At 40.0% G+C, this 72,089-nt stretch overlaps 1 protein-coding gene across 1 annotated transcript; it reads right to left on the reverse strand.

The window, feature by feature from the left end:
* Positions 1-5,850: 5,850 nt before the first annotated feature.
* crfb1 (cytokine receptor family member b1) lies at positions 5,851-45,953 on the reverse strand. Its single transcript, XM_067443012.1, has 10 exons — positions 45,587-45,953; positions 45,251-45,310; positions 33,815-33,902; positions 25,723-25,843; positions 22,745-22,917; positions 22,499-22,656; positions 12,860-13,025; positions 11,013-11,137; positions 6,873-7,046; positions 5,851-6,663 (listed from the first exon to the last, which is right to left on the reverse strand). The coding sequence occupies exons 3-10, from the start codon at positions 33,864-33,866 to the stop codon at positions 6,067-6,069; spliced, it is 1,566 nt and encodes a 521-aa protein (XP_067299113.1). The 5' UTR covers positions 33,867-33,902; positions 45,251-45,310; positions 45,587-45,953; the 3' UTR covers positions 5,851-6,066.
* Positions 45,954-72,089: the final 26,136 nt, after the last annotated feature.

The following is a 72,089-nucleotide window of genomic DNA, read 5'->3' on the forward strand; positions in this document are numbered from 1 at the left end:
CGTCCCCCCTAAACCTACGCCCATGTAATGGAGAAGTGAGACCATGCTTTTGTGTGGAAAGATTTGAATGGCTTGGCCACCAGCAAATCTTTGTTAAATAAATGATTTAATTCAAGTTCAGTACATCAGAGTCCAAATGTTAGATACACTTCTGTCTTGCTGTGAAAAGCCACAATGTAAAAGAAAAATGACAAATAAAAAAAGGACTGAATGCACTGAATTGTACCTCATTGGAGCGAGTGATCACAGTAATGTGAGTTTTATTACATTTCAATGAGTTATTATTAACCCTCCTGGAGGGGGAAATATCTACCACAACCTGTATTTCTGTGGGGAAGGAGTCGCAGTCAGATTACAGATCAGTTGAGTTTCAGCAGCAAGAACAAGAGTTAAGAGAGAAAAGGGGAGTAGAACTTCAGCAGCTTAAAATAAATTAAGGAGAAAAGAGCATAATTTCAGTCTGTGCCTTTAACATCCACCTAAGAGATGTAAAATAGGTTAAGCGAGTAGTTTTAGAAGCCCTAGTGGTGAACCCTGTCTAGGCCTGGAGTAGTGCCATTAGCCCAGTAATGTATAGTGGTTAAGGCGGCTGGATCTCCATATTTAGCTGGAACCTGGAACATTATTCCTGTCTGAAAAAATGTTGTCCTATTCCTAATCTTAACCCTTATTCCTGATAGTTATCTGCTATGAGTGTAAACGATCTTTGCCGGTGTTGTAAAATAATTTAAGGATACACGGACTACATCCCAACATGATCATCATTTTTGAGAGAAATAGTGAAGGTGATGCAGATACGAACAAGTTCTCCATTTAGGATTTTAACTAATTCAACCCAAGCGCCTTTGATTACGTGGATGATTGCGTTTCTGTTGATCATCTGTCCGTCATCGGCTAAAGCCCGCCCTGATGATCTCATTGGTCAGTTTCTGTCGATCATCTGTCCGTCATCGGCTAAAGCCCGCCCTGATGATCTCATTGGTCAGTTTCTGTTGATCATCTATCCATCATCGGCTAAAGCCCGCCCTGATGATCTCATTGGTCAGTTTCTGTTGATCATCTATCCATCATCGGCTAAAGCCCGCCCTGATGATCTAATTGGTCAGTTTCTGTCGATCATCTGTCCGTCTTCGGCTAAAGCCCGCCCTGATGATCTCATTGGTCAGTTTCTGTTCAGGCATAATTACTCCTCCATGGATCGAGTCCAGACCGAACTGGCCGAGCTCAAGTGTTTTGGGCGGGGCTAAGTTCAGCTGGCATAAACTTGATGTGTACATGTAAGCATAAAACGTAAACTTGTCCCTCAAGTCTAATTGTTTGATTGGAATGTTGCTCCAGAATCAGCAAAGATGTTGATCCAGGAACATGTACTTAATTAAATCAATTTCACCATTCCAGTTAGAATCAGAAATGTAGGCAAGACTTGAGTTTGTATTGGCCACAGTTGTCTGTCTGCCGTATCATGTGGTATCTTCCAATGTGGACTTAACTATTGCTTCTCTAAAGTGTGTGGACGTTCTTCTCCAGCAGGAGCCCTTGAGGGAAGGGATGACTATACAAGAAAATATTTCTGGTGCAGACCTGACTTCTGAACTTTTTATTTTTACATCATCAGGACTTTACCTCTGAAGAACATGGTTAGGGTCAGGCTACATCAATGGTTCAGCAGATTTGTACAGGTCGGCACCAGTTCGAGAGTGCTACCATCAAATTATATCCCGTTTGTATCAGGAAGTTTGTCCATTGCCTCTGAATACGTTGGAGTTGGTATCATTTATTATCATTAGTGCTATAGCCCATTGGCCTCAACAATAGATCTGATGAAGAAGAAAAACAAATATCTCATAGATATTTAGTCCACCAAGAATATTTTGAAAATGCTAGAAAAAGAAAACCCACCAAAAGGATCTGAGGACAGCCTGGATGACCAGATGATCAAATGAGTGTGTGCTGTGGTATCTGGCACCAAGGTATTAGCAGCAGATCCTTTAAGTCCTGTTAGTTGCGAAGTGGAGCCTCTATGGATCGGAATTGTTTTTTTCAGCACATCCCACCAGTGAGTGTTGGTCACGTTACTTTAAAAAAGTAATTAGTTATAGGTACTTCTCACAAATAGTAACTCAATTAGTAACTGAGTTGCATCATTATGAAAGTAATTACCAGGAAAAGTAACTTCTGTTACACTTTTTTAAAAATGTTTAAATATGTCAAATAACTTGGATGCCCCAATATTAAATGAATGAAATGGACATTAAATAGAATAAATTATTATTTAATTATTAACGCCGCATATTATTAACGCCGCATATAATATTATTATTTAATTATTAACGCCGCATATTATTAACGCTGCATATAATATTATTATTTAATTATTAACGCCGCATATTATTAACGCCGCATATAATATTATTATTTAATTATTAAATTATAGTAACGCCGCATTTTATTCTCAGTAACGGTAACGGCGTTGTAACGGGGGAAACAGTAATTAGTTTGATTACTCGTTACTGAAAAAATGACCGCCATGTGTAACAGCATTTATCTATAACGCCATTATTCCCATCACTACATCCCACATATGGTCGATTGGATTGAGATCTGGGGAATTTGGAGGCCGAGTTAACACCTCAAACAGCCCACAAGAGCTGCAGTTCTGGAGATGCTCTGACCCAGTCGTCTAGCCGTCACAATTTGGCCCTTGTCAAACTCGCTCAAATCCTTACGCTTGCCCATTTTTCCTGCTTCTAACACATCAACTCTGAGGACAAGCATTGTTCACTTGCTGCCTAATATATCCCACCCACTAACAGGTGATGGAGATACTCAGATTTATTCACTTAACTTCTCAGTGTTCATAATAAAGGTTATGCTTGATTTTCTTTAAGTTGCATTACATCCTCATTTTGGAATTCACTAAATGAATGCAAAACGCGGCCCACAGATATTATGTGGCTGATGAGGGTTATGTGAGCATCACATCTTTTCAAGAGGCATCTCCATCTTGCCTTCAAACGGCTAAAGTTCCTCTCAACCGTCTCGTGAGCTTGGCTAAAGCCGCCTTTCCACTGCACACGGCATTCGGACACGACTGTCAGAGTTTGCCCCCTAGTGGCAGTCGCACGGAAATGTTATTATGATCGTACATGGCAACATGGGAGAGATCTTGCGCTCTCAGATACCCCCATTCTGTATGATACTTCTCTAGGATCATACCGCAACCATCTCATATACGGTAGACAAAAACATGACGACACACTGCGTCCTTTGAGTGTTTTTTTTTAAATATTCTCTGATCTGTTCATTCTTCCAACAGCCATAGGACCGGACCAGCCGCCTCAAACTAGTAAACTAGATCACATAAGTTAAACTACTAAGGTGAACTGTGATTCACTCTCACAGACACACACACACACACACGAGCGGCGCAGCGATCGTTACACAAGAGCCAGACAGCAGCCTCTGACCTATCTAATATCAGCACTAAATAACACCGTTTACTCTTATTCACACATTGAATATAATGATGGTGTGTGTGTGTGTTTTAATTACCGGCTGACCCCGACCCATTCTGCAAATTTATTTAGAAAAATATATAATTTAATATTCATCTATTATGCATTTTTAAAAAGGTTGTAAAACAAAATAAAACCTGATAAACAAAAAGAATAATCATTCTCAACTTGCGCGCACACTGATTTGATTGGACAACTTTGGAATACATCACATCCGGTCGGCGTGTCGCATACGGTGTAGTCGCTCAAGTTCAAATATTTGAACACATCCGAAGCTCAGATCGGATCCGTAAATTCCGCATGCGCATATGGTCGGCACCCCACGCAATCCCTGTACACTCTCCGTTGGAAATGAATGACTGTCTGGTCCGACGGCGGTCGTTTGTCGTGTGCAGTGGAAAGGCGGCTGAAGCCTGTGGTTGTGTTGTTGAGGTGTCAACCCTGCGTTTTCTGAATAGGCTTTCAGTTTTCATGTCCCAGAATCTCAGCTTATTGTCTACCACTGCATGCAGTTTCACTGAATAGAATCCCGATCTGTGGTAATAATCGGCTATAATGCATCTATAGCACCTACGGAAATATCCCGTTGTCTCTGAAAACATTTTCCTCAATTCTGCTGGAGATGGTGTTTTTATGTCCAGTGGTCTCATGATCTTGTTTGAGTGATCACATAGGCAGGTGATCTTCCAACTCCAAAAATATGTCTGATTGATCTGAACTCTAAATTGGCCGCCAGCCTCCAGAGACAAATGGCAACTCTCGGCTCCACTGGTAGTGATCTCTAACTGGTCTTGTTGTCCCCTATGGTTGTCCCACCCATATACAATGGTTCCGATGATCCCGCTGTGAATGCCTTTTGCTGGCGAGATGCGGGAATTCTTTTGACGTGCATCTCAGTGCATTGTGGGTATTCTTTAGGAGTCGAGCGTACATCGGTTGCAAACTCGTTATAGCGGTGCATTTCGGGATTGAATGAGTGCACTCAATAACGTTCACTATGGTTTCGGACACCACTACAAATGGCTGTTTCCTCAAATAATCCCCAAATAATGCCCTATTCAAGGGTATAGGTGGAGATATCTGCCAGGAGATGGCGCTCGCAGCTGAATAAATCATCCAAACTGCACTGGCCCAGCGCACTATCATGCATACAAGTATACATTCATTCTTAATTGATTATTAAATTGTTTGATTATGGTTTACACATGCTAGTCTCCATGGCAGAGTTCAAGATAAATCTTTTCATTATTACTGTAGCTGCCAGTTTGCTACATTTCAAATAAACAGCAGAAACTGCAAAAGCGGCCGCCCTTCCGGCTCAGTCAGTGTCCGAATTCACTCACTGGTTTTCCTTCACTCCCTCAAGTGGACTATATTAGTGGACTAATGTAGGGAATAGTGAATGACGGTATAGGGGGCGATTTCGGATTCAGCCTCGATTTGTCATGACACCAGATAACTGAAAATGGCCGGAGCTGAGGTGATGTCTAGCAGACAAACAGCAATCCAGCTGATTTGACGCGGTGCCAAGATGACAACAGCCAGCTCGACCTTACTTTAGGCTGGAAAATGCCAGTCACATGCTTTTAGACAATCACAGAAACCGCATTGTATAAAGCAATTAAAGACCAGTACATTTTCATTTTAGATTAAGGAATCCATTCAGAAAAAAAACATTTAATTCCTGAATAAATCTGTATTTTTAACTCGCTCATAAAGACGGTCCCCTTGTGCATAACAATGTAACCTGCAGTGAAGTTGCTGAAAAAAAACCCCACACAATAACACACAAACCACTAAGGAAAAATAACTTTATTCAACAGTAATGTACAAAGATAGGCAGTATACAAGACATTTGTAATTGGAAATATACAATTTTAAAAAAATCTGTCAAAACTTGACTATAAAGGCAGTGCAACAGTACGGCATTTAAATTAAAAAATATATAAAATTATAAAAACTTTCTCTCAGTCAAAACAATTTCCTCTGGAACAATTAATACATTCATGAGACCAAAGATTGTCCATTAGAGACACCAAAAAGACATATCTCATGTTTATCCACTAGAGAGACATCAGACTAGCCGAGCTACGGCTGTTCGCGCTGGACCTCATCACTCAAAGCAAACCACACATTTGATATTACACTAGCCAGCTCCGCACATGACATGCAGGACAAAACTAGCAAGCTAAACCGTCTGCATGATTTATAAATCGAGGGAACGAATTAGTACATTCTGCAAACAATTAGCTTCTTTTTTCTTGCATGTCATGTGCGGGCTCCATAATAAGACACTACGTTTTTGCCTGAAATCTACATTCGGACATTATAACAAATCTACATTATATATATACACACACTACATCCGTTCACAAAGTGAAATCATATGTTCTTCTATTTCTTGCTCATCGACTTGCAATTCATTCCCAGTGTTATCATTGGGTCTTTGTCTCATTCTGATAATTTCCATGATTTAGACACACAAATTTTGCAACCGTAATAACAATTATACGATAGCCCCAGACAAGGCTATATATAATTATTCCGTCCTTTACCGGGTTATATAGTCCGTGTCACAGTCCAACTCTTCCGATGAGGACCTATTGTGTTCATCATAAATGTTTCCTGTATGGGTCACCATATATCCTGACGTTGTGTCCACTTCCTCATCAGATTTCATTTCTGTCTGTATGTCCATCTCTTTAGCTTCCTGGAGGATCTCTTCTTCTGGCTGTTCCTCAGGTGCAGAGGTGTCAGATGTAGATAACTCTGGGATTAATTTGACTAGCAGGGGTTTACACACCTCTTCCTCTTCCTCCTCTGGTCCCAGAGCCCTCAACGTGACTGAAAACAGGTTGATGTTCCCTGAACCATCTTCTTTCCCCTTTGTTTCTATATGAGGATTTTGGTTTCTATCTTCAAACACTCCTGGTATGAAATCATTTTTACACTCAAGTTCATCATGGTGGATTTCTTCTACGGCTGCTTCCTTTGCACGGTCGATCCCAGAACTGTTATGAAGAGGCAAAGTTGAAACTACAGCCTTCGCTTTGCTTTTATTAGTTTCCGGACCACTGTTATCAATTACACAACCCATATAGTTGCCTTTATCTTCTTCATCATAGTCTTCCTCATCATCTGTGTCTGCCTGTGAGAACAACAGTACAGGAACTTTTAATAAGCAGGTTTCATCGTGGCAGTGTAGAAGTTTATAAAAAGCCGTTTAAAAAGAAGCCTAACCTGACTTCTAGAGAAATTTAACATTGAGCATAAAGGAATTAAGTTTGCCGTTGTTAAGTTAATAGATGTAGTTCTTTATGAACAGTAATTGTTTAAAGAAGCAGGCATCAAACAGACCTTGTTGGCGTAGTTTTCCTCATGTTGCCTGTTCTCTGAATATCCCACATTTGGTGATTTGTTGTTTTTGCTGGGATAATTTTTAGATGCACAAGTTAACTTAGCCTCGGTTGATGACACAATGTCATATAATGTCTGTTCATGGATCAGATAGTGGGCTTGAACGATGTTACTCTAAATGAGAAAAACAGAGAGAAAGTGTTAAACAATCATTATGAGATATGAGATAATCAAACTCATGGCTCCATCTCAACTAGTCAAAAGATTGGACACACTTGACCTGACGTATGGGTCTCATTATGTACATATACATTTGCTTATTATTATATAGTGCCCAGTTCCTGAGAAAGCAGGTCCTTCCTCAGGGGAATCTGCCAATGATGGGCTGTCGTGAGGAGCACCGGGTCTGAAAACCAGGACTAGGTGGGCCAGTAAGGCCCAACCATCAAGACCTGCTCCTCGTCCTCCCTGATTTTGCACAGTGTCTTTGGAAGCAGGCTCACTGGGGGAAGCGCATACATGCTTACACAGCGGGCCCCGGGGCCTAAGTGCCAAAGGTCCCCTTGGTCTGGGAATACAACAACTGGCAGTGGGATGAGTCCGGAGAGTCACCGAAGTGTCTCCAGATCAGCTGGACCATATGGGGGTTGAGTCTCCACTCTCCCAGGAATGAATGAATGAGGCATCTATATAGCGCTTTCATATGCGCTACTTACTGTACAACCAAAAGGCTTTACAACTGTCAGGGGTCTCTCCTTAAACACCACCTGTGTGCAGCATCCACTCTTTATTATTAGGAGGCCATGATTGGTAAGGGCCAATGGAGGGAATTTGGCCAGGACATCAGGGTTACATCCCTACTCTTTAGGAGAAGTGCCAAGGGATTTTTAATGACCACGGAGAGTCAAGGACCTCGGTTTAACGTCTCATCCAAAAGAGTGTGCAATGTCGTGAGAGAATCGGCTGCATGTTTGAGCTCGCCTGGACAGGAATGAAGTGACTTGAGTCGCTTCTGAATCCAGAGGAGATGGCGAGTGAGATGCGTCATACAATGGGAGCGTGATGGTTGATATATTGTCCGTCCGGACCAGCATTTGCTTGTCCTGTAGCAATGGTCAAAACCGATGCAAAGCAAGCAGTATCGCTAGCAACATGAGGCAATTGATATGCCCCTGCAGTCGAGGTCCTGTCCATTGCATACAGCACCACAGCCTGTGCTAGAGGCATCTGTTGAGACAACAACATGCCTAGACACTTTCTCTAGGGGAACTCCAGCCTGAAAGTTTGGCAACAGGCCTGTGACTGCCACCTGGTGTGTGCCATGCCCATCTCAGGGACCCGGCCTAGCAAGCGGTCTCATCTAGAGCAATCCGAGCGGCATTACATATGTCCCAGGAGCCTGAAATTGCTGCTCTGCTACTCGTCCAGTCAGTGCTGAACTGCTTGAATTTGTCATGCTTTCTTGTGAGACACGCCATCATGTTGACCAAGTACAACTTCATACCAAGAAAGAGACTGAAGGTGAGGACCTTGTACTGATATGCCCGCCCCTTGAAAATGAGAGACGGTCTATGTTGAGGTAGGATCGAGTATGTGTCCTTCAGGTCGATCGCTTGGGGGAGAACGCACTTGAAGATGCACTCCTGTGTTGGTATTTTTAACAAAAGCTTGTGAAGGACCTGATTCAAGACAAGCAGATCCAAGATTGGCTATAACCCACAGCCTTATTTTGGGAACAATGAAGCACTCGACCTTTGGCAACGAGTAGACTGAGTGGCAGCTTACAACGGCCCTGTAGCAGAGGTCACGTTAGGCCATGCTCTTGATTGTCTCAGCCTGCTTCTGGACTGCCGAGAACAAGTCCTCAACAGCATCACCGAAGAGGCCATCTTGCGAGATGGGAACATCAAGAAAGCACGCTTGACATCACACACCTCAAAAATGGTGATTCTGGACCACCAAGGCAGGCATTAGCCCTATTCGGATGGGATTAGTTTAACATGGGGAGGTGGGGGTAAAGTAATTATTTCCAGAGGTTCTCTGTGATTTTAGTCCCGTCCAAATGTGCCATCTCGGTAATCATTACGGACAATCTCAGTAAAGATTACGGAGACTTTTACCTTCTGTAAATAGGTCCGGAAAAATGACCTCGGGTAATACTAATCCCGTTCGAATAGACCCGCTGTAAAAACGTATGGTAAAATTCCGTAATTTCCTGTTTAAAAGTACTTTTTTTGGCGTGTTTTGCATGCATGGAGGCACTTGAAGCTTTCGGTTGCGTTGTAAGTGTTTTCCGCATACCATTTAAAGCAAAAAGAAGATCGAAAGCACTTACTAGAGGCACAACACTTCTTTTAGCTCTAGGTAAATGTGTGTATTACCAACACAATCCATGTTGTGTGTTTGCTCACGTGATAAAAGGAAGCAACGTCATATGCACATGACGACAAGAAGGTGCTTGTTACTGTGGTGCGTAAAGCGAGTTACCCCTAACACTTCTGCTAGTTTTACTGAGATGCCAGGCTCTTGATTGTCTTAGCATGCTTCTGGACTGCCGAGAACGAGTTTTCAACAGCATCACCGAAGAGGCCATCTTGGGAGATGGGAGCATCAAGAAAGCACACTTGACATCTCATACCTCGGCAAGGTTTAGCCAGAAAAGGTGATTCTGGACCACCAAGGTGGGCAGTGGGCAAGGTCAGTCGCAGTGTGCAGTTCTTGTATTAACCCCAGCTCAGAACCATCCTTGTGCATTACGAGTGCTTTGGCCTGATGGACTTGCATGCAGCACCGAGGCAGCGGCACTGTAAGCCCCAGCAGCCCAAGCTGCCATCTTCTCACAGGATTTAGACGGAAGCACTTTCGGAGATAAATGCACTGCAATTGTACATTCAACCTAGGGAATCCTACAAAACCCCTGACTGCCTCACCGTGGAGGGTAGTGAGAGAGGAAAAACATTTGAAGCAGAATTTGGCACTAATTTGCTTCCATACTGTCAAAGTTCTTTAGCCTAGAAATCTAGACGCACCCTAGCGGCAGCAAATCTAATTTGCAGCCAGAGTAGTCTAGCAACTCTCCGTTGAATTGTGAGCTGGAAAAAACAAATTCTGTTCAGGCCAATCACATCATGTCTAGAGTCGGTGGACGGGCTTAACATAATGACGGCAGAGTTGCTTGCTACTTGTAAACTGGCGAACGGCGGCATTTCTAAACGGCTTTCGCCGCGACTCTGGAAGACTTGTCACTAAGCTTTTCTTTGAGAAAAGAACGGCACTGAAATCATTGTTCAGAAGGGAAGATGTGTTTGGAGTTTTTGCGACAGGATACGGCGAAAGTAATATCTATCAACTAGCTCCACTTCACCTTCTTTGTAGCTCTGGTTGGTTGTAGCGCTATCCTATCGCGTGCAGAGGGAAGACAACCGTTTATCCCTGGCAGGATTGAGCCCTGCCAATGGTGAGTTCCCAGACCCAACATCTTGATGTGGTTCTGGCTTGTCAGGCTTAAAGTTCTTCATCAACCTCCAGAAAAAAGGTGATTGAAGAAACCAAAACGGTCGCATCCAGAAATGCAGGGATGGAGAGGCTTCTTTAAAAAGACGCTCACCATCCGCCTGCTCTTTTAGGGAAATGCTCTTTCAGTGCTGAAGCGCACAAGGAAAGGTCGCTGCACACTGTTGTGAATTTGATCTCTTAGAAGACGACCATTGCTGAATATCCCGTCACACAACCCTTTCCAGAACTTGATCCCTCGTTCCAAGAGGAACGATGACAGCAGAGCCGAGTATTCAGATGAACGGCGGAAGCTTAACTAGTGAGTGCTGCACGCTTGCTTATAGACCCATGTTTGCAATGCAAATCTCACTCGCCAATGTTCATTCACTTGTTTTGTTACCACTCAAAAGTGATTGGGCTTTCAGATGAGATCCCAATTTGTCAGTCAAATATAGTTTGAACTGAGCTGTTTTCTTCAGAGCTGCTTTATAGATGAAATCAACTCATTCCAATCACAACTAACATTTCTTAACAAAACTTCTACAAGGTCGGGAAAAACTAATTATGAAAATGAAAAAATATATATATAAGAAATTCCTGATAAAGAACAGCACATGCTGTATTTGAATGCAGACAGGGTCTTACCAGTGATTTAGGAAGAGGGTTCTTCGGCTTACATAGAGACCGAGTGTAAACCAGACTCGACACTAGCACCAGCACACCTACACCTGCCACTGCTGCTCCCAGTGACCAACCCACTAAATACAGCCCTGCAGAGACACAAACACCTTACATTTAGTCATTATAGCAGAAAACATTCAACAGAACCATATGCATACTGTAGCTCTACTGGACAAGAGTGCACGGCCACCCATATGGCATATGTGATATTTAGGGGTAAGTGAAAGAGAATTTAACTCGCCTGACAAAACAAGCGGATTAAAAACCCAATAACAAAATATCAAGCAAATCACCAAAATGCGAGAACGGAAGTCTTACGGGTGTGGAACGACATTAGGGTGAGTAATTATTGACAGAATTTTTGGGTGAACTAACCCTTTAATTCAGTGTAAATGGTGATGGATAGAGGATAATAGTGTGATTTATAATGAACTGACGGTAACAAGGTTGAGCTGTTTATTTAGATATTTAAAATTGTCAGGAAACAAGACCAAAATACTAAATAAGAAAATCATTTTTTGCAGTGTAGTTAAAACTAAATGACACATATCTACATGTTCTTTTAGTCATCTAAAATACATATTAAATGTTAATCTTTTACAACTCTTAATGAGAGAGCCGTCAAATTAGGCTTTATACTAGTAAGTAAAATATTGTCGAGTCATGGAGACATGAGTACTGAATAATTAGAGAATAATATCCTAATTATTATTTAATTATCTAAATCTGTATAAAAATAGGAAGATATAAAGACACACATTATAGTTAAAATGGTTTTCTGTCTTGTATTTTATCTCATAATAAAGTATGCCATTTTATTCCACATGGAAATGAGCAGAAATAAGTGAACACAGCCTCTTATTGACATGAGGTGATCATAAAGCTGTGGTTATTTTAACACATATAATCTGCCGTAATAATGGCCCATTTCAAATGTTTACATGCTTTTCTTCTCTTTATGTTTTGAGCAGTGATTAAATATATCGCTCTTGTAAATACTGGCCAGCATTTCAGTGAGAAAAGTCTAGAACTTTAAAATGCAACCAAATTACAGCGAAGCGCAGCCGTACGGTGCCCTGCAGGGTCAAAAAGGACATAAACAGTTAATTGAAAAACTCAGAGATGTGGATTCGAACAGTAATTAAATCACCACACGACCTTAGACATGTTTGTCTAAAAACGGTCGGTAATTCGGCCGGGGATTTTTACGCAGGTGGTGTGAGAAAAACACTGACATTCTGGATTCAGACGGCGATAATATCTCAGAGTAGCCGCTGTAAATGATGAAAACACCCAATAGGGCTAAAGACAAAAATGCTATTTTCTCAGCTTTTTGCGCAATATGTTGCTTTTTTTATTAAAATAGAATAAAATGTTTGGTAACACTTTAGTATGGGGAACACATATTCACTATTAACTACGACTTTTGCCTCAGTAAACTCCTAATTTACTGCTTATTAATAGTTAGTACGGTAGTTTTTGTAGCGTTTAAGAGGTATTGGGTCGGATTAAGGGATGTAGAATAAGCTCATGCAGAATAAGGCATTAATATGAGCTTTAGAAGTGCTAATAAACAGACAATATCATAGTAATATGCTTGATAATAAGCAAATAGTTAATAACTGAACCCTAAAATAAAGTGTTACCAAATGTTTTTGTGTAAAAGCAGAGGGTCTGTTCTTTCTTTTGATATATTGCATATTCACAAATACAACACAATATTCTGGATGCCATAAACACTGTGAAAATGGCCAAATGCTGGCTCTGGCTGGCAACTTTTTGAACATTATTAATGTAAGTTATTTTCTCACCTCCTCTTGGCTCCTCTTCACTCGTGTATTCACACTGCCAAGCAGAAGGACGAGTGTTGGGGTTGGTGCTGGTTTGGGGACGAACGCTTACACAGTACTGGTGACCCGGCTGGAGGTTCTTCAGCACATGATGTGTGTGTGAACTCGATATGGAGATATGCTCGACCTAGGGTTAACAAGACCACAGTAAGAGACGAGAAATTCAGCTGACGTGACTAAACACAATCTACAAGAGTGTGAGCACTGCAAAACATGCTCTTCTTACTTAGTGTATTTGTCTTGTTTCCAGTCTAAATATCTAAACATCCTTCATCAAGATGCATTTGCTAGATCAGTAAAATGACAGAAGATATTTTGCCTGGTTTTCTTAAAGGAACACTCCAGCGTTTTAGAAATAGGGCTTATTCAACTTCTTTCCTACATTTAGATATATGTGAGCAAATGCATTTTTGTCTCAGTGCATTTAGTTTTAGTTTGGCTAGCTTAGCTTAGCATAATGAATGGAATCCTATGTTGCCAGCTAGCATGTTCCACGTAAAAGTGAATAAAGAAAGAAAACCCACCTAATTCCTTCTCGATTTCCTAGGCAGATATTCAATTGGGCCTAGGCCTGTCACGATAACAAATTTTGCTGGACGATAAATTAGCCAAGAAATGATTGCGATAAACGATAATATCGTCGTTCTGAGACCATTTTCATCTAAAATAATGATAATGGCGTAAAAATGCATGTACACCTTTTTCAAAGATCAATAAACTTTAATTTCTAAAGACATTTAACACTAAAAATGGAAAACATTTGAAATAACCGCAATAAATGAACAAAACAGCCAAACACAATAAAAGCACGGACTCAGTCTGTTTAAAAAATGCATTTAAATAAGCGCCAAAAACAATAAATAAACAGATGTAAACGGCAGCGGATGATGGTGTTTTAGGAGCAGATTAGCGGCGGCGGTTCACCAAACCCACGGGTCGGCTCGGGTCACGGGTTCAGGCTCACGGTTTTCAGTTCTGTGCGGTTCTTGTTGTTTTTTTTCTTTTAATCCAGAAATACTTCAGCATATGATATATTAATTATCTACAATTTAGGATACAGTATAATTTTTTTTATATATTATAGCCTAAGCATTCACAAACTGAGCTTGACCATCTCTGAGGAAAGTGATATTTTAATACAGATTAAATAAATTAATGTTTAAATAAATATATGCTGGATCAATGCAGTGTTCATTTAATTGACAAATCATTTTTGCCAACGTCATTTTTTTTCACTGAAAAAACAAGACGACAACTAAATAAAAGCCAATGGCGCTGTTGAGCTTCTCCGCTTCAGAACGGCTCAATCCATCAATAACACACATTTATGACAGGTCATGTTTGTGAACTAATGCTGAGGAATATTCACAATGTTACCTGTACCATGTTTATAGTTATATGATTAAGACGGTTGTAACGATGCATTTTTTATCTCCTCATCTGAACTGCAAAAGAAGGGCATTTCAAAATAAGAGTCCCTGTGTTTTTGAGCTTGTTTATAATTAAAAGTCACGCATTATATAAAGTTTTTTTCCCTGCTAATTATTTTGGTTACACAATAAACTGTTTTTATTCCATTCCCATTTAGTTCATAATAAGGAGGAAAGACTAAGAACAGTTTAAGGATCAGGGTTATAATAGTTCACTAAAACCATTAAAACATATTCATTACTTGAGATTAAATCCATGTTAACTGAAACTTATTTGAAGCTTTAGCTTCACCTGATATAACAACTAAACAGAAATGCAAAATAAAAATAAAATGATATGGATGTTTTAAAAACAAACAAAAAAGTGAATTGAGCTGTTTCGTGTATTTAAGGGCGTTTTCACACCTGAAAGTCCACACCAAGGTCCAATCCAAAGGCCGTGTTTTGATATATTGGATCCATTTGGTTAGTTTTGGTTTGCTTTCACACTGTAGTTCTGCGAGCGCACTAAAGAGCTTTACACTCCCACTGGCGTCCTGTCGTCATCATCTATGTGGGCTGCATCTTAACATGGATTGGTTTGTTAGCGGACGTGCGTCTGACGTCAGTGTGTTGTCAATTCAGCGGCTAACTTTGACAAGAATGAATGAACAGACGCATCGTTGCCAATACTGTTAATAGGCCACCGCGGTCACGTGATGCCTACCGCGGGTCTAAGATCGTCACCGCCATCACCGCAAGAAAAAAAAAGGGGTTTCACTTTATGTTCACTTTATCGTGAATTTTTTTTATTTGTATAAAAATATATGTTACTATAGGCTACTCTGTATTTTATCTCTTTACATAAATATATTTTCTACTTAAAAACTACATTTTGTTATTTTACTAACCCGAATAAGGGCTCATCCGCGTTAGTTTGCACCTGAGGGGAAAAATGTGCTTGCTTTCACTTAGGAGGAGTTGTGCACTTTTCATTTTAATATCTCCTTTCATACTATTTTCTGCTTAACTATAATTTCGAACTATAATATTGACCCAGTGTTTTTTATGCAAACGCGGTTTTACGTGATTTTTACCACAGGGGTGAAGCACAAAGCTTTTAAGGGAAACAGATTTGCAGATGTTACATCGCAGCATGAAAACAGGCTCTGGATTCATGCCGAATGAGAGAGGGAGCTGAGCCCGATTTAAGATTTGCCAGCTTTTTAATTCTGTTTTGCAATCTGCTCATCCGATATTCCCATTTCCGTGAATTTTAACAATAGGCCTAAGCCGCCTAACGTTAGTCCGTTTTTGTCTATTACACCCGTTCACATCTTTTACTGTGGTAAAGTAGAAAACACTGTAGGACGAAATATTATTTAACACAGTTTGTGCTTGTTATTAGACTTGAGACGCGTCAAGTTTATTTGAATAGCGCAGTTCACGGGCACCCAGCGGTTTTACTTTCGTTTTCACCAGCAGTGAATAAAGAACAGCCTAAATGTCTTGACCCTGTGGAAGATAAAATTCTCTCTTCGGGCGTTTTACAACAAGTGTCGCTTCATCAGGAGAAAACATGAAGACGAAGATATTCGAGACGGTGTCTCCAGCTCGTGTCCCACATTCAGACACATTTATGCAGACCGGCATGACGCATCTTTGCGGGGCAATAGGCTATAAAACTAATATTTAATTTTCTTATATTCTTAAGATTACCATTATTTACTTCTAATCATTTAAATGTTTTACAGGCTGTAGCCTATGTGTTGTTACACTGACGGAGTCACGGATTTCATATGCTTATGAAATGGATGTTTGCGCGTTTATTATTGTATAATGTAGGCTATATATATCTGGAATACAGCACAGTATCTAAAATAGCATATATGCATTAGTTATACTCTCAATTTAATTCACAGAGCAAACTATAGAAGAAGATTAATGTGTGTGTGGCACTCACAGCAAGACGCGCAAGAGGGGGCGCGGCGCCACGCTTGTTGCACGTCTTTTTTTCCCTTTTTTGTATATCATGGGTTTAAAAGCGGTTTACCGCTTTTAAACCCGGTTTTATTTAAAACCCGTTTTTTTTAAACCAGGAATTTCTTGCTTTTCAACCTCGGTAAAAAAAAAATCCATACCGTCCCAGCCCTAACTGTTATTATGGCATTACTATCTGCATCACCAACTATACTCGAGGCAAATCCACCAAATGAACGTCCTCGTTGTGCATTATCAGCGCCGACAGGAAAGGAGGAGAAGACTAGAGCCCCGTTTCCACCACAGGAACTTTACCCAGGAACCAGGAACTTTGGGTGGTACTTCGTGTGTTTAGACTGCAGGAACCAGGGTATAAATGAAGTTCCGGGTAAATATTTCCCCCTCCAAACGGCCCTGCTCGCGAGGTAGTACTTTTTCAAAGTTCAGGAACTTTCGAGGGCGGGACTTGGGTGCTGAACATGCTGATTGGTTGAGCTCACGCAGTTCAACCGGCATTTTTAAAAGTCTTTTGCGAGGTTCGTTCTGCGTTCAGTAAATATCAGTCTTGCTCTCTGTCTGGTGGCGCGCGTTCGTCTCAGCCATCTCACGTTCAATGTCCGTAATAGCTGATAATAATATACATTGTCATTTTAAATCTAGCTTTACAAGCTTTCTGAATATGCTGCATGCTGCTGAATCTGCATATTAGTGCTCTTTTCTGTCGTTGTTAATTACCTCTTTAGTAAACCTATACATAACCAGCAAAAGCAGCACAGCTTGAATCTCTTCCATACTCGTTATTTTTTTTTTTTCACCATGTAAACGACCTGACCGATTACTTTAAGTGTGTGTCCTTACATGACGTGACGGCGCGCGCCGCGCTCATGTTGACAAGAGAGGAAAGTACATTTTTCTGAGGGGTAAACTTTTTATTTCGTAAGTTATGAAGATGTTGGAGTAATAACTAAGCGTATATTGCCCCAGGCAGTTTTTACTTTAACTGCGCCTGACAGAAGATTTTTTTTTTCTGAGATGATTATTACACTTTACAACAAATAGCTATAAATAATAATGTATTAGTCCTGGTGGCCGTTAAGAGTTGCTATGGCTACAGTAAACACACTCCAGCTGCTGGAGAAAACAGCGTTGACATTTTTGGTGCGGCAGACACACTGCACGTGACAAAATGATTGCGATTGAAAGTCATCACATGTAAACACCAGATCGGTTTAGATAACGTCTCATGTAAACAGTCCTTTCAATCGGTACACTTAAAAATTATTACTGTCCTTCACTGATTTGGAGGAGCAGTCGCGTGCAGTCCTACATCACCGGACTAATCTGCCTAATCTTCTCGGAACTTTATCGCGGTCGAAACGCAGACAGCTGCAGGTCTGGGGGGGAGAAAAGTTCCTGTAAAAAAGTTCCTGGTACAAATTGTTCCGGGTAATTTTGGTGGAAACGGGGCTTAGGCTACTTTAGCCATTTAACAATGTATTTTCTTTCATAGTCATGTTTAAAGGTCCCATGTCGTGGGTTGTTTTATAATGTGTCTTGGGGTCTGCTTATATTGTTAGTATGGTTTTTACACCAAAAAATGTCAATTTAGAAATAAAAGGCATTTTTTCTATACTCATTTTAGTCCTCTGTTTGGAATGCTCTGTTTCAAGAGGCGTGTCTGCTGTGAGTCTTCAGTGAAAACACCCACTGCTGTGATTGGCTGACATCTTTACATTTGAAATTAGATAACGTGTGGAGGGGGCGTGGTTTAGTCAGGCAAGAGCTTGAGCAGCTGCAGCGCTGCCAGAGAGAGAGAGAGAGAGAGAGAGAGAGAGAGAGAGAGAGAGAGAGAGAGAGAAACGGAGCTGGGGAAAGATTGCTGAGGTTGTGTTATTGTACAGAGTTTTTGAGAGCGCAAGTTTATTTTGTTTGTCTCTGAGAGCTCTGAATAAACGAGTGAACTTTGCAACGTTATTTCTCTCACAAAATGCTTTCACCACAGCTAACAACAAACATGACATCGACATGAATACAGTAAGAGCTTCTGTTGAGCATGATGAGCAGCGTCATTCAAACGGGTGATTGACCGATCCGAACATTATAAAGAGTGTTCTTTGATCGCTCTCTGTAGTTTAATCATTTTAGTAACAGATTTGTTTCATGCTGCTAACAGAAACGAGTGAAGTTGTTGGTTTTAGTCACTGGCTCATAGTTGCCAGGGTCGCGGTTTTCCCGCACAATTGGTGGTTAAAGCATCGGTTCGGTTGTCCGTGGATGAACAAGCAGCACTATAAAATGTCAGGTAAACGGAGAAAAACCATCACCACGGATGCTTTCTCTCTTTACTGCTGAAATCTATTCAGCACCACATGAGAAGGGTGGGGAAGAGACTAGCATATGTCTAAATGATGACAGCCCTGAGATTGTAAACTGTACACACACACACACACAATTTTGGAATCGACTATTTTGATTGTTTTTGAAATAAGTATCTTCAACAAAGCTCCATTTATTTTATTAAAAATAAAAAAGTAATGTTGACTGTAATATTGTGAAATATTATTAAAATATAAAGAAACTGTTTTCTATTTGAATATAGTAAAGTGTAATTTATTCTGTGATTTAAAGCTGTGTTTTCAGCATCATTACTCCAGTCTTCAGTGTCACATGATCCTTCAGAAATCATTATAATATAATTATTTCCTCCTCAACAAACATATGGTTATTATCAATGTTAAAACACTTTTAGGATTATTTAATTAATAGAAAGTAATAAACAAAAACAAAACAGTATTCATCTGAAATAGAAAACTTTAGTAACATTGTATACCGGGGGTAGGGGTGGGTAAACAAAGAAAGGAATACATTTATTCAGCAAGGATGCCTTAAAAATTAATTAAGTGACGGTATAGACATTTATAAAGTTGAAAAAGCTTTATATTTCAGATAAATGCTGTTCTTTTGAACTTTCTATTAATTAAATAATCCTGAAAAAAAACTGTTTTCAACATTGATAATAATAAATAATTCTTGAGGAGCAAATCATCATATTACAATGATTTCTGAAGGATCATGTGGCACTGAAGACTGGAATAATTCAGCTGAAAATTCAGTTTTGAATCACATAAATAAATTGCATTTTAGATTATATAAAAAAAAAAGTTATTTTTAATAGTTATTTATTTTATGTACAAATATTTCACAATAATACTGTTTAGCTGTATTTTTGATCAAATAAATGCAGCCTTGGTGAGCAGAAGAGACTTTTTTTTAAAAACAATACATTAGGTTGGCTAGTTTTCATTCCATTTGGGCGGGTTTTGAGTTGTCATTGGGCAGAGAAAGACAGCCTGAACTCGGTTTATACTGATCAAAATTTCTAGGGACTTGGGGACAACATTCAGGCTAGGGGAACTCATAGTAATGTTGAAAAACCTCATAAAATAAAAATGTCATGCCATGGGACCTTTAAATATTATAATGTTATTATTAAATTTCATCTAAGCTATACTGATTATGAAACGCGCACAGATGTGCAATATGTCAAACACATCAGGTCAGAAATGATTTTGACCACTTCAGTAAGTTTTGTTTTGTAGAAAGCTTTGTATTTTGTATCTTAATTTTAATAAATGTTTCATCATTTGCCTGGATTTAATAAATAAGTTTTAATAAATAATATAGCAGACAAACCGTGACGGAGTGATCATTTGCGCTGCACATGAACTGGAGCGGTCTCATAAATGAACCGAAACTCAGCATACGGCTACTTCTCACAGACATGATATACATTATAAAGCTGGAAAATAAATAGTCAAGCAGAGCAGGCTGTTCCCGCGAGCGGACTGAGCGGTTCTGTTTAAAACGCTACGCTCCATCACTGAGTGTGCTGGGAGTTTAACCTGTGTTTTCACTAATCCTACACCAGAACTTCCTGTAAATGCTCTGAGAGTCTGAACTATACAGAAAATGCTTTCACACAAGAAACGAACCCAACCTTTGTTCAGTTTGGACCGAGACGACCTCTTTTCGTCGGACCAAATTTCGTCTGTTTGGTCCGGACTAGGGATGTCAACGATTAATCGATGATCGATTAATTGTCGATAAGACATTTGATCGATAAGACTTATTGATTAAGCAGGGTCATGCGCGTGCGTGTGGCTCAACCGAAGGAAAAATGAAGCGAGCGTGGCCGAGTTCTGTTTGGGACCATTTTACAGCTGGAGTTACTCCATCATGACTGCACGCTTGCATGTGCAGTCGCAGCCTTTTGTTTTGTGCAAATGTAAGTTGTAATATTGTGTTTTGTGCAGGCCTATCTTTAGCTGATTTATCTCATAAGGATGCATTTGGTTAATAATTAACGTTAGAGGCGAGCGGTAGTAAAAGCGTGGCGTGATCAGCTTCAGCGTGCAGCAGCAATGCACAGCTAATAATGACTATGATTGGGACTGTCATATTACGCAACATTAATGAGAACACTATTGTAATAAAACATTGTGATTGTTAAGTATTTGGGTTTATTTGCCGTGTGTTTCATTGCATTGATCCAGGAAGAGCGCATGCACAACATGAGTCGCGCATTATGACTCGCGCATGTAACTTAGTTTAAGTTCACTTCTGCATTCGCATCAGATTGTGCTGAAGTAATTTGTAATATTACATTTATTTTGTAATATGTGATCAACCAAATAGGATGCGTTTCTTTTAGTGAAATAAAACGCAGCAAGTGGCTTCAGTCAGTGATGGCCACCGGTTTTCATTCAGTGCTTCGGCTTTAGTGCATACAGAGCAATGCATAATAACGATGATTGGGATTGTCATATTACATTACATAAATGAGAACACTATTTTAATAAATGGTTGTAAAGTCATTGGGTTTAGGTGCCGTGTTCAGAGCGTTGTTCCAGGACGAGCGCGTCTCCCATTCTGAATATGAATATCAGCAACTTCAAGTTCACTTGTGCATTGACATCATTTTGTGAAGATATATAATTTGTAATATTTTGTTAACTTTATATAAATCTGATTAATCTCATTTAGGAAGCTTTTTGTTGAGTTAAATAACGCGCTAGCAAAGTTTCAGTGTAACTTACCAGTGTTGATTCAGCGCATCCGCTTCAGCTCGCGCAGTTCAAACAGCAACGCACGACTAATAATAACTATGATTGGGACGCTCACATTACATAACATTAATGAAAAGAATATTTTAATAAATCGTTTGAATTAATTGGGTTTAGGTGATGTTTCAGCGCGTTGTTCTTGGAAGAGCGTCCACACATTCTGAATAACAGATCTGAGGCGGCGTTCGTGTTGTAGGCTATTAGGCCTACTGGTTATATTTGGTTATTAAATAAGTCATTTAATTAAATTTTAAATAACATCGACTAGTTTTACAAGCCCATAGCCCTTTGTTTAGATAAAAAAAATCCTTCTCATTCATTTGGTGAAGAACATGGCGTTTTGAGCAGCATTGCACATCCTGTCATGTTGTCGGCTATAAGCCACTGCTGTAGACGCATATTTCACTATTATGGTTAACGATTAATCGATTAACTGATCGTTAATTTAAACGACGATCGATCATGGGAATTTGTGAAAATTGACATCCCTAGTCCGGACCGCGGTCCGAGGGAGGTTTCACAGCTGTAATTTTGGTTCGTACCAAACTGAAAAGTGCGAAGATCCGGACCAAACAAGGCAGGTGTGAAAGCGCCCTTAATGCGCGTGAACGGTCAATTGCACTCAAGTGTATTCGAGTAACAGTCAGTTATGTCCCGATTAAATGCTCAGTTAATGCACTACAATTGAACTAAACTCGTTTCAGTATTAGTCTACTAAAATCTAATAATTCAGGTGAATAAAAAAAAAAGAAGCTACATTTGCAAACACTGGATCAAATGCAGTGATTAGGATGCTGACCGAACTTAACAGAAAGATAACATGAATGGACAAAGAAAAAAAGTGCTTGAGATGAACAAGTGCAAGTGATTCACACACGTCTTTGTCAGCTGACCCCCTTTGGCTTACAGCGTAACATTATTTGGTGGAGAAATAAGACTTGTTTTTCATGAGATTCACCCATTTATTACACCTCACAGCACGAGACAACAGGAGAGGCTTCATGACGAGAGGGATCAGTGAAAATACTGTGAACTTAGTCAAGCCTGAAATTAAATCGAACTCTAAGCAGATGGAAATAAACACTCACCTCATTCTTTTCAGCTTTCTTCCAACTTATATTGAAGGACAGAGAATTATAAAACTGCCGCAGTTCATTTGTCATCGTTGTTTCAAAGGGCAGAGAGATGGATATGTTCAGACAGCCTCCACAGCCAGACAGAACTACAATGGGTGGACCTAGGATTGCTAAACAAAGCAAATCAAAGCCGCTTTAAAAGACTAATAGCTCGATGCAAATATGACAACCGTCACTGGCAGATGTTAAAGTACTTACTGTATTCATACGGGGTTATATTTCTTGTAACTTTCTCCGATTTTTTTCTGTCCTGCGATGCCCAAACAGTGAAAGTGCATGAATCATAGATGTCCATGGTTTGAGAGACGTCTACTGTTGTATTTCTGATTTTCAGCAACGGTGTTGATGAATTTCTGCTACTGTTTCTGCAGCTGTGAAAATAATACATGAACAATAGGACGAAGTGCGCTGCAAAAAATGCCTTTCTTACTCAGTATTTTTGTCTTGTTTCTCGTCCAAACATCTAGAAATTCTTAAAACAAGAAGTATTTACTAGACAAGCAAAAGTAATTGTCTTGTTTTGGGGAAAAATAACTCAAAATGAAGAGAGTTTTTGCTTAAAATAAGATAAATAATCAGCCAATGGGGTGAGAAAAATAATCTCGTTTTGTTTGAATTAAGATTATTTCTCTCACCCCATTGGCAGATTATTTATCTTATTTTGAGCAGAAACTCTCTTCATTTTGAGTTATTTTCCCAAAACAAAAAAATAATTAGTACTTGTCTAGTAAATGTTTCTTAATGTAAGAATGTTTGTATATTTTGACTAGAAACAAGACAAAAATGCTAAGTAAGAAAATCAGTGTGTAAGAAATTGTGAGTTTGCACTGAGGAAAGCTGCTTTGGATTTATGTGATAGTGACAAAAGTTTAAAAGATACTTTAAAAGATAAAAGATAAGGCCGGTACATTTGACAGTGTGTTCAGGAAACGTTCCTGAGTTTGGAAATGCCTGAGAGCTTGGCACACTGAATCATGACACTCAATGCGAGATCTCTGAAACTGACAATGCAAGGACACTCCCATATTTGCACAATACACATTAAAATATAATAAATATTGTGATATGTCTAACTGCAACGATCAAATCACAAATGCTGCAATGTCGTTAACTAAATAAACCCTTGCAGTGTGTGTTTCAGAGCGAAGCGCCACAGTGTGTTCATTTACTCATGATACGCCTTTACCGCGATTTGACTGATGGGGCGACGTCTAATACTCTGATATATGTAGTCCAGCTGTAGAAATGACAACAAATACATTTAATAGAGAATATATTTATGTCTTGATTGTATGGGGTGCGTTTATTATCTGATAAGGAAAGCAAATATTCACAAATTTTGATTACCTATAATCAGGGATGGAAATTAGCACCGCCACCAGCCAAATGCGGTGATTTTGAGGTGTGGCGGCCACTCGCTTTAAAATAAAAATAGCTACTGTTTTACCTCTTTGTAAACTTTGTTTAGTGCATGCGAGTGCTGTCGTATGTTCGAATATGAGCGGTCGTTTTCACCGACATCACCCGGGCGTAGAGCCAGAAGACACGAATGAGAAGATCTGTCTGTGCACTCATCCGAAAGAGCGCAAATATTGAGTTCGCTTTCAAGTCTTGCGCTTAAACAGACAAACTCACACAAGAAGTATAGCCCCGTTTCCACCACAGGAACTTTACCCAGGAACCAGGAACTTTGGGTGGTACTCGGTGTGTTTTGACCGCAGGAACCAGGGTCTAAATGAAGCTCCGGGTAAATATTTCCCCCTCCAAACGGCCCTGCTCGCGAGGTAGTACTTTCTCAAAGTTCAGGAACTTTCGAGGCCGGGACTTGGGCGCTGAACATGCTGATTGGTTTAGCTCACGCAGCATTTTATTTCAACGGGCATTTTTAAAAGTCTTCTGCGAGGTTCGTTCTGCGTTCAGTAAATATCAGTCTTGCTCTCTGTCTGATGGCGCGCGTTCGTCTCAGCCATCTCACGTGCAATGTCCGTAATAGCTGATAATAATATACATTGTCATTTTAAATCGAGCTTTACAAGCTTTCTGAATATGCTGCTGAATCTGCATATTAGTGCTCTTTTCTGTCGTTGTTAATTTCCTCTTTAGTAAACCTATACATAACCAGCAAAAGCAGCACAGCTTGAATCTCTTCCATACTCGTTATTCATTTTTTTACAATCTATTTTTCACCATGTAAACGACCTGACCGATTACTATAAGTGTGCGTCCTTACATGACGTGACGGCGCGCGCCGCGCTCATGTTGACAAGAGAGGAAAGCTCATTTTTCTGAGGGGTAAACTTTTTATTTCGTTTTAGTTATGAAGATAATGTTGGAGTAATGACACAACGTATATTGCCCCGGGCAGTTTTTACTTTAACTGTGCCTGACAGAAGATTTTTTTTTCTGAGATGATTATTACACTTTACAACAAATAGCTATAAATAATACTGTCCTGGTGGCCGTTAAGAGTTGCTATGGCTACAGTCAACACACTCCAGCTGCTGGAGAAAACAGCGTTGACATTTTTGATGCGGCAGAAAAACTGCATGTGACAAAATGATTGCGATTGAAAGCCATCACATGTGAACACCAGATCGGTTTAGATAACGTCTCATGTAAACAGTTCACTAAATCTTTCAATCGGTACAAAAAATGTACCGGTCGTGCAAAAAATGATTACTGTCCGTCACTGGCTGGGAGGAGCAGTCGCGCGCAGTCCTCCATCACCGGACTAATCTGCCTAATCTTCTCGAACTTTAGATCGCGGTGGAAACGCAGACAGCTGCAGGTCTGGGGGGACAAAAGTTCCTGTAAAAAAGTTCCTGGTACAAATTAATTTTCGGGTAATTTTGGTGGAAACGGGGCTTATGTCAACATGTCCATCTTTAGAGTATCCTCAGACATAGTCTGTATATGCCTTAAGAGAACTTTATACAGTTGAAAAAGACGAGCATATCCCTGCATTAGGTCTTAAAACGCACAGCATAATTATCTGTACATGGTGTGTTATCTGATGGTAGGGGTGTGACGCTGATAATATATAATGCATCCTAATGTGCATTATGAATAACTGTGTAATGCACTGCACATGAAGGCTTTAATAGAGTGTTGCTCAGTGTTTTGTGTACCCGGCGCCTGTATTTCTGGCTCATGTGTTGTTCTGTGAGAAGACTGACCGCTGTCTAATGTTGAAGACGGTCCCTGGGGGAGAACCGATCCCAGGACTCCACTGCAAGATGTGCCGGAAGTTATGGGACACTATTGTAAGGTTGGCAGGAGCAGGGATTGTGTGCAGCACTGGAAGCAGAACACACACACACACACACACACACACACACACACGTCACAAATAATCACTAAATCATGAAGCTCATATAATGCAATCAACAAAACAGGACAAGAAACGAGCAGCTTTTATAGATATCATAAATCCTCATTTCATTCACAAACCTGTGGATTTTGTTACATTTTTGTCGCGTGTGTTCAGGGCGCTCGGAGGCAGTATTAGCTCGTTATATAAAATAAAATACAACTTATCTAATTGTTTTCTTCCTTTTAAACCCTAAAAAGGGCAAAACAAATAATTGACTGCTATTTGCCTTATTATTTGTCTTATTCGGACACAAATGTGTCAAATATAAAAACATTTCCATTGTAATTTTATGATATGAGCATTTATGGGACTGAAGCAGCTTGGGTTTAATTGTGTATTCATCCTTTTTTTATGTTTTCTTTTTCATGTTAATTAGGGAGGCTTCCGGTTTGGACGGCAACATGTGAAGACGTGTTGGACTTGTCTCCATACAGAACTGTATTTAACTAGTTAAAAAACAAATGCATTCTCGACCAGCTCATTTTGATTTAATATAGTTAAAAGAGAAGAGACCCTGCAAAGTAAAGTTCGAGTAAACAACCGCCTAATTTAGAGGTTTATTGAATATGCCAGGTACTCGCAGCAAACCAGATAAGATGGCGGAAAATACGACGATGGAAGTAGCCGAAAACAGAATGGAAACTAGCCAAGAGATTATTCTCAGAGAGATACGAATGCTTAAAACGGAGCTACTGTTGAAAATAGACGAAAAAGCTGAAATCCAGGCCGCGGCAATAAAGACGCAATGTGAGCAACTAAAAGAGGAGTTTGGGACCGCGTTGGGCCTAGCAGCCGCGAGAATGACCACAATTGAGACGCGAGTGCTCTCGCTGGAAGAAGCAGAAAGCGGTCACTCGGATGACGTGAGTACTCTGCAACGAGAGGTGGCGAAACTTAAACAAGACGTCGTTGCATTGGAAGCAAAAAATGAGGATCTTGAGGCTAGATCGCGCCGCTGTAATCTACGCATCACGGGAGTGAAGGAGAGACGGGAGGAGGGAAAGCATATTCCCGACTTCATATCCGAGCTATTAAAGGACTCGTTACAGCTGGACAAGGCCCCTGTAATAGATCGCGCACACAGAACCTTGAGATTGAGACCAGGAGACGATCAACCAGCAAGGGCAATCATAGTGAAATTTCACTACTTTCAGGAGAAGGAATCATTGATTAAGAAAGCCATGCAAAGAAGGGAAATTGTCACACCGGACGGAGACAAAATACACCTCCAGCCTGATTATACCCAAAAGGTTGTGAAGCAGCGATCTGCCTTCAATGAGGTGCGTGGACTACTCAGACGATGTGAGGGTGTGCGCTACGGTCTGTTCTATCCCGCAGAGTTGAGAGTCACCGCGAAAGATGGGGTGAGACGGAGTTTCAAAGATCCAAAGCAGGCTATGGAGTTCGTTAGAGACACTCTGAAACCCTAATGCAAGCGATACCTTTAGTATCTTGCTGATTAATGCGTGGTGAGTTAAACTTTTATCATTCGGACTCTATCTGATTGCTAACTGATTATGACACCTCGTATCTGAAGATAAAGTCGGTTAACAGTAACTTAATACATTTAAGAGATACGTTCTTTATATCTCTAGTATTAATCATCTTCTTGTAAATAAGAGAAATGCAGTTTGTGCAATATTCTATCACAACAGTTCGGAATGGAGTTAAGTCAGTGGAACGGAGTTAAGCCAAGAGGATATGGTAACTGGTAGTATTAGCAGCCTCCTTTTGGAGGCCAGCTCAAATTGTTGTTGTTGTGTGGTGTTTTTTTTTTTTTTTTTTTTTTTACCCTGCCCCGCCCCGTCCACCCCACCCCACGGGAGCATATGTTATGCAGTACATAGTAATCACGTAGGCCTATGGAGAAAAAAGGCAGCACAGTAGTTTTAAGTTGGAATTGTCGAGGTCTTAATCACCCAATAAAACGCAGCAAGGTCTTCTCTCACATCTCCAAACAGAAAGCATCGATTGTATATTTACAAGAAACACATCTGATTCCTAAAGATCTCAATAAGTTGAAAAGAGGAGGTTTTCAAAAAAAATTTCATTCAAAGTTTACTGGGAAAAGTAGAGGTACTGCCATATTAATTCATAGAGATGTGTTATTTGAGGAATCAAAGGTGATAGCTGATAAAGAGGGGCGTTATGTTATTGCTCAAGGGAAACTGTTCAACAAGCAAGTGCTGCTGGTAAACATATATGCACCTAATTGGGACAATGTAAATTTTTTCAAAGACCTTTTTGCACGTCTTCCAGATCTTGACAGTCACCAGCTTATTTTAGGCGGTGATTTAAATTGTACACTCCACCCAGTGCTGGACCGATCTAAAGCATCATCTGGGCCACTTAGTAAATCAGCTCGATGTGTCAATGAGTTTATGCAAACTTATGGCTTGATCGACGCATGGAAATATAAGAATCTGAAATCTAGGCAATACTCTTTTTTTTCTGCAGTGCATCAGATTTATTCTAGGATTGATTTCATCTTTATAGACAAGAGAATGTTACCACTACTTAGATCATGTGAATACACAGGTATAGTAATTTCTGACCATAGCCCTGTACTGATGACTCTCTGCTTTCCTAATAACATTCCACCCCAGGGTATGTGGAGATTTAATTCCAGATTATTGACGGATGAGAAGTTTGTTGATTTCTTATCTAACCAGATAGACTACTTCTTTGAAACAAACCGCACACCGGGTATGACTCACTGCATCCTCTGGGAGACAATGAAGGCCTTTTTAAGAGGCCAAATAATTTCATACAGTGTAGCTATGAGGAAAAAAAGAATGGAGAGGATTAATCAGATTATCTCAAGGATAAATGATATAGATCAAGAACATTCTAGAACCCCCACTGATACTCTATATAAGGAGAGAGGAGTATTACAGTCAGAATTAGATAACCTGACTACAGAGGCAGAGGAGGCGCTCTATTTGAGATCTAAACAGCGAGAATTTGAATATGGTGAAAGGGCTAGCAAGCTGCTCTCGCACCACCTGAGACAAACAGCTGAAGCTAATTACATAGCTGAAATTCAGACAGCAAATGGAGTAACCGCAGACCAATTGAATATTAACAAGCAGTTTAAAAATTTCTATGAGGAATTGTATACATCAGAACCATGTGACAAGGCGAATATGGCAAGTTTTTTCGCCAAATTAGAAATACCTACCATCAGTGAACAAAATAAAGCCAATCTTGAACAATCTATATCAACTGTAGAGATAGAACAAGCTATTAAACAAATGAAAAGTGGAAAAGCACCTGGCCCCGATGGGTTTATAATTGAATTCTATAAAAAGTTTTCAGGAAAATTATCCCCTATTTTGAAAGAGGTGTTTAAGGAAATAACTGAGCAAAATTTTTTACCATCAACAATGTCTCAGGCTATTACAGTTGTACACAAAAAAGGTAAAGATCGTCTAAAATGCGATTCATATCGCCCTATAAGTTTGCTTTCAAATGATTATAAGATACTAGCTAAGGTTTTAGCAATGAGGTTGAATCCTGTCATGCAATCTATTATTCATCAAGACCAGACTGGGTTCATACCTGGACGGCAGCTCTCAAGTAATCTCAGAAGACTATTCAATATACTTTATTCACAAGGTAGCTCACGACTACCAGAGGTTCTGTTGTCATTAGACGCACATAAAGCCTTTGACCGCATAGAATACATGTATTTGTTTACAGCTCTAAAACACTTTGGTTTTGGATCCAGTTTTTGCACTTGGATCAGTATACTCTATTCACATCCAACTGCTTGTATAAGAACCAATAGGGTAATATCAGATTATTTTCGTCTGCACAGGGGTACAAGGCAGGGCTGCCCCCTGTCACCACTCTTATTTAACATAGCAATAGAACCCCTAGCTATAGCTTTAAGGAAGGAGGTAGATCTGCTGGGTATAACTAGAGGTGGGAGCACCCACAAGATTTCGCTGTATGCAGATGACCTCATAATTTATATATCCAACCCAGACATGTCCATACCTAAAGCGATAGAACTTATAAACAGTTTTGGGGGAATATCAGGATATAAGATAAATTTTAATAAAAGTATATTATTCCCAATTAATAATGAGGCAAAGCAGTTAGACCTCAAAAAATTCCCATTCAAAACAACTCACGATTCTTTTAAGTATTTGGGAATTTCAGTGACAAGTACATTCAAAGAGCTATATAAATGTAATTTCACTGTATTGATGGAAAACACTAAAAAAGATTTAAACCGATGGTCCTTATTACCTATCTCACTGGCAGGCAGAATAAACACAATTAAGATGTCTGTTCTACCAAGGTTTTTATTTTTATTTCAAAATGTCCCATTGTTTATCCCCAAATCTTCCTTTAAGGAGTTAGACAAACTTTTATCTTCCTTCATATGGAATAAAAGCATTCCGAGAATCCGAAAAGCATTTTTAGAAAGACAGAAGGATGAAGGGGGACTGGCATTGCCCAACTTTCTGTATTATTACTGGTCATGTAATATTGATAAAGTTATTTATTGGGCAGGAAATTTGGATCAGGAGAATAAACCTGTTTGGGTGGAGATGGAACAAACATCTTGTGGTCCAATCTCGCTGTTCTCAATGCTTTGTGGCCCACTACCACTCAACAGAAAACATCTGACAAGCAACCCATTGGTGACTAGCTCTCTAAAAATATGGGCTCAGTTTAGGTCACACTTTAAGCAAAAACAAGCACTTTCCTTATTACCCATTACTTCCAATGCACTGTTTCCACCATCCCTTATTGATCATGCTTTCCAGGCATGGTTTAGAAAGGGACTCAGGTGTGTAAGGGATTTTTTTCAGGGTGGTAGTTTTGTCTCTTTTGATCATATGACCAAAGCATTTGATATTCCCAAATCTAATTTTTATAGATATCTGCAAGTGCGAAGTCTAGCCAAAAAATATTTTAATACCCTTTCGGCCCCTCCTCCTCATTGCTGGATTGAGGAGCTCTTTGACTTGAGTATATCTGAACGAGGTCTGATATCAACAGTATACAGTTTGATCCAAAGAGCGGCCTCTCCATCTTTAGATTTTTTAAAGAGACAATGGGAAGAGGATTTGGTAAGTGCAGTTGCAGAAACAGTCTGGCAATCAGCCATTAGGAGAATTCATTCGACATCCATTTGTGTCAGACACGGACTACTGCAATTTAAGATAATCCATAGGCTACACTTTTCTAGAAGTAAACTGGCAAGAATATTTACAGAAATAGACCCAACATGTGTTAGATGTCAAAGATATGAGGCCACTTTGGGTCATATGTTTTGGACATGCCCAGCTCTTGGACCATTCTGGTCTGCTGTGTTTGAGACGTTTTCATACATGTGTGGAAAGGAGATAAAACCGGATCCCACATTAGTAATATTTGGTGTGACATCTGAGAACCTCTCACTACCACCAGGTCAGTCAGATGCACTGGCTTTTTCTTCTTTGTTGGCTCGACGACTAATACTTCTAAAATGGAAGTCAAATAAACCACCAACACACATTAAATGGGTAGAAAATGTCATGACATATTTAAAGTTAGAGAAACTGAGACATTCCATGCAAGGCTCTGTCAACAAATTTTTTAAAGTCTGGAGGCCTTTCCTTTCATATTTTGAAGATAGATTCAACCCAAACACTAACTGTTAGCTCCCCTCCCAATCCTCCCCCCCCCCCACACCCAGTGGTTTTGTTTGTTTGTTTGTTGGTTTTGTTTCATATAACGGTTGCAATGTTGTATTAACATTTTAATTTGTTATTGTGATTGTTGTTTAAATGTTTGGAAAATTCAATAAAAAGATTTGTCTACTATTAATTAGGGATGCACGAGGTCTCCTTACTAAAGATAAATAAATGTTAATAAAGTTATTTTTATTATAGTAAAATCTCAGAAAATAACAATAATAAAGTCACAGATGCAGCCTAAATCAGTTATTTTCTGGTGTAAAGTGTGTGCTCATGAGGTGTGTGTGTGTGGGGGGGGGGACATCCGCTGACAGTCTTTAGCTTCTACAATTATTTAATACATATAAAAAACAATTTAATACTGATTAATAAACTGTACATAAAAGTATTGAATTGACAAATGTCATGCTTGTGATTTATGTCATCCTAACTGATTTTCAGAAAAATAAGTAACTTTGATCTTATTAGTGTTTTCTACTTTTCATTGTATTACTGTAACAGCAGCGCCCCCACTGCATGTATAAATATATAGCGGTCCAGTGGGCGGGCACTAGGACCTGGAGGAGCTTCTGCTGCCGTGGAGGCGGCCCTACATGCTAGAGAGGGGAGACGCATTTGGGCTCGGTTTGGGCTTGTTTTGGGCTCTATTTGGGCTTGTTTTGGGCTCTATTTGGCCTTGTTTTAAGCTAGATTTGGCTTTGTTTTAAGCTAGATTTGGCCTTGTTTTGGGCTAGATTTGGTCTTGTTTTTGTGCTTGTTTGGGGCTAGATTTGGCCTTGGTTTGGCTTTATTTTGGGCTAGATTTGGCCTTTTTGGCTTTGTTTTGGGCTAGATTTGGGTTAGTTTTGGACAAGTTTTGCCCTTGTTTTGGGCTAGATTTGGGCTTGTTTTAAGCTAGATTTGGCCTTGTTTTGGGCTAGATTTGTCCTTGTTTTTGGGCTAGATTTGTCCTTGTTTTTGGGCTAGATTTGTCCTTGTTTTTGGGCTAGATTTGTCCTTGTTTTTGGGCTAGATTTGTCCTTGTTTTTGGGCTAGATTTGTCCTTGTTTTGGGGCTAGATTTGGCCTTATTTTTGGGCTAGATTTGGCCTTATTTTTGGGCTAGATTTGTCCTTGTTTTGGGCTAGATTTGTCCTTGTTTTGGGCTAGATTTGTCCTTGTTTTTGGGCTAGATTTGTCCTTGTTTTGGGCTAGATTTGGCCTTGTTTTGGGCTAGATTTGTCCTTGTTTTTGGGCTAGATTTGTCCTTGTTTTGGGCTAGATTTGTCCTTGTTTTTGGGCTAGATTTGGCCTTGTTTTGGGCTAGATTTGGACATGTTTTGGGCTAGATTTGGACAAATCTGTTGTTGATGGTCACATCCTTCTGTACGTGCATTCACAAATTCAAGGCAGCATTTATAAACTGTGAATATAAATAACTGTACATGTAATGTATTTGAAGAATGACCACAGTGCTGACATGGTCTTGTCGTTAAAGCCCAAGTGAGTTATTGCAGGCGCATATCAACATGTTATCATAATGGCAAGGCATATCGGTATAATTTTTTCATATCTTTTTATATTTTAAGTGTTTATTGGCCCGATTCCGGTGTCGTGCCCATAATATTGTGCATCCCTAATGTTAATGTAAATGTCACCACATGCACCAACATTTATTTTCCATCTCTTAATTATAAGCCTATCTCTGCATATAAATCTCTGCATATTTAAGCCTGATGAATGAAATATGATACTCAACAAAAAACACATCTGCATATTTATATATACACACACACAAGTTTGCATTAGTTTTGTTTTCACACACACACACACACACACACACACACACACTCTTTTTTGTTGATCTAAAAGTTATTCAATATAGCTAACTAAATGATTAATGACTAAATGACTGAACATTAGAGTATTAACTCTAAGTATTAACAACTTTTTAAACATGCCAGTCCCCTCCAAATATTGTAATTATGTGAAAATATATTCCCAATACATATATAATTTCCCAATACAGGTGGTCATGATGTTTTAAATGCAGGCCACAAGCTAAACAAACATAAAAAACAAGAAATTAGGTTTATCGCTTTCCTCTAGAATAAAAAACCCTTTCCAGTCACATGAAGAGGCTGGTGTAACGTGAACCAGAGATGCTCTCGTTTTTAACACACCGTCTTCACACTGAGGTGTATGGCTCATCAGACCGTACCTGTGATGTAGAGAGACACGAGGAAAAGCCGGCCCACGTGTGCTGTCGTCATATTGGCCGTCAATCATCATTCACCAACAGCAGCGACCTATGGCGTGCACACACACACACACACACACACACTGAAATGAGTCAATGATACACACGTGTGAAGGTAGACATATACTCTTTATATGGATGTGATAATGGCACGTTATTTGGTCATTATTTTCGTTACACAAACTGTATTTAATTTAATTCATAGTCAGGAGGAAAGACTAAGAACCGTATTTGACCTATTCAATAAAGTAATCAAAACAATCAGATTAAAAAAACATAATTACTTAAAATTAAATAAATGTTAATTTGAAACTTAATTTAATAGAAATTAAACGTTTTAGCATAACCGGATACACTAAAACAAATACAAATTTATAAAAACTATATAGACTTAAAAAAAATCGAATCTAATCAAAATTATTTACAAAAACTAATAATACATCAATAATAATAATATCACAAAGTCTGCAAACAAAGCTGCGCTCTTTCTGTTCCTGAACAGTATTCATATATTTCAAACAGCCGTCCCAACACCAAACACTTCAACACCTAATAGGCTACTTACCTTTAAACATTTGTTTATGCCTGTTATATCAGGCTGTGCTTGACAAATAATGTATATTGACATGGTTTGGAAGCTCTTGTTTTAGACACCCCTAGCAAACTCTATTGTGTGACCGCTGTAATTATGAAACCATGTGTGAATAAAAGCCTGAATTGAATATGTCCATCATATAAAGCGCTCCAATCTCTTCAGAAGAGTCGGATCAAACGCCACACAAACACATTTAGGTGATAATTAAAAATAGTGTACATTTTCTTAAGAAAACAGTGGTTCGGTGTCCATAATGTGACCATTTCACTGATAAAACCAAGAAATACATTTCCCTAATTTAAAGGAAACTTCAGCAGTTTTGAGGCTTGAATTGAGGAACCGGTTAAGCTGATCAAATGAAGACTACCTGTTTATTTTAAGAGAATTAGCTCAAGTGTGCAGTTTTATTTAGAGACACCATTGTTGGTTCCCAGCATGCTTTGCATATGCCTGGAAATGGAGCATTAATATTGAAATGAAGTGTTTTTGAGTGAAGGGGAACATCTGTTAATGTTAATGTTGGGGTTTTGAAGGAGTTTCTGTTATGTGGAAGCGCTGACCGTTACTATTGGTCAGAAGAGCAGAGCTCATGGTCAGGTTGTGGATATCGGCATGTGAACTAATAATGTGAAGCATGTTGCTTTGTTTAATGAGCACAGGGCTGGACTGGTAATCTGGCGTACTCCCAGTGGGCCGACACACTTTGGGGCCGATACAAGGTTATTTATTTATTGCCACTAACGGGCCCATTGGTTTGTCCTCTGAGGTGAAAGGCCAAAGCAAGAGAAACCTCCTCCATATTCATAGACGGTGTCCATATTATGTGTCCAGAAAGCGAGTATCCGCTGCTCTTCCCGTGACCGTGCGCTGCTTTTCTGCTGCTTTATGAAGTGATGAACGGCGCTTGGCACTTGTATTGTGCTTTATACAGTCCTGTGATAGAGGCTGAAATTTTTCCGGGAGTCCAGCGGGATGGGAAATTAAGGGTGCGTTCACACTTGTCATGTTTGGTTGGATTAAAACGAACCCTGGTGCGGTTGCTCGGTTAGTGCGGTTCATTTGAACATATGTGAACGCTGCCATCCGAACCCTGGTGCGCACCAAACAAGCGGACCGAGACCGCTAAAAAGATGGGTCTCCGTCCGCTTCCAAACGAACTCTGGTGCGGTTCGATTGATATATGAACGCAACACGGACCAAAGACATGTAAACGGACCAAAAACCGGACGTATAATGTCACAAGATGCCACGCATAATGCAGCTGATTTGACGACGCGGAAAGATCGGTGTACGTTATCCAAAATGAGTAACTTTAACGTTAGAGGGCAAACGTAGAGCAACGAGGAAGAGCCTCATCAATCTTTGGTCTGACGAGCATGTTTCGAAAATGCTAGAAAAAACACACAAAAAGCAAACCTGGCTCTTCTCATCAAAGCTCCTGTGTTGCCCATTATTAGCAGGTACAGACGACAGAACGGCCGTCTCTGCACAACGGAGGAAATCCTGCTTGAATGTTTTGAACATTTTGTGAGCTCTTCATGAGTTCTCAGCGGGTAAAAATAATGCCACATGTACACGCATAAAATGATCGCGTTTAATCCGGCACACAGCGTTGTTTTGAACATTTCATGAGCTCTTCATGAGTTCTCTGGTAAAAAAATAATGCCATATGTGTTACACGCATAAAATGATCGCGTTTAATCCAGCACACAGCGTTGTTTTGAATGTTGTGAACATTTCATGAGCTCTTCATGAGTTCTCTGGTAAAAAATAATGCCATATATGTACACGCATAAAATACCCGCGCGTGTAATCCACACACAGCATTGTTTTGAATGTTCGGTAAACGAGCTCCTACGTCATATAAGCCGACCAATCAGGTTGTGAGCGTCTCCCTGTGCCTTTGGTTCGGTAACTTTATGTTCGCTGTTAAAAATGCCAGTGTGAACGCTAAGCGGACCAGGACTATTATGTTTGTTTTTGTTTTTTGGTCCGGACCAAACGAACCGAACTACAAGTGTGAACGCACCCTAAATCAGTATTAATGACGTGATTGGGACGGGACCAGAATTTTTTTTTACCGGGAGTGGGCGGGACCGGGAATTGTAATAACACTATGATACCATCTGTACAAACATACCGTTTATATAAATTAACTAAATAATTTAATTTTGAACTCATTTCTAGTAGCCGTGTCTCTTTGCTCTCCTGTTTGCTTTGGTGTGGCTGGGTCAGTGAATGACGAGCTCCACACCCGTGCCATGTCATATCGTCCACGATAATACCGGTATACATTTTTACATGATAAAAAAAAGTGTCATATGGCGATATCAATGATATAGCGACGCGATGACGTATGGGCATTTACTTTCCCTAGCGCGCACAATAACACATGTCTGAGTGAGAAGAGCAGCATGTCAGCCTCCGATGATGATGATGATGATGATGATTTAGTGCCTAAAAGGAGCTACTTGGCTACAAGAGGTCAGCTCTCTTGACAACTGGCATAACACTGAAAACTTAAAGCTGTTATTGATGTTTGCGGCGCAATATTTGACCAGAAGGGTAACACTGACGGTTATTTTCATCAATTAGTTATTTACAGCAATCGTGTACCAACAGCGCCACTCTGTGGTCAACACAAGAACATCATATTTTGGCTCCTACATTGCTGATAAATATATTGTAGTGATCCAGTAGCAGCTGACAGCGTGGTGGAAAACACACAACCTTTCCCTAAACACCAATAAGACTAGGGCTGACAACGAATATTCGAAATGCGAATATATGTTCAATTAGTTTCTAAAAAAACGAATTTCGAAGGTGAAAATTAATATTCAAATAAAATAAAAAAAGGAAGGATTTTGGTCGGTAGGGGTTAAAATTGTTGAGCCGTGAGATAAAGTTGCAAGCTATGTAAGATACAGTTAACATACCATGCCTAATTTTATTTAAAGGGGGGGTGAAATGCTGTTTCATGCATACTGATCTTTTTACACTGTTAAAGACTTGGAATCCCATACTAAACATGGACAAAGTTTCAAAAGTTAAGGTGGACGTTTGATGGGAGTATTTCTTTGTCAAAAATACTACTTCCGGTTAGTCATAAGTTTCGGCAAGTTTTTTGAGATCATGCGTCCCCTTTGACGTTAATGGGGGCGGAATTTCCTTGTATGGGCCTTACGGACAATTCTACCGGAAGCGCGTGAGAGAGAGCAAGGGAGAGAGAGAGAGCGAAAGCAACAGGCTACGCCCATCAAAGCGCTGGCTTGTAGGATGCTGCACAGGTGATGTGCACATAACAATGTCACCAAAAAAGTGCGTTTTTGGTTGCCAGACCAAGACAGTCCTGCATAGATTCGCCAAAACCCCGCGTTAAGGCAACAGTGGATGTAATTTGCTTTTCCGGATCAGCAACTGAGTTGCGCGAATGTTTATATCTGTTCGCTGCATTTCGGTGCCGACTGTTTCATAAACAAGGCCCAGCTCGACGCCGGCTTTTCCCAATCGCCTAATGCTGAATGATGGAGCAGTCCCAACGTTAGAAGGGTGAGTGAGACTGCTTCAAATGTCTGTGTTTTTTTTAGTCTGCTTACTGTCTACACAAACCACGCGTAAACACACACACACACACACGTGCACAACTGCACTTCCCACATGTACACCTTCAAAGACAAAAATACGACGATATAATTCAAGTATAAATATGTAAATAACACAAGCCGCTAAGCATATTATATAGTTAGTGTATATCGTACCACATAGAGACGTCCTGCTCTAGTCGTTTTTGCTGCTGCTCCTGTTCAACTGCAGCCTCTGGGTCTGATTCCGGATCATAGATGTATGGCTGTATCTGATTAAAAGCCATATTTTTATTTTGAATAAAGTTTTTTCCCGCTCATTACGTCGTTATTTAGCTCCGCTCACACGACACGCCCCCACCCGCTCAGCTTTTTTCGGAAAGACTCGGAACAGCGCATCTTTCTTATATAATTATTTAAAAAATAAAGACTTTTCGGAGATATGCAGGATGCAATGCTACTCTATAGGTACTCAAGATTGACATGACACTGACTGAAACTGAGTGTTTCACCCCCCCTTTAACGTTAAACAGAAGCATTACTAAAGTGTAGACTCTTGATCAGCTCAAAGTTGGTTCATTTATTTTAAAACCGTTATCCACGGGGGGGTGTTCTGCGCTCTTGGCCATTAGTTAATTTACTTGTTTTTGCGCAAGTGATCCATTGTCAAATATGTTTAAACTTAAATAGACTACCTATACAAGTAGTTATGTCTCTATGTATTAATTTGTCCTGTTATTGACGTAATGCGCACCCAGATGTTCGAATTTTCGTGTTTGTTTTAGAGGGAATATTCGAACGTCATTTTTGAGCAATTTTGAAAGCCCTAAATAAGACCAATGAGATGGTTGTCGACTTCAGGAGGGCCGGTCATCGGCACCCATTGACCATCAGCGGCTCTGAGGTGGAGAGGGGTCACAGTATTACGTTTCTGAGGGTCCATTTGACGATGAGCTGACCATGTGATGTCAACACCACAGCTGTCTTCAAGAGGCTCAACAGCGCCTTCATCGTCTCCGTGGTCTGAGGAAGGTGGATCTCTCTTTTCCAGCAATGACTGTTTTATAGAGGAACTATTGAGAGTATGCTCACATATTGCATCTGTTCCTGGTTCGGTAATTGTACAGCAGAGGAAATTTGAAAACTAAATAGGATAGTGAGAACTGCTTAAAAAATCCTAAAGGACCCCTCTCATTACTCTCATCACACTGCTGCAGTCCGGTAAAAGACACAGACGTAATAAATCAAGGACTACTCGGTTTTTAAAGGTCCCGTTCTTCGCGATTCCATCTTTCAAACTTTAGTTAGTGTGTAATGTTGCTGTTAGAGCATAAATAATACCTGTAAAATTATAAAGCTCAAAGTTCAATGCCAAGCGAGATATTTTATTGAACAGAAGTTCCCTTTCAAAGCCTACAGCGAGCGGCCGGTTTGGGCTACACCGCTGCACTTCCTGCTGTGATGACGTCACTAGAACCGTTTGTTGACTAAAGCTCCGCCCACAAGAACACGCAAAATAGGGGGCGTGGTCTCGCTGCTCTCCCACGTGGAGAAGAGCGCACATTCAGCACTGGCATCATATGGTAAGAGGCGGGAACTTTTCCGGGCAAAGTGCGCTGAGCTGCTGTCCAATCACAACACGGGAAGCGCTGGCCCAATCAGAACTCGTTACGTGTTTCTGAAGGAGGGACTTCACAGAACAAGGAAATCATCAGGCCGTTTGTAGGACAGAGGGAACAGCGCTGTACAGATAAGTCAATTGTGTGAAAAATACTGTGTTTTTTTACACGCGAAACATAAACTCATGTTATGTTGCACACTGTAAACATAATCAAAGCTTCAGAAACACGAGAAGAACGAGACCTTTAAACTGTTTTTTTCCCACAACTATCAGACTGCTTAATCAGAAACGGTGAACTGCATTTAAGAGATGGTTCTTCTAATGCCTTTTTTAACATTACAATTATGTATTTATTCTATTTTAGTTATCTTATTTATTTATAGTTTTAATATTAGGTATTTATGTATTTGTGTTTTGATTTTATCCATTGTATGCACTGAATTACTAAGTGGTGGATGTGCGAAACACAATTTCGTTTTTCTTCTATGAGGCACATAGGAAACAAATGACAATAAAGGGAATCTAATCTAATCTAATCTAAACTAAAAGCCATCTGATATTTTGGGCATGGGTATGCTGTGATCAGTATTGAATGTTTTACAGTAACAGACAGACTCCGGCCAAAAAACACAACACAGGAGTGTGAGGAACGGGAGTCATTCTTCTGGGATTGGGACGGGAATTTCCCCCAGTTTATTCGTGGGATTGGGATGGGACGGGATGTTTTTTGTGGGCGTGAAGAGGTTTGGAAACCCACTCCCGTGTCACCCTCTATCGTGTGATATGGGATCATCACAGGCTCTGTGGCTAATCCGCCGCGAGTGTGTAAATACACACGAGGTAAACTGGAAAACGCCAGCACACACACAACTACAAACTTGTCACCACACCTTTATAATAACTCACCTTGCAGCTACTTACACTTAATGGAAGACATATTTATTAAAAATGGTATTACTTAAATTAAATATTGAAATGCATGAAATTTAACATTTTTCCCCTTTAAAATGATACATTTTCTCAGTTTAAGCATTTGACATGACATCTGTGTTGTATTCTGAATAAAATATTGAAACTTCCACATCATTGCTTTCTGTTTTTATTCACAATTTGTACAGCGTCCCAACTTTTTTTGAATCGGGTTTGTTTTGGAAGAAATTAATAAAAAGGTTGCTATTATTCACATTAAATATTGCAGATTACAAAGCACTTTTTATAGAGGCTGTTTTCATATTTTCTACATGTGTTTCCAATTTATAACAAATTCAACAGTTTATTATTATTATCTATTGTATTTTAGAAACCATATACCCATGGAGATGAGGAGCATGGCTCACCCGTGACTGATCTTACAGTTAAAATGTCATAAGTGTAATTAAAGGATAATTCAACAGAACCGCTTTACAGCCCGGATCCCATGATTTAAGGACAGAGCTTTATTCTCTTTAAATGTTTTATGACGTTTTAATAGATCTAATGAAATGTAATGAAATGGTATTTCAATGAGAATCTTGTGAAAGATAGATAGTGTTGTGCATAGATGAGGTGTTAACTCTAAAATACGATTGTTTTTCCAACCCGAAACTGATCGTTTACTCACGCTAATGTCATTCCTGATCTGAATGAGCTTCTTTCTGTGTAACAAGAAAATCATAAGAGTCTGTTTTTGGGTCCAAACTAGGGGTGGATAATCAGGACTCGACTATAGGATGGCCCGATGGCCAGCGTTAAAGACCCTCGGGCCAGAGCTGCACCTTCACTGAAGTTGATCATTTGTGTATTTCTAAGCTTTCCCTATTTAAATATCGAGGAAGTGTGTCTCGGTTTGGTTCTTGGTCGCAAATATTCACTCAAAATAATGTTAACACACCCGTCTTGTGGAGTATCATCGCAAACATTACGCCTTTTAAATGAAGGTAAGCATGAAATATGCCAGTCACCGTTTAACAGCCCAAACATGCGAATATATCAAAAGAAAGAACAGACCTGCTTTATTCTAGCGTCATGCATCCTTAATTACTCAACACTTGAATGTGTGGGTAGAAGGTTTCATGAAAAAAGCGGAGTTTTTTGTAAATTTTGTAAAACTAATTTCCATTTCGCTCTAATCCACACCCTTACTTTCACAAACAGTGTAATGATGTAGATCATGTGAAATCGAAGTTAAAGGGATAGTTCACACAAAAAATGTAAATTAGCCCATGATTTACCCCTCTTAAAGTCTATGTGTATATGACTTATATCTGACAAAAGCCCTATTCGGACAGTCGTTGTTTCTCGTGGGTGTTTTCTTCATTTACAGCGGCTAGTCTGAGATATTATTGCCGTCTGAATCCAGAATGTCAGTGTTTTTCTCTCACCACCTGCGTAAAAATCCCCGGCAGACAAACACCAAAGTCGTGTGGTGATTTAATTACCATCAGAATCCACATCTCTTAATTTTGAATCAATCTTTTCTTGAAAACTTTATATCCTTCTCGACCCTGCAGAAGAAGTTAATTTTCACTAGGCCTTAGCTGCGGTATAAGCGGGCCTCGGCTGAGCACCAAGAAATCAAGGTCTGTCCCTCGTCAAAAACATCAAGGCGTGAGAAACTAGAGATATTACATTAGTTGTATGGGAAAAACTGGTGTGAAGCAGTGAGAAACTGTCATGTCACTGGAAAGCTGGGGATTTTCCACAGATAAATATGATACGTGACAAAGTTTGTATAATTGTGGAAAAACTATGGGGTGACTATCAAAAAAGATGAATAGAATGATGCCTTTTGGATGAGAAAGAAAAACTAGTGGCAGTCGGCCACCATTACGAAGAAGGCTAGATAAGTTTATGAATAGAGGAACTGTGGCAAAAAGTAATGCACCTGCACTGAGGTCAAGAGCTAGAACTGTACAAGAGTGAGCTGAGGAAGAGATGGTCAGATGTTCAGCTGCCGTCTCACTTTGTTGAAATACAATAACGTTTATTTCTTCTGAGACCTGGAACTTCGACTCTGAGATTTTCTTTAAAGCACTGGAGACAGTCAAGAGCTTAGGATCTGCCACGATAACCCCCGCAGAGCCCCGTATTGCTGCGTTTCGCTGTCATTTGGATGCACTTTAAGAGCCTACACTTTAATTACTGAAATGCTGGAAAGTATTTACAAGAATAATCTTTCATCACCGCTCGAAAGAGAAAGAGGAGAAAAACACGTCAACATTTGAAATGAGCCGTTATGACCGCACTAACTATAGTTATATCGGTTAAATTAGCAGCGGACAGGAGATTTAAATCATTTCCTATCATTTGTAATCATTTTGTAATTTTATTCTTTATTATTCCAAGCATATGACATTTTTTACAGCAGACGATGATTCGACTGAGCACTAAGCCGTGTTCCCAAATCACAAAACTCGCTCCTCCACCGTGAACATATCGCCATCCGAATTAGGGGTGTAACGATTTGTTTAACAACGATTCGCTTCGTATCGCGATTTGAGGTTGTCGATACGATTTAAGGACGATATTGGTTCATTTAGAACGATATGATCCGAAACGATTCAGTGACTTGAAATCGATTCAGTAACTTTTTAGCCAACAATTTAAATCAGTGTGACTGTTTTATTTCAGCCGCATCGAACTGTTGTTAAAACGAATCGTTACACCCCTAATCCGAATGCACGAGTTTATCACTGAGGTGGCTGCACATTTATTCTTACGGACGTCCACATGAGAAACAATTACCGGCCGAATACGGCTTTACATAGACTATCCTGGCTCTTCCCAGCTTTATAATGGTACCTTAGATTCTCCATCCATTATAAAAGTAACCCATACGGCTCTAATAAAGGCCTTCTGAGGAGAAGAGAAATACTAAGGCTGCAACAACTAGTCGATAAAATAATAGATAATGAAAATCACCGATAACGATTCTCATTAATCGATTAGTCGGGTCTGCTCTCTGTGCACGGCAAGCTTCCACCAGTCGTGCCAAATTACAGCACTGAATAACACATTTAATGGACAGAAATAGTGGAGATAAAGGACGTGATCTGAGAGCCCAAAACATGAGGATTGTTTAGTTAAACACACCCCATCATGAGCTTTGACAGATGTGTGTATTTGCGTCCTCAGCACAAAACGTTCATTTCACAGGTTATATCCACCGATCTATATAGAGAACTGTAGTTATATCCTCATCTGTAAATGCTGCTTATTCACACCAGTATCTACATTTAGCATTAAAGCGCTTTAGTCTTGACAGTCTGTGTTAAACTTCAGACTCTACTGAATGATCACCGGTGCGTCACACAGACGGGACACAGTCGAGAGGGAGACCATTAATATTCAGCGCAAAAACACTCATTCAGCTCAAATATCTGCTGCTGGACGCTAACTTTAAAAGTCAACATGTATTTCAGGCACTTTATGAGAGTAGTGACTGCAAAGGGAGAACAGCGTGAAAGTGAATATAAATGTAAGACGATTCTACAGGATACAGAAATGAGATTAACAGGTGCTGTGCTGTGTGTGTGTGTGTGTGTGTGTGTGTGTGTGTGTGTGTGTGTGTGTGTGTGTGTGTGTGTGTGTGTGTGTGTGTGTGTGTGTGTGTGTGTGTTCGTGCAGAACATTCCTCTTAACACTGAATTTGTTTTTTTGTGTTTGTGGTTTTCTTTAATATAATTATAATGTAGGGATTTAAAACTCATTTTGCTTAGTAACTTTTTCACATAATGTAGGCTATAGCACAGATATACTCTTACGGAAATCAACCATGGTTTTATTATAATAAAACAATGATTTTGCCGTATTGATAACCATTTGTATAATCACACAAATATCGTAAAGTTAAACTATGGATTTGTAGCAAAACTATGGTAAATTTGTGGTTAGCACTGAATAACTACCATAGCCCTGTTATTAATCTAAGTAATCTTTATTGTTGTTTGTTTTGTTCATTGTAAAACCATGGCTAATTTTGGTAATGTTGGATATATTCACTATGTGTGTGTTCATAGCACTCTGCTGAAGTGTGTTCTTTTGGACAGGATGGGGAATAGTGTGTGTGTTGTTATCAAAATAAAAAATTGCCTTTTTATCCGATTATTCAACAGCAACAAAAATGATCGGCCAACTAATCGATTATCAAAATCATTGTTAGTTGCAGCCCTAACTCTACAAACATAACGGTAATTATGATGAGTACAAAACAGTCATTTCTTTCCCTATTCTCCTGTTTTGTCTCCCAGAATGCCTGATAAACATGATTTATGTCCCAGTGTCTCTACATGTGTGAAATCAATGCCCTCTTTCATAGCATAAAGTCATGTTTTGATTAGAAAACCGTATTATATTTTCCTGCAATGCTGATCTATAACAAGACAATTCTTTCTATAACGGACCTATAACAACCCATTTGAAAATTAGTCAGATTTAAATGATAATTACTAAATATTATCATACTTCTAATTGTGACCATTAAGTCATTTATGGAGAGTAAGGAGAAGTTATTATCCTGGGGAAACCTCAAAACAAATCTGTGAAAAGTCCTGAATGTGCTCTTTACAGGACATGTGGCATGTGCATGGATACAAACATCATGGATATATAAATATAAATACCTTTATCAGTGTGTAAATGTGGTCTGGATCAACTCTTAGGTCACTTCTGACTGCCCAGATCTGTTCAGGAAAGATAAACACATACACACTTATATCATTATGTCTAAACATGGCGTTTTGAATGTGTAACATTTAGTACTCTTTAAAGTACATCGGGATATGTAAATGTAATGTAAAATCATGATCGTTACATAAACACATAACGTTACTTTTAAAAGCTAACAGATATTAATAAACGAGTCACACACAGACCTGTCAAACACTGAATTACTGTATGAGACGGGTGTAAATGTGTGTATACCCCCGTTTAAACACGAATAAAGTTGCCCGCAGTACCTGTAAGCCCATGTCGTGCGGTCCTATGGCTTTATCATGTGAGAGAGGACGTTATTAATCTTTAATACCGCATATATATTTATATATCCGAGCAGACGCTGGAGGGTTCCTGATTCTGTTTCCACACGTCATCCGCGGACACGCGCTTCGCTGAAAGGCAGCGGCGGGTCACGTGATTTACACCGAAACACCAACAGGTTCACGAGAAAGGGTTATTTTTGCCCTGCAGGCTCTTAACAACTTTTTGCTTGCCTGTTTTAATATTAATTTTGCCTAAGATCACGTCGGCACAAAGGATGCCCGGTGTTATGTTATATTCTAGGCTGGTTTTGAGGACGGAACGAGTGAGTAATACACAAGTCGCACTTCTCGCAGTGGATCAGACACGAGATCAAAGGCAAATATCGCGTGATTTGCGCTCGTGATTTGGCGTTTGGAAAACACCTGCAAGAACGACAAATAAATAAATATATAATGATTAAATGTGGGTGGATATAGATAATTACATTCATAAAACGAATGTTGGGGGAAATTTTTAGATTTTACAGGAAATGTGAACAATTACATATTTAACTATTTATCCTTATTTTCCATAATTATATATATATATATATATATATATATATATATATATATATATATATATATATATATATATATATATATATATATATATATATATATATATATATATATATATATATATATACACACACACACACACATACACACTGTTAACTGTTTTATTTGTTTTGGAGGTTTTGTCCTCCATATACCCTGTCAAATATATAAACAAAACTTTAATAAAGACAGTTATTTAACTTTTTTCCTGTTTTTAGATATCATCACATTTCCCATACAGATCACATTGTGAATATTTGAACAGGTGCAAACTTTGGTTTTTCAAGGCAATGTGTTTTTGCTTTTCTTTATGTTTTTATTAATTTTATGAAGGTGCTGTTTTTATATATTCTGTTGTAATTGTATGCCGTTATGGTATTTTGAACATTCAACAGTTTTATTGTAAATGTAATATGTTATTTATATATAACTTATTATTATGATTTTGCTACTTTTTTATTATTAAATTACCGTAATATTACAATTCATTTGCCCCACAATAATTCACAGCGCATCAAATCATAACCAATGCGCTGCGAGAATATAAAGATTAGTTTTATATTTAGACTAGATATTTGATACAATGCAGACTTGATATTTGAAGTGCGCGGACGTGTGTGTGTGTGTGTGTGTGTGTGTGTGTGTGTGTGTGTGTGTGTGTGTGTGTGTGTGTGTGTGTGTGTGTTTGTTTGTGTGTGTGTTTGTGTGTGTGCGAGTCGTGCATCAAGTCAATAGAGTGAACAGCGCAGATCAAGAAATGTATGTTATTTCACTATTTAAGATTCACCGGCCTGCCGACTTACATTCTGCCAGATATTCTTATATCACAATTAAATTGAAAAGGCTCGAGGGAAAGTGGATTTCTTAATTCATCACCCCTTTAATGACTGAATAAGTGCAATCCACGTTTATTCCACAAGGGGGCGAATCCAGTACACACTGATGAAGTGACGTTACACTCACAGTCACAGCTGACATCTGAAAGACAAATATCGTCCTCTTTACTCCACTACATTTCTATCAAGGTCCTCGAAGTGGAAAGTCGTTGCTGTCGCCGCTTTGAAAGTCAGTGATGATTTTTTTCTTCTTTAAAAGGTGTTTGGGTTTTTGCAGAAAGCCTTTCAGGAATCACTCTTGTAGAGTCTCGTGAAGTTCAATGATTTCACAGCATTTATTAAACACTGATTTATAGTTTAGAGCAAAATGGAAGAAGACGGATGTCCAAATGCTCATTTAGTGGAGGATTCACATAAACAAAGTTGATTCTGTCTTAAGTGAAGGTGAACAGTGTGAGAATATCAGATGTGTATCAGTGTATTGGATCCGTGCATTCGGCCTTAAAGTGACAGCAGCTTTGTAACTTTTCTACAAGTATTTAAATGAGTTTAAGTTAGTCGTCTGCTAGTGTGTCAGATGGAGCGTCACTGACTGGCTTAAACCATGATGGCATAATGTGCATTTATACAACTATAATACAATAATGCGGCGACATTAAAGAGGAAATTTACTTTTGATACTTAAGTACTGTTGAAAACAAATACTTCTGTACTTTTACTGCAGTAAAAATCAGTTTTTACAACTTTCCCTTGTAACGGAGTAATATTTGACCAGTCGTACTTTTACTTTTACTCAAGTAATGAAGTTGTGTAGTTTGTCTACCTCAGCTTACAATGCAGACGTTAACAAATCTCTTCATTCACCCGTCATCATTATGATCCTTTGAGCACTTGTTTTTGCACATGACACCGTTCATCGCGTAGCAAGATCAAAAAAAGAGCAAAAAAAAGTGATTAATTTCGCTAGTGACTTACTCCCAGTTTCTTTTGCCCCGTGTGAGCGGATCTACCCCTTCTGCTCCACTTTTCCTGTCTCCTGATTGGCCCGTCGTCTGGTCGGAGCTCTGTTCGCCTTATCGAGTTTCCCTATCATGGTGAGTATCCGCATAAATGCTTTACTTACTTAGTATTTTTGTCTTGTTTCTAGTCAAAATATCAAGACATTCTTATATTAAGAAACATTTAGTAGACAAGTAAAACTAATTGTCTTGTTTTGGGAAAAATAAAAATGAAGAGAGTTTTTGCTTAAAATAAGATAAATAATCTGCCAATGGGGTGAGATAAATAATCTTGTTTTCTGTTTGAATTAAGATTATTTTTCTCACCCCATTGGCAGATTATTTATCTTATTTTAAGCAAAAACTCTCTTAACAAGGAATTTACTTTTCCTTGTCTAGTAAAAACTTTACTTTTAGATGTTTGGATGAGAAACAAGAAAAAAATACTAAGTAAGAAATAATTTTTTGCGGTGTGGCCATTGGTCCTTCGAGAAGGTTGGGGGCGGGTGCTTTTTTCACAGTGGGCGATCATTGGGGCCTTTTAAACGTACTGAGTTTTGGGACTGTTTCTTTTATGTTCACCCCTGCACCCTTAGACCGGGGGTCGTAACAGTTGCATCTTAATTTGCTGATATTCGTTGTTCCCCTGTTGAAGAGGAAGGACCGTATGATGGCCGACCCCGCCGCCACACATTGATAAGGGTAACTCGCACGCATTCCCTCATCCTCTAATACAGTCCACTATACATTCATTCATATTAACAGTTATTTTCCTTTTATTGATTTACCTTTTAAGTTAATAGTATAGTATTTGAGGTTTGTTAGAGTAATATAATAAAAACGCTACACATACTTTGTTTGACATATTTTCAATGCTTTATTTAGGTAGTACTTTGTTTGTCAGTTTGCAGTGCACACCTACTGGCTTGCTTTGTGCGGTCTCTGTTTCTGATGCTTGTTTCTGTTGAGTTTAAGTTACCGTGAGGTGGGTTGGCGTTGAGTGTAAAGGCGCTGGTTGCGGTGTGTGTGCGTCCATCCATCGCCGTGGTCTCGACGGGAAAAAGGCTGACGATCATGAAGCAGAAGAGATTTATTTAGTTATATTGCAAATAACTTGTTGCTTTATAAAATGTGGATTGTATGTTTCCCCCTTGTCTTGTTTAAGTGAGCGCACTGTTTGTCTTATATACCTTAGGGTCTCCTGAGTTTCTCTTTATATTGAGTTAAGTTTGTTTTGCTGACCTCAGTTTATTTAAGTCTAGCTAGATTATTTGTTAGATTTCATTGATTTATTTTGTATTCTTTATTTGTAACTTTTTGTATTTTGGGGGGTGAAATATAACCCATTCTTCTGTTGGAAAGCTGGCTTCCTCTCGGGCAGTCTCTCAGACTGCAGGATTTGACTGTGATTTGCTTAATTTCCATGAGGTTCGCCGCACCCGTCCACTGGTCATGCCTGAACTGCTACCTCTAGTATTGTATCCTTCTCATGGGCATTTAATCATTTTTGGTTAAATCTTTTTTTTTTTTTGACTAATTTTATCTGCAATAGAAAACAAGCCTAATAATTCTGCACTCTTGAGTATACAGCGTTTTTCATTCCCAGCCTTCATGAACAATGACATATCACTAATAAATGATTAAATACTAAATGAAGAGTAGTTATTAAGATTAATGTGGTTTGGAATTGGTCAAATGTGCCTGAAAAAAACATGATCTGAAAATCACCGTGCCTAATAATTCTGCACGTACTGTAATGGCCAAATAAGTCAAATATGACTTTCAGACTGTACAAATATTAAATATTTATCCTTGTGGTTGGTTCTGGACAAAGACATCTGTGCAATGTGCCCTGAGTCCAAAGGGTACGCAGGTGCTTACCTCAACTCGACTGTACGTGGAAAGTCTACCTTGTACACTTCTGTACCTGTGCAAGGAGAACTCGATACTTCCCCTCTTTCTCAAATTTTCCAAAAGCTGCATGTGCAGAAAACATGCCAGTACAGTTATTAGCAGCACATGTGCCTTCTTTGTGAAACCATGACACTGTCAGCTCAGATGAACTGGCAATAGGGTGGCCATTTCCATCACACTAAAAGGAGGACACTTTGCGGCATTTAGTGAGGCTAGAATAATTACACAAGACCTCGGCGTACTCACAACTACAATACAGTTTTGTCCATTGATCGATGCAATCATGATACAGTGATTCTGAAATAGTCTACTCTATTCATTGCCAGACAATATGATCTACGCTACATCTTGATGAAGACCTCTGTGTAACACGAGAGGCAAACAAGTGTGTGTTCAGTATGACTGGTGATGCTTGACTGCATGATAGATTTCACAAAGCTCTGCAGCGGAGATTGTCATCCTGAGGTGGTGTTGCTTCTCGAAAACATGACTGTGGCGGAGGTCTGCACGAAACGGAGAGCTGGAGAAAGATCGCCGTGAACAAGTTATATTGAACTGAGTTGTAGAGGGCACAACTTCAGTTTGTACCACAAGAGGCTGAATAAACACGAGTCCCAGTCACGCCGACCCTAGGCATTTCTTAATGCTACGTCATCGACATCCGATTAAGAACTGTTCCAATGTCGAGGATCCTCAGAATTTCAACCAAGTCCTTCGTTCGAAAAATATGTCATATACAGGAAAGGATGCATATGAGTAGCCTTCGCGCTCTTCGCGTTCTCAAATCACCCACAATCTTATCCGCGCAGCTTTGCTATCTTCAGACGTTCCCGGAGTCGGAGCGTGAACGGGGCAAATATGCTTGTATCGGGGTTTGTAGATGGGAAGGAAGGAGGTGGGAACCGGCAAACGTTCAACAACTTTATAATTAATAATAGACAAAACGAAAGTAATGTGGGAAGCCCCTCACGGGCGACTGCCCGCACACACATAATAAAACATAAACAAACCATAACATAAAGTCCAGGCCTGGTCCTCTCTCGTCTTCCACGCTCCACCATTTATACTCCCGTCACTGCCGTGAGCCGAGACCGGTGTGGCGGCGATCAGCTGCCGCTCATTATCACTCCACCGGCCCGCTCTCACGGTCCCTCACCTCGCTGATTGCCACAATGCTTTTATTTACGTTACCAAACTTTTGTTATAACCGTAGTAAATATAAGTAAAGTTTAACGTTTAAATGCCGGTACAAATAACTACTGTATTGACATAAAATATATACAAATAACGTTACACATAACGTTATTGATGGCCAACGGACCTTTTCACTGACGTAATGACGTGCACTTGCTAGCCTGTTCCATTTACGTGTTCTCCGAATGCTAAAGAGGAGCCACGCCTCGCCTCGCCTCTGAAGGAAGTGACTTGGAAGGATCAGTCCTTCAAAGGAAGCATCCTTGACATTGAGAAACACCTCCTGTCTTCTTCCTCCTTATTTTATGAACTCTGTTACATTGAGGATTGACCAAAGGAAAGACGTACCTGCGGCTCATCGGTTACTTTTATGTTTTTCTGTGCTGGCTTTCCCTTGACTACTAACGTGCACTTCACAGCGACTTCTTTTGTCCATTCTGGATCAAATGAGGTCTGACCAGGGCCTGAAATTAACACCCGACCATGCGCCAAATGCAGGTGAATTTTGCCGGGTAACACTGTCAATCTGCCACATGCTCAAAATAGCCTCACACTAACACGGCAGCATAATGAGGGTCCCTACATGCAAACCGAAGCATTGAGAACTTTGTAAGTGTACAAACAGTTTAATAAGAAGATACTTTATAAAGACATTGCAATATACGTTTACAGACGGCAGCCATGTTTTAGTTATTTGTTTTCTCTGTTGTGTTCAGTGTTTTCTTCCGGAAACAACGGACCATATGAGACTCAAAGTCACAGTTCATCACTTAGCACAGCGCTCGTGGCTCGACTCGTCGAGACTGATGTCCAAGATGGCCGCCGTCTGTAAGCGTGTAATGCACTGTCTTTATAAAGTATCTTCTTATTAAACTGTTTGTACTCTAACAAAGTTCTCAATGCTTCGGTTTGCATGTAGGGACCCTCATTATGCTGCCGTGTTAGTGTGAGGCTATTTTGAGCCTTGTTAGTGGTGTTAACTAGCGGTTTAATTTCACTTACCCTGTGCCCCATACACTCACGTTATAAGCTAATCTGTGTTTAAAGATAAAACTCTTTACATTCTCATGAAAACGCATCCCAGAGAACGATCTACTCGCTAACCATCTGTTCATTACCCCAAGGGGCATTTCTCACTGTTAAAGCATATGAGCGCTTCATGCGCTATGTGGCTGATCAGTTTTAACAGCACCACAATTGTAATTTCAAAATGTTTAATTAAAAAAAAAAATTATTTATTAATTCATTTTTTCATAGGTTGAAGAAAAAATGTCATGAAGGGTTGACCAAAAAATTGATTAACTGATGAAAAAAAATGATTTATGCCCTCATGTTTGCTTTGAGTCTTTGTCGCCGTCCTCATGTCAAGTTAAGCCAAGTTTAATGTCTTTATCAAGTTTATTGTTTAATGTTTTGTATCTTCTTTTGAATTAAAGCTGCTCTCGGGTTCTGAAACTCACCTTCATGTCACCTTGAGAATGGCGCCTTAAGGAATGAATTTCTTACATGTTCTTTGATTTTGATCATATGAATATGAACTTAAATGTGGTAACAGTCTTACAAATCTAGGTTGTATAGAGCAATGCTTTTCATGGTTGATACACTATATTTGATGCTTGATGGATCTTCCATATTCTGAAAAGAAAGGATGACAGGGATAGAGAATCGACTCTTTGAGGGAGGAGAAAATGGCAAAACCCCCAAATAATCGATGACGGACATGGACAAACACAACTTCAAGTTGGTTTATTATGGTGTGACGCTTTTCTGTGAACTAAAACTATTGTAGACCATGCACAGAGAACCACAGTCATTACATTAATTGCTTTCCCCCCAAAAAAGATAAATAGTAGTTTGGCTGTATGTAATGAGTTTTAGACATTTCACATCTTTCCGATTATTGTACATTATTCACTCATAATGATATAGCTACTGTAATTATAGCTCATTTTTGCAGTAATTCTTTGTTCTGATATTGGACAGGGCTATTGGGGAGATATTTGCTGTCAGCAGCACATTTATGGAGTGGCGTTACAACTACAAATATACAGAAGAAATGGATCCAGAAGTAGAAACTGAAAGAGACGTCACAGATTCTGAACTCACGGAGCTAATAAAAGACGTTTAAGTGTGGTGAAAGTGCATTGTGAATCATAACTTTATGTTTATATAGTGTAAATTGGTTGTGTTCTTATCATTATTAATTCCATGATGTACCTTTTTTATTCTGGTAACCCTTATATGTAAACTTCATCACTAAGATAGCTTGATATTGTATGTGTGACTTGAGTAAATGTGGCTTTGCTGACAGATTAAGGCAGATAACGCCTGATGGACTGCTCAGGCAGATTGTGTTATGTGGATACACACGGTGTCCATTTAGAGAAAGCAAGACATTGAGCGGTAAGACGTCTCCTGTAATGTAGGCTCATTAAATCAATGCGCATATGCATTATTAAAATAATGAACAAACCATGAAGTGAAGCTAAAGAATATAAATTGCCCTGGAATAAAAGATGACAAGAAAAGGGAGGAGGCAGGCAAATCTTGTTCTCAAACAGAGACGAGATTATTTTTCTCACCCCATTGGCAGAACATTTTGTTTTAAGCAAAAACTCACTTCATTTATTTTATTTTTCTTTCCAGAAACAGGAACAGATAGTCATTTTACTTGTCTAGTGAAAGTATCGTAATTTAAGGTTGTTGTTTTTTGTGGATATTTGGACTGGAAACAAGACAAAAATACTGAGTAAGAAGAGCCTTTTCTGCAGCGTGACCATCCCATTACTGAAGATGTAGCTTCACCAGCTGCAGCTCAAGAGGAGGATGGAGATGGCCAAGGGTCTGGCAAACAGCGCCGGCTATCCATGTTCAGCATGTTTTACACCAGAAGAGATGCAGATGATCCGCTGCTGTGACCTGGAAATGACCAGAGAAGAGCAGGATATTGCCATTTAGCCAAACTCTCGTGAGGAACGCAGCTGGAAAGTCCCAAAGAACTGATTTCGTTCACCGTGGCGAGAACATGTGCGGGTGTGGAGAGGGTGAATAGCTGACAAATACCAACTCCTTAATGTTAATATAATACAATATAACTATGCCACATCTTTTTGGAGAAAGGGGAAATAACTACCCAATGGAAATAGGGCACACAGGTGTGTTACCATGGAGGGAAAATAGATGTGACTATCAGTACAAAAATACGTTTATTAAGTTCACATCAATAGATAAAACTGCGGCAATGCAGAACGTCGCTCAAATTAGCTACAATACAGTGCAGTGTAGGCACGCACGCACACACACACACACACACACACACACATATTTGACAACGTATTACTAACACAAAAACAAGTAAATTAACTAATGGCCAAGAGCGCAGACCCCCCCCCCCCCCCCCCAAGTGGTGTAAGTGGCTAACCAAACATGAAATACCACCACCAGAAGGCAAGAAAAGCTAGCATCCCATCCACATGAAAAAGACAATATAACTAAATAATACAAATGCTATGAATACAATTATAACAGGATTATCAGATGTTGCTGATGTAAGACACTCACCACAAATGAGCACTGACCTGCAGACAACAAAAACAGCAAAGCAAAATGTTGCAACTGTGACTTTATTTTATCTTACTTGTATGTAATTGTATTTTATCTTATTTGTATTATAAATATTATATATTTTTGTAAATGTGTTTTTAACTTCATCAAAACTTAATGTTACCCGTTTATTGTTATTAGGTTCCAGTCGGTAGTTCCTCCAGTTGTTGTGGGTGGGGCTTTAATTGGCGGCGCACCTTCCGTTCGTGCAATCGCGTTGATCTCTCATACATGTCTAATGCTGCCTTCACGTGCTATCGGAATTATCGTAAATACGAGTTTGTGAGGGAAAAAATGCACATGAACGCCCTCTGATGTCGTGTTTACCACTGGGAAGTTCGGAAATAATTTTGATACCCAAGTTCCCGAGATGGGCGTGGCATAAGCGTTCAAAATGGCGGATGGGAGACGAGTTTCTGCTGTGGCAGGTGTTTTATTAGTTTTCTTCCACAACAATTTCATTGTCTTGTCTTGTCCGTAAATTAGTACATATTTACATAAATTAATAATCATTTGAAGCATATCTTGTATTTTAAACGCATCGAAATTCGCATCTAGTTGACAGTCATTCCAGAATAGTGAGCAAGCTGACTATCTAGATAGTGTGGTAAAGTAGCTCTACAAAAGGATCATGTACGGCTGAAATCTATTGCGATTTTAGTCTTTAAGCAGCCTTTATTGTCTACATTATGCCTTTATTGTGAATGTGATTATAAACGATATGCTTTTGTGTTGTACTGCTGTGTTTGCCAGTATGATTTTCTGGGACCGGGAAATGACTGAAATGGTTATAGTGTTAAAATAACATTTTCCAAAGACACACAAAAGTATGAACCTGGCGTCCTCCATTCTCTCCGACAACAAAGTGCCTGAACACAACAAGCTCGTAATTACGACTTCTGAAGTGGGAAGTAGGAAACTTCCGATAACACGTGAAGGCAGCATTATTTACTGTCTGTGTAACTTTATCATAGTGTATATTGTGTTAATCTGATACTATGATGTGTATCCATATAATTAGCGAATTCTCTTCAAAGTGGCACTTTTAACCGTGTTATGTCTAACATTAGTGCTTCGTTCGCACGAGTGTTTTGAGTTAGACCTTCCGGTGTGTTTTTACTCATTTGACCTCATACGACTCTTCTTTAAAGGTATGTTTGTGCACTTAATGGTTATATAGTTTGTTTTATGTTTGAATAGTCTAAGACATAATATTTGTTAGATTAACATTTTCAAGTACATTATGGTTCAATTCAACTTTATTTCACACAAAATGTGTTTAGACAGGGTGACCATATTTTGATTAACGGAGACCAGGACATTCGGCCCGGCAATGAGATACTCAGATTCCTTATTAATGTTAATACATTTAAAGTATGCCCCCTCTTTATGGACAGACAATTGTTATATTAGGGCCAGGACAGGACTCAAAAACAGGACGAATGTTTTTTCATTTGCATTAACTTGTACTGCACAGTTATATTTTGTTGCTTACAGGTATACGTGTAATGTAACTCATTCATGCCTTTAAGCATTCACACTTACGCTCGTTTCACACACACTCTGTCTACAGTCCGCAGGAGCTGTTGTGTTTTCACATATTTTGCGGTGCGTAACTGACCCCCGGCTGAATACCACAAACAGCATTTATTCTTTATTTTTATTTCAAATGTAAAAGTTGTTAGGCTACTGAACATGGCTTGTCATCACTGCAATCCATTCATATACAGTCTTTCATAGATGACGCGTTTATGTAAGGGATAATGTGTACACCCAGCCGGTTGTTATCGCAGAATAAACCCTGACAGAGTGATCAGGATCAGGTCTTGCGTCACTCTGAAGGGGTTTATTCTGTGATAACAACCGGCTGGGTGTACACATTATCCCGCTTATTACACGGCTACTAGTGTAAAATAAATTAGACACAAAATATTGTCTTGAGATTAAATATTTTATTAGCTCCTACGCAAAGCTTCCGCGAAGAAAAACAGTTCCAGACTCTCTAAGCCTGCTCTAAGCCTTTATCTATCGCTGCTAAATGTTGAGAATGAATGCTGAAAGGGTTAGTTCAGCCAAAAATGAAACCAAGCCTATGATTTACTCACCCTCAGGTCATTATAGGTGTTTATGACATTCTTCTGTCAGACAAATACAATCTGAGTTATATTTAAAAAGTCCAGGCTAACGTTAATCCCAGCAGTAGTTGGAGCTGTTTCTGAAGTCCATTAAATGCAGCTGTCCGTCAAATAACGTGCTCCACACGACTCCGATGGGTTAATAGAGCCTTCTGATTAGAATCGATGCATTTGTGTAAGAACGATATCCATATTTAAAACTATAAACCCTTGAAGTCTTCCATTGTAACCCATGATGGTTTAGTGTAATACAGCCAGGAGATGGTGCCAAAGAGTCAATTACAGCGTTAAGCATAAGTAGTACCGGTCAAGATAACTCGTAGTACCCGGATGAGCGGTGTGGTTTCTTCCCAGATTTTTTTTTCTTCATGTTTAAGAATAACAAAACAGCACAACTTTTCAACATTAGTTTTAATTAAGTACTGAAAAGTACCTTGAACCATTTTATTGATGATCATAGTAATTATCTACATCAATGTTCATAAATAACGTAAAGGGTTAAAGTAGACGACCTGCACTCATTTCACTGAACAGCATTTATTTGAACAACAAATTTACAAAAGCATGTAATTGAACAACATATTTATAAAGAACAGTCTTATTAATGGGTTTAAATACCTCGAATCACTAAATTTCATTAAATGAATATTACTTTTTTTTATAGACATTGTCTAAAATAACATTGAATAAAATGACAACCAGTGGAATTTGCAGTTGCAGGTCTCTCATCTCATCTCATTACACCTTCTCCAATCTTGGTAGTACAGTTGAGCACTGCGATTAGATGGAGCAATTTATGGCTGAAGGTGTGAAGAGGAACACACAAAGCTTCACTGACGGTCTTCTGAAGAGGGAGACTGATAACGCTGAGGAGATTTGATGTAACCTCTCCAGTGTCTAAATACCTGCAGACATTTGGCATGGATGATATCCTTTCTGCCCATCGTATGATTGTGTCCTCAGAGGAACAGATGAAAGGACAGGCATGAGATTTTGAGTTTCAAAGCAGCTAAAGACACGGATGCAGAAACAGACCTGGGGCTGGAAATTCAAATTGTTTTTTTGTTTTATAAATCGTACAATTTCTGTAGTTTGATGCATTTCGAAATGTCTGTTTCTACAAAATGCTTTTTCTACGAAAAAAGTCTACAGAAAAATGCCACATATTACACGCTAGGGAAAGGAAATATTTTCCATTCCACTTAAAGGAAAAGATTGCAGTTGCAGTTTAATTTACAATAAATTAAAAAATAATATGTAAATAAAACCGTTAGCAATATGCAGAAATGAAGAGCGAAGAGTGAACATCGAATAACAATAACAAAATTGACAATCACATTCTGAACAATAACAAGTTACATTTTTTATGTAAAACACATGGCTCAAGAACACTGTGAGAGCAGCACGAATGGCTCAAGAACACTGAGAGCAGCACATCTGGCTCAAGAACACTGTGAGAGCAGCACGAATGGCTCAAGAACACTGTGAGAGCAGCACGAATGGCTCAAGAACACTGAGAGCAGCACGAATGGCTCAAGAACACTGTGAGAGCAGCACGAATGGCTCAAGAACACTGTGAGAGCAGCACATCTGGCTCAAGAACACTGTGAGAGCAGCACGAATGGCTCAAGAACACTGTGAGAGCAGCACGAATGGCTCAAGAACACTGAGAGCAGCACGAATGGCTCAAGAACACTGTGAAAGCAGCACGAATGGCTCAAGAACACTGTGAGAGCAGCACGAATGGCTCAAGAACACTGTGAGAGCAGCACGAATGGCTCAAGAACACTGTGAGAGCAGCACGAATGGCTCAAGAACACTGAGAGCAGCACGAATGGCTCAAGAACACTGTGAGAGCAGCACGAATGGCTCAAGAACACTGTGAGAGCAGCACATCTGGCTCAAGAACACTGTGAGAGCAGCACGAATGGCTCAAGAACACTGTGAGAGCAGCACGAATGGCTCAAGAACACTGAGAGCAGCACGAATGGCTCAAGAACACTGTGAAAGCAGCACGAATGGCTCAAGAACACTGTGAGAGCAGCACGAATGGCTCAAGAACACTGTGAGAGCAGCACGAATGGCTCAAGAACACTGAGAGCAGCACGAATGGCTCAAGAACACTGAGAGCAGCACATCTGGCTCAAGAACACTGTGAGAGCAGCACATCTGGCTCAAGAACACTGTGAGAGCAGCACGAATGGCTCAAGAACACTGAGAGCAGCACGAATGGCTCAAGAACACTGAGAGCAGCACATCTGGCTCAAGAACACTGAGAGCAGCACATCTGGCTCAAGAACACTGTGAGAGCAGCACATCTGGCTCAAGAACACTATGAGAGCAGCACGAATGGCTCAAGAACACTGAGAGCAGCACCAATGGCTCAAGAACACTGTGAGAGCAGCACGAATGGCTCAAGAACACTGTGAGAGCAGCACATCTGGCTCAAGAACACTGTGAGAGCAGCACATCTGGCTCAAGAACACTGTGAGAGCAGCACATCTGGCTCAAGAACACTGTGAGAGCAGCACATCTGGCTCAAGAACACTGTGAGAGCAGCACATCTGGCTCAAGAACACTGTGAGAGCAGCACATCTGGCTCAAGAACACTGTGAGAGCAGCACATCTGGCTCAAGAACACTGTGAGAGCAGCACGAATGGCTCAAGAACACTGAGAGCAGCACGAATGGCTCAAGAACACTGTGAGAGCAGCACATCTGGCTCAAGAACACTGTGAGAGCAGCACATCTGGCTCAAGAACACTGTGAGAGCAGCACATCTGGCTCAAGAACACTGTGAGAGCAGCACGAATGGCTCAAGAACACTGAGAGCAGCACATCTGGCTCAAGAACACTGTGAGAGCAGCACGAATGGCTCAAGAACACTGAGAGCAGCACGAATGGCTCAAGAACACTGTGAGAGCAGCACGAATGGCTCAAGAACACTGAGAGCAGCACGAATGGCTCAAGAACACTGTGAGAGCAGCACATCTGGCTCAAGAACACTGAGAGCAGCACGAATGGCTCAAGAACACAGTGAGAGCAGCACGAATGGCTCAAGAACACTGTGAGAGCAGCACGAATGGCTCAAGAACACTGTGAGAGCAGCACGAATGGCTCAAGAACACTGTGAGAGCAGCACGAATGGCTCAAGAACACTGTGAGAGCAGCACGAATGGCTCAAGAACACTGTGAGAGCAGCACGAATGGCTCAAGAACACTGTGAGAGCAGCACGAATGGCTCAAGAACACAGTGAGAGCAGCACGAATGGCTCAAGAACACTGTGAGAGCAGCACGAATGGCTCAAGAACACTGTGAGAGCAGCACGAATGGCTCAAGAACACTGTGAGAGCAGCACGAATGGCTCAAGAACACTGAGAGCAGCACGAATGGCTCAAGAACACTGTGAGAGCAGCACGAATGGCTCAAGAACACTGAGAGCAGCACGAATGGCTCAAGAACACTGTGAGAGCAGCACGAATGGCTCAAGAACACTGTGAGAGCAGCACGAATGGCTCAAGAACACAGTGAGAGCAGCACCAATGGCTCAAGAACACTGTGAGAGCAGCACGAATGGCTCAAGAACACTGTGAGAGCAGCACGAATGGCTCAAGAACACTGAGAGCAGCAGGAATGGCTCAAGAACACTGTGAGAGCAGCACGAATGGCTCAAGAACACAGTGAGAGCAGCACGAATGGCTCAAGAAAACTGTGAGAGCAGCACGAATGGCTCAAGAACACTGAGAGCAGCAGGAATGGCTCAAGAACACTGTGAGAGCAGCACGAATGGCTCAAGAACACTGTGAGAGCAGCACGAATGGCTCAAGAACACTGTGAGAGCAGCACGAATGGCTCAAGAACACTGTGAGAGCAGCACGAATGGCTCAAGAACACTGAGAGCAGCACGAATGGCTCAAGAACACTGTGAGAGCAGCACGAATGGCTCAAGAACACTGAGAGCAGCACGAATGGCTCAAGAACACAGTGAGAGCAGCACGAATGGCTCAAGAACACTGTGAGAGCAGCACGAATGGCTCAAGAACACTGTGAGAGCAGCACGAATGGCTCAAGAACACTGTGAGAGCAGCACGAATGGCTCAAGAACACTGAGAGCAGCACGAATGGCTCAAGAACACTGTGAGAGCAGCACGAATGGCTCAAGAACACTGAGAGCAGCACGAATGGCTCAAGAACACTGTGAGAGCAGCACGAATGGCTCAAGAACACAGTGAGAGCAGCACCAATGGCTCAAGAACACTGTGAGAGCAGCACGAATGGCTCAAGAACACTGTGAGAGCAGCACGAATGGCTCAAGAACACTGTGAGAGCAGCACGAATGGCTCAAGAACACTGAGAGCAGCAGGAATGGCTCAAGAACACTGTGAGAGCAGCACGAATGGCTCAAGAACACTGTGAGAGCAGCACGAATGGCTCAAGAACACTGTGAGAGCAGCACGAATGGCTCAAGAACACTGTGAGAGCAGCACGAATGGCTCAAGAACACTGTGAGAGCAGCACGAATGGCTCAAGAACACTGTGAGAGCAGCACGAATGGCTCAAGAACACTGTGAGAGCAGCACGAATGGCTCAAGAACACTGTGAGAGCAGCACGAATGGCTCAAGAACACTGTGAGAGCAGCACGAATGGCTCAAGAACACTGTGAGAGCAGCACGAATGGCTCAAGAACACTGTGAGAGCAGCACGAATGGCTCAAGAACACTGTGAGAGCAGCACGAATGGCTCAAGAACACTGAGAGCAGCACGAATGGCTCAAGAACACTGTGAGAGCAGCACGAATGGCTCAAGAACACTGAGAGCAGCACGAATGGCTCAAGAACACTGTGAGAGCAGCACGAATGGCTCAAGAACACAGTGAGAGCAGCACCAATGGCTCAAGAACACTGTGAGAGCAGCACGAATGGCTCAAGAACACTGTGAGAGCAGCACGAATGGCTCAAGAACACTGTGAGAGCAGCACGAATGGCTCAAGAACACTGTGAGAGCAGCACCAATGGCTCTTCTGCAGTTTCCGCACTGCTTGTCAGTTTTCGAGTCCTTAGCTCTTTAATGTCAGAAGAATCTGGCCCATGATGGATTGACTTCTCTCCACACCACAAAGGCATTTATGGCAGAGACATCGAGGATGGTAGAGAAGACAGCCATTGGCCAACGCTTGCAGCTGCAGATTGCAACCATCTGCAATATTTTAAACACACACACACACACACACACACACACACACACACACAAAGTAGTATATCTACTGGCAAAAGAAATACCACTCACTGTGTCACCAACTTTAAAATTGATCAAAATAATGCATCAAATCATAACATTTGTATATAACTTATCCAGGTTGTCAACTCCGCCTTTATGCGATTGTAGTCCTAGATGACCTCTGGCCGTCTCTGATTTTGGCATCTTTGTGACTCGAACAGCAGATTTGTATGCCTTTTGGACCAATATGAGACAAGACTGAGTGTCTCAGTGAACGCAAAGATCGTTGTCAGAAGAGCTGATGGGAGTTCAGGTTTGAGGCTTGCGTAGCTCATCCTGGCGTCCCATGCTGCCCAGATTTTGTCCATATTCTGCCGGTTTAATAGGCCTGTACTGCTTGAAGAAGCATCGGCCTCTAAATGCCACCAGACACTCGTCCACCATTATGTCCGGGTTGAACATCATTGGGAGACGCTCAGCTCATAAATCCCACAGATCCCGAATTAGTGCCAGCTTGCAACTTTGGACTGGTCTTGTGGCCCGTCATCGAATCGGATGACTCTTGACACGATTATAAGCATGATAAATTGCACGCCCAGTGTCAGCCTCCCACAAACTGGACAGATTTATTTAGTGAACTCTCTCTTTTGAAGCCAGTTTTGGGTTATTCTGAAGTAGATCAGAGTGGTTTTAAGTCTGTTGTGCTTCATCCTCGACGGTCTGTCCTCTCATAACCTCTCTTTATACCCGACACCACTGACACAGTTTACTCTGAGGAGCTTTCTGTGTATAGCCTAGGATGGCATTAAGATTTCCCTTCAAATCTCATGGTCCAGAGATGTAGCAAAGCACATAATGATGTGAGGATAGTGCGCAACAAAATGGTGTTTAGGGTGAAGCACAAAGTTAGGGAACACTTTCTGTAATATGTGTCTGTGATCAGAAATTTTGCAATCAAAGTACTGTAGTGTCGCATCATCAAACGAATTGCATAGCGATAAATCCATCAAAATTTCCTAAAATCTTTCTCCCTCTGGGACAGAATATCCAATTAGATCAGCCAATAAAGGTGTGGTTTTCGTGACCGTTTCCACCTTTAGTGAAACATTTGGGACTCGGATGTTAAGGGTCGGTCTTTAGTGTTCAAAAGGGAAGGACACAATTGCCTTATTGAGATCATCCAAAGATAAATATTTCTTGGAAATCAATACTTTTGAGCAAAGTGCAATTTCAACCAACCCTGTCTCATTGGCAAAACATACCTGTGGCAACGTTTTCACAAACCACTGATTACGTACCGATTTGTACATTTCACTGCAGTTTCCAACAGAAATGCCCACTAGAGGCAGTAAAACAGCATTTTTTATTGTTTCTTTTTACCATAGTTCATGATTTGTAAACCAATACATTTTGGAGTTTGCTTCATTTAACCAGCTCCATATGTTCAGCTTTTCTGCCATACTAAGCTTGCTCAATAGCTCAGCTGGTACAGATTTGACCTTGTGATGCTGAAAGCTCGGGTATGAATCCCGTGAAGACCGAGTCATGATAAAAGAGCTCAAAGACGAGTTCAAAACACAAGCTAAAATGACATGGATACAATTTTATTTGTCACATTTGCTTTTGTTAACACTTTCGGGTAGGTTTAGTGTGGGTGTACGTTAAAAAACCAACATAACAAAACATGCCAGATTCTCACACATCTGTTCCAGGAAAAAAACTAAGCTTTTAGTGCCACCCAGTGGACATTTCACTGTGAAACTGCAGTGATATGTACATACTCATACGTTTTTTGTGGTTTGCAAAAACATTGCCACAGGTACAATTTTCCAACGAGACCAGGCTGGAATGGCGGGCCATTTTGTAAATATATTTTTTCGCAATAAACACAGTAATGTGCTTTGTCCCGCACTCTTTTACCATTATTTTTTTGGGGGGAAAGTTTGAACTTCAACGGTTCAACGGTCTCTGTGTTGTACATTTACATTTATGCATTTTGCAGATGCTTTTATCCAAAGTGATTTACATGGCATTTAAAGGTACACATTTTACATTTTAAAATGCGTTGTTTAGTGTTGTTCTTGTTTGAATATGTTTTTAATGGTGGACTGTTAGACTGTGTTGGTTTTGATTTTGACTGCCATGACAGCACATTAAGACTAGGCTGCAGAATGAAGATAGAAGAAGCTTGTACTCCTCACCATCATTATGACAACTTGACATTTCTGAAGCTTATTCATCTTCGTGAATGCCGGCATGAAGATCTGACCTAAATAAATGTCCAAAATGTTTAAAACTAAGTACAAATCCCTTTCAGTCAAGTTTGGTAAAAGTGCAATCATCTTCAAACAGCTGCTTTTGACTAAAACTGCTCATTCATTAAAAAAAAAAAAAAAAAAAAAAAAAAAAAATATATATATATATATATATATATATATATATATATATATATATATATATATATATATATATATATATATATATATATATATATATATATATATATATATATATATATGAGAAAACGTCTCATAAGCCACCCACTTCCCTGCTTGTGTTTTGGCAAATTTAAAAAAAAGTATTGCCACAGGTAAGTTTTTGCAATGAGACCAGGCTGATTTCAACAGGTACAACACCTTCAAGCAAATCATGTAATATATCCGGTGGAAATCCTGTGACGGGATGGAAATGAGCACAATAACTCTTTACTAATATGATCTCTATCCATCTTAAGTGCTTGGTGTCATGGTTGTCTCTGGTCCTAAACTCGCTGTTACCAGTGGTCATTTCTGAAGTCGGTATGTCTGTCTTGAGACTGAGGCAAAATCTCCAAATGTACGAGGAATTAAAACTCTCTTTAAAGCCGGATAAGATGGCAATTACAGCGATTACCATTGTAAAAAGGTTTGCTGAACAAATAACACCAAGTCAAGAACAAACAAGTCATCTATATTCAAGGCCTTGGTGCGTTTTGACTCAATGCTGAGAATAGCCAAACTTGACAATCTACTCTCTTAGGCGATTTCTTATAATCTTCAGAGCTGTAACACTAACTGCTAACACAACAGCTATTTGGCACAACCTGAACAGTTCAAAGAGAGCATCCTTATATGGTTCCAGAAAATGAACAAACTCCATCAAATGGGCAGCAAGATTGTCTGCCACCACCGCAAAAACGGACCCCTTACAGTCAGCAAGAGACTCGATGTGAACACCTTCAAGAGTCCTGAGATCATTTAGTAAGGGTTGGAGAATCCTCGAATAGCCAAAATGTCTCAGGTCTGTTGAATTGCATAAAAATGCGAGTTGTGAATGTTAGCTGATGCCTAATACACTGCGCACACTTACCCAAAGGATTTCAAACCTCAAAATCATCAATGTAAAGTGTGAGAGCAAACTTTAGTTTGTCATCGGAGAAGAGGGGATTTTCTTCACAATAAGTGCCCCCTCAAAAAGTCGCATAACGTCCATCTTGTGAAGGTGAAGAAGTCCTCTGAACTTTTTGAAGTACATCTGTTTTTCTCAACAACTCCTGCAAACTCGAGAGAATACTGCCACCTGCTGGACTGGAGCTCTGGCAGCCCAAGTGCAAGCCACTTCACAGACACAGATAGCAGTGTGCTCTGAGTTAACACAATCAGAGCGTAAACATACGGGATATTTTACAGGTTCAACAACGGGAAAAACACGACTCCATCATGACTCATGCGTGAGTCAGACTTCCCTGATCCGCTGTTGGAGAGGCTTCAGTCCTCATTTCTCTGGCGTGTCGGCTGCTTGTATTGTTTCCGGATGCATTTGGCACTGGCTTGCTTCATTTATGATGTTTTTATATTATCCCTTTTTATCTGAATGTCTTTCTGCTTTGATCAGTGTTCAACACATCTCTTGTTGTCGTCATGAATGTGAAGAACAACTCGTGAAATCTACAGAGAAAGCATCATGATGTGTTCAGGCATTTGCTCTACTAGTCAAAAGTAAAGCGATGTTGACACAGCTTTAATTAAACCGAGCTGACTAAATACTGTGAACAGCTGGGATTAATAAAGGCCTAACTCATAAAAACACTCGGGAACGACAAACATGATGGATGTGCGAGTCCAAGTGGAGTCATAAAGGGGTTTGAGTGATTAAAAATCACAATCTAACCTCTACCAGTTCTATATAAAACAATAGTAGATTAAACATCAACATTTTACATCTTCTGTTAAACTGTAATGTAACCTCCTCCTTTTAAATACTTTGGTCAGTTCAACAATAATTTATGCAAATTTATATTATTTATTTAAAAATAATTAAAAGAGCAGTTTCATGTCCAGCTTTATTTTGTTCAACCATTCCTGTCGGATCCAATATAGAAGGCACAGCATTGTGTCTGCAAATTCTTTTCTTTTTTACCAAAATATTGTAAACCAGACTTGTTTACAAACGATTCTGCAGTGAAATTAAGCAACCACACGTATAATGTCTTCCCCACGTGAGCTGTATCTTCATTAAAAATAAATGCAATATCACATATTCCTAGTAGTAGGATCTGAAGGGAGCTTATGCAGCGACTGTGTTCTTCCACTACCAGGAACAGCGCAATATCTTGCTATCTTCTTCAGCATGTTTATCGCTGCTGGCTAGCGTGATCCGAACAGCTCCATGAGTCAGTGGGCGGGGCTACTGAATTAGCTGAGTAGGTGGGTGGGGCTACTGAATTAGATGAGTCAGTTGGCGGGGCTACTGAATTAGATGAGTCGGTGGGTGGGGCTACTGAATTAGATGAGTTGGTGGGCGGGGTTACTGAATTAGATGAGTCAGTGGGCGGGGCTACTAAATTAGCTGAGTCGGTGGGCGGGGCTGCTGAATTAGATGAGTCAGTTGGCGGGGCTACTGAATTAGATGAGTCGGTGGGTGGGGCTACTGAATTAGATGAGTTGGTGGGCGGGGCTACTGAATTAGATGAGTCAGTGGGCGGGGCTACTGAATTAGATGAGTCGGTGGGCGGGGCTACTGAATTAGATGAGTCGGTGGGCGGGGCTACTGAATTAGATGAGTCAGTGGGCGGGGCTACTGAATTAGATGAGTCGGTGGGCCAGGCTACTAAATCAGACAAGTTTTTTTATTCTGTAGAGGCGGTGTTTTGCTGTGCAATGCCGTCAGGATGTGCCTCTTTCTGAAATCTATCGTTTTCTGGGGCTGGTGTCTATAAAAGCTTTTCTTTGACTAACAAGGACGTTTTCATCTCTGAAATTTACAGGATAATCTTATATTACCATGACCTTTAATATATCAAAAGCTCAAGGGAAAGTTGATTTCTCAATTCATCACCCCTGTAAATATGTCCTGCCCTGTGGTTCTGCCTTCGAGGGGTTTACAAAACAGAAGTTCCTTGATAAATTTGTCATCACTGAGGAAACTAATACCAATAGCAGTGCTTGATTTGTGACATCAGTACTTTCATCCAACTGCAGCGCAAAGTGTTCACTGGCTTGAAGTTGTTCTAAAAGTTGCGATGCAACATCATTGGCCGTCTCACCTGTGTCCGCTCAATGTATTTTCCGACAAAGGCACACAATCTATCTTTCGTGCCGCTTTCTCTGCCTGACGATATCTTTAGTAGCTGGTAATAACAATGCTTCGCCAACTGTGCACAGTTTCTCAGCATGCGCGATGTGGAGGGATGCCAAATATGACGCTTTTAAACACCTCTCAGGGACCGATGCTTGCTGCCGAAATGTACTAGTCTGCCGGGCCAAACTCAACTCCTGATGTTTGAAGTGGTCAGTCGATTTTCCTGCCTCAGTTGGATGTTTCTGCTGTAAATGGCGTTTGAGCTTCTGAGAATCTCTTGACAGAGAACACACTGGGGGTCTCTCGATCGACTCCCTGCTTTAAAATGCAGGTAAAACCAAACATAAGATTTGTCATATTTTTGAGATTTTTGCTTAGCACTTGTCAAGTCAGATCGACACGTACTGCTTGCGGTTCAACCACAGTACGATGCATCGTTGAAGAAATCAACTTGTCACGCAGGTTTTGGAGTAATAACTGCTTTCAATTAATTGTTTTGAGATCGAATTCATTCTAGATTGTTTGCTATAAATTATGTACATGGCATCTGAGGACTAATTCTTATTTTTCTCAGTTATTTTGCTTTATTTCCAGATTCCACTAGGCTCGTTCTAGAGCAGGTCCGCACATGCGCACTCTTCAAAAAAGGTCTCTTAACAAACTAAAAGACATAAATGACATTTGCATGCATTCAAAATAAAAGATATAGGTTTTTCTGAATGTCAGCTTTCTTATTTTGCTCAAGATAAGATAAAGGATTTATTGAGTCCACACGTTATGCAAACAAGAAACTCTGCTTCTAACCACAGCTCCAGATCTGTCGTTGCAACCACAAAAGTTTGTGGCGCTGTTGGCGAATGTTCGTTGGAACGATGGTTTCGGGAAACACAAACTGGTTGAACTATGTTGATAACGACGGAACTTGTGACCATAGTTGGCTAACGATGCTTTTGCGAAACACACCCCAGTTTAGCTTATGTTTTGGGATAAATACATTACAAGAATCCACTCTTATAAATCAAAATACTATATATGTAGATTTGGTTATCAACCAAACTTAACCCCCGAATTAGGGTAAAGAAATTAACATTTAACTTCTACTCATTCAACAGGAAGAAGAGAGTGACTCACAAAACACCAACACTGACATATGAAGAGGAGAAGAGGAAGAGTATTAACATAGACTATTAAAGCTGTTAAGAATTGTTGCTTTTAGCAAATAAAGATGACCAATCTTTCATTTTCAGAAGGTGTGATAATGGGAATATGCGTATCAATGCACCCAACCACACTGAAAATCCCAAAGGAAATTATAAATATTAGGTTACTTAGGAGAATGCAACAAGATATCAAGTGAACGTCATTTAAACTGATTTGTACACCACTAACCTGCAGTCTTGTGAAACTCCTCTTTGAAGCTCTAATGGGTTTGTGTCCAGGAAAACCACACACACATATTCAGAAAAAGCTCACATGAGAGTGAGGCAAACTTTCCTTACCTCTCTGCATACAGCGGGCTTACTAATTTGCTCTGCATCCCTGATATTATATAGAAAACTATCATTAAATCATTAAAAAAATCAAAACAAAAAAATCATTAAAACATGGTACTGTTCAAATAACTACATATGGATATAGCAATAATCTATAGCCTAGTCTATATAATATAGCCTCACCTGACATGACTGTAGCTCTCTACAAATGACTGCAGCCTCCTCATCTACAGGATGCTAGTGGTGTCGTTCATGAACGATTCGTTCATTTTGAACGAATCTTTAATATGGCTAGAGAACGACGGGTTTTCTCAGAGAGCGATTCGTTCATTTTGTGTTGACCGCGCATTCGTAACATCCAATATGTTCTGTACAGGAAACAGAATTGATTAGTTCATCTTTCGAGTCAGTCATTCGTTCATCGAGTCCCAGCCCCATAGGCAAGGCTATAAAGTCTGTCCCGGAAACAGAAAAGATTCGTTCTATCTTCGGTCTGAGTCTCGTTTTTTTGTCACGTGATGTGACAGCCGTGTTGGATACATAAATAGTTAATTCACAAACAAGTGCGTAGTTGTTTTTTGGGTTTATTTCTCTAGTTTTTTTAGCTAGTAGGCCTATAATAATTGATTTTCCTATGAATCCTAGACATGTTGGGTTGGTCAAAATGGATAAGCATTAGAGTTTATATTGCCCATATCTTCTGATGATTTTATAATAATAAATATATTACAACATGCAATCAATAATACGACTGTAATGTTGTATATGTTGTGACTTGTGAGACACTGAAGTTGCGTGGTCATGTGACAAAAGAAAGAGACTCAGAGTCAGACTCGAAGAACGACTTGAACGAGAAGACTCGAGAGATGAACTGCTTCTGCATTCAGCCTATGGGGACTTCAACGAACGACTTGAACAAGAAGACTCGGGAGAACTAATCTCTTCTGTTTCTGATGTCTGCATAGCCTTGCCTATATGGGGATGGGACTTGATGAACGAATGACTCGAAGACTCGAGAGAACTAATCTCTTCTGTTTCCGGACATGATGACAGCTCGAACCAGAAGTCACGAGAGGTGTAACGTTACTAATCTTTCTAGGGAACAGACGTGATTAAATGTGAAGTGACTAAATAGAGAACGTTTTGGATCGGTAAGTGAGGCAAGCACAATTAATTAATCATTTATTTTTCAAAGTTTGGCCATGACTGCATAAGATTATAGTTTTTTTATTTATTTCAAAAGTATTAAATGTGTTGAAAAATGTAACATATAACATTTTAATTAGACTCTGCTTAAATGAGCGAAATGACTTGGAAAAAAGATTCATTCATTTTGCTGAACGAGATTCAAAGATCCGAGTCAGTAAAATGATCTGAACTTCCCAGCTCTTTTTGTCATGTTGACAGTGTCCTCTTGATGAAAATATCCAGTGAATGAATGTTCCTGCACTGCAAGAAATGCTTTTCTTTTGTCTTGTAATTCTCAGTCAAAATATCTAAAGATTCTCAAATCAATGTGGATTTTCTACATAAGAAAGATTACATTAGTATTTCGTCTTGTTTCCTAGGGCACAAAAAAAAAGCAAATTCAAGAGCGTTTTTCTCATTTTGCTAATGATCTGCCAATAGGGTAAGTGAAGTATTTAAACACTTCTGGTGCTTTAAAAAGGGGGAGGAGAGCAAAAGCAAATCTGGGTTTACTGGGAAAAACCCTGCTCCTGACCAAGTTAGGTTCATAAAGTGATTGTGTATAAAAAGAGCCTCTCATAGTGGCAGTGTCTCTCAGATGTTATGATGGGCAGAGGATCACCAATTCCCCCAGTGCTGCGGCGGACAATAGTGGAGCAATATCAGAATGGAGTTTCTCAGAGAAAAAATGACAAAGATAAGTTATCATCATCTACAGTGCATAATATCATCCAAAGATTCAGAGAATCTGGAACAATCTCTGTGTGTAAAGGCCTTTGCACACTGAGTCCGATATTTTCGCATGCGTTTTTGTTCGTATTCGTGATCCAAAAAATTCGTCATGCACAGAGACCTTGCGCACTGAGTCCGATGCGTATTAATTAATAAAAAAGCACAAAACAAGACAAAGTGACGTCTTCAAGTAGCCTAGTGAGGATGCTTTGTTTGTCCTGAGGAGATATTGTTCATCCACTCCTGCGATCGCCTAGAGAGGAGAGTTTCCCCTCCTATCCAGCGGGATTATCCAGACCGACCGATTTAAAGTTTTGTGGCTCAGTTGATGCTTTGCTAGTGATACTGGAGCCACATATTAAAAAGAAGACCACTAATTTCCGTGAATCAATTGATCCCGAACACCTGGCAGTATGTCTATGGATCCGATCACACACACACACTCACACACACACACACACACACACACACACACACGCACAGCTTTACAGAGACTTTACAGGACGCCATGTCATCCGGACTAAAGAGGACAAGGACAACCCAAGTTGTTCTCAGCGCTCAGTTCAGAAGCTTGCATCTCTGATGGTCTGGGGTTCATGAGTGTGTGTGGCATGGGCAGCTTACACATCTGGAAAGGCACCATCAATGCTGAAAGGTGTATCCAAGCTCTAGAACAACATATGCTCCCATCCAGACATCGTCTCTTTCAGGGAAGACCTTGCATTTTCAAACATGACAATACCAGACCACACACTGCATCAATTACAACATCATGGCTGCGTAGAAGAAGGATCCGGCACTGAAATGGCCAGCCTGCAGTCCAGATCTTTCACCATTAGAAAACATTTGGCGCATCATAAAGAGGAAGATGCGATAAAGAAGACCTAAGACAGTTGAGCAACTAGAAGCCTGTGTTAGACAACAATGGGACAACATTCCTATTCCTAAACTTGAGCAACTTGTCTCCTCAGTAGAGCTCTGCACGGGCCTCAAATCTTGGCCCTAGCCTGGC

Source organism: Pseudorasbora parva, chromosome 5 (assembly GCF_024679245.1).
Source record: "Pseudorasbora parva isolate DD20220531a chromosome 5, ASM2467924v1, whole genome shotgun sequence".
Classification (NCBI taxonomy): domain Eukaryota; kingdom Metazoa; phylum Chordata; class Actinopteri; order Cypriniformes; family Gobionidae; genus Pseudorasbora; species Pseudorasbora parva.

Coding starts and splice junctions, on each gene's coding strand:
- crfb1 (XM_067443012.1), bottom strand. CDS start 33,866: ATGACGACAGCACACGTGGGCCGGCTTTTCCTCGTGTCTCTCTACATC. Junction 13,026..22,498: donor AGAAAGCTGAAAAGAATGAG/GTGAGTGTTTAT, acceptor TGTTAACCCTAG/GTCGAGCATATCTCCATATC. Junction 11,138..12,859: donor TGAAGAGGAGCCAAGAGGAG/GTGAGAAAATAA, acceptor GTGTCTCTGCAG/GGCTGTATTTAGTGGGTTGG.